This window comes from Populus nigra, chromosome 7 (assembly GCF_951802175.1).
Source record: "Populus nigra chromosome 7, ddPopNigr1.1, whole genome shotgun sequence".
In the NCBI taxonomy this organism is placed as follows: Eukaryota; Viridiplantae; Streptophyta; class Magnoliopsida; order Malpighiales; family Salicaceae; genus Populus; species Populus nigra.
This window is the reverse complement of record NC_084858.1, coordinates 12,184,576-12,256,664: the sequence shown is the minus strand read 5'-3', so window position 1 is coordinate 12,256,664 and position 72,089 is coordinate 12,184,576. Positions and strand designations below refer to the sequence as shown.

Sequence of the window (72,089 nt, the reverse complement as noted above, 5' to 3'; positions counted from 1 at the left end):
ACTAAAATCCCATTTGCCTAAAGTGCCTGAATTAAATTTTATGCACTGATTTAGGCACAAAGTCCGACCCCATTTGCCTCAAGCATTATAGCTAGGACATGCACTTCCTTGGCTTGTAAAATTTCTGAGTATGCCTTTTCTTTCGTCAATTCGTCATGTGCAATCCACTGCTAGTCCACTTCTTGAGAACCATGGCAAATTATCATGACAGCTTGATGCCTTGTGGTCCAGATTTTAATGGACCACTGATCTTATGGAACAAAACCAGGTGAGTTTCAAAGGAACATTCTCTTTTCTCCAAAACCCATAAAGTTTTTTCGCAAATATTGGGCTGCACGCCCATTCTTTTTCGAGGCATATTACGTGAACCATATGTACTAACAAAAATAACATGTTCATGTGGTGATCAGAGAGGTGTCATCATGCCTCTTTTGGCTGAAAAAAAGAGATTATATAGTACAATTTTGTACTTCCTTAATGGCAGTGGGCGTGATCAAGTAAAAATGATCAAATCTTTGATGAGTGAAAACTTTATCACCTACATGTGCTCAAATCTTCAAAGTTAAGCATGTGTGACGATCACAGGAGGGTCCCTAGGGCTGTTTTCACATCATGTATGTTATGATTCCAATACCAAACAGCTCTCTCTTGTACAATCCTGTAATCTGCACCCACACAAACGTATATAATCTGACAATATCTACTTGTGATACAAGTGCAAACCACATGATCTAGCGCTTTGCTATGATGCTCCTAATGTAATATCTGCAGAAGTGCAGATTGGAATAAGTACAGACGAAAAGGAGGAAGTGGTCCTGCATGCGTTTACTTTCAGGTAGGAAAGTTAAAGAAAGAATAATCCACAAGTTCCCTTCGTAAATCTTTTAAAATTCTCTTCAAAACTTTAAACAACTCGTAAATGTAATTCATGATATTGGCTGAAGGTTCACTTAGATAAATAAAACTACTAATACTTGGGACGACTGGAGGAGTTGTAAACTGAAAATCAAATATAAATCCATGCGTTGAAAAGGAAACAAAATCAGATACATTCCTCAGTCCACTACACATTTATTTTGATAGAGTCAAGCATGTAATATACCCTAGGGAGACATGCAGCATAGGATAATGCGATTTATTACAGTGTTGTTAAATTGAGTATTTTTTATTATAGACTCGAATATGTGGGTTGAAGATTCTAATAATGGAAATCGAAATAAAATCATCTTGCCATCTTGTGTGGCTCTAGGGAATGGATTGACCAATCACAAAGATGTCGGTGTTAGCATTAGTAAGAGAATCACATCTTAGGACAGCATCCCTTTAGCAAAAGTCAATTAATTAATGTGCCTACATTTGTAAGAGAATATCATCTTAGGACACCCCTTTGGCGATTTGCGGGTTCAATGAACCAAATCATCTGAGGCATGAACAACGATGAAAGCAAGAGAATGAGGTGTGATTTAATTATTGGATACAAGTAGGTGGGAAGTGAACTTGGCCGTAAGTTATATGGTTGGGCGTTTAAAGTGCATGACAAATACTTTACGCCATGCCACCTTGCCCACCACCTCCATACCTTTGCTTGAAGATGCCAAAAGTCTTCAATACCAGAACACAGCAATCAATTGGGGGATCTCCGAAAGACTGGCGAGGGACCATTTACGAGACAAAGGGGCTTGCAATTATATTACTACTCAACAGCCAACTACCAATGGAGGTTAGAGGAAATTAATAAGGCTTCTGTGTTTTTACTTTCACTTGTCTTGTGTCTTTTCAATCAAGAGAAGAGGCAAGAGATATAAAGGAAAAGATTTCATCTATTTAATTGTCGGAAAGCTAAGATGATTCTCATTCATTCATGAATCATGTGCAGCATGGAATAGGACGAGGCGTCCTTTACCCTGCGAAAAAAAATGGCAAAGCCATGAAAATTACAAATTCCCTGTAAGTGCTGATGAAATATTCTGTCTCCAAATCCCATTGGAAATATTTTGCTGCCTATTATGTGCCTATCATGTTGGAATATGAGTTACCATTTTTTTATGGAAACACCAATGAAATTTTTCTTTGGCATTTCCATGAAAAAATTCAAAATTTTCTATAACGTTTTTTGATAAAATATGACCTAGCATTGCTGACAAAATCGTCAATGGAATAACTAATTCAATAAAACAGTCACACTTTTTTGTGTTCTTTGGTTGTTATAATCCCAAAATGCATTTCGGATTATAATCCTAGAAACTCACAAAAAAAATCTTATTTTACAATAATTATATTAAAATTAATTCCATAAAATATTTTTTTTAAACATATTAAAATTTTAAAAAAGATGGAGGGGGAGAAAAAGAGGTTGAACCAGAAGCGCCAAGAGAGAGAAGAAAATATAAAGCCAAATATACATTTATTTCCTTTCGTTTTCTATTATTTTCTTATTTGACTTCTGCTCTTTTTTTTTTTTCAGTTGTGCACTCACTTCACTCATTCATTTCTAAACTTTATCTATGATCATCTAATCAATGACATATGATGCTTGCCTTGTGACTATCATTGAAAGAGTATAACCCGCCCTTATATCTCAGGTTCATGTCATAGGCATACCATAAACCTAATTCCTATCGAGTTCATTAGTTGCTTTAGCTTCCAACCACAATTGATTATTATGAGGAGGATGAGTGGAAACATCGTTTCTATGTTTTGCAACCATGCCGACATTGTATGTCTCTCACCAAACAAACTTTAATATATAAATTATATATTAATATAACAAAATTTTCTATGAAAAAGTTGTAAAATACTTAAATATACAAGCAAATTAAAAAATAAAACAAAGTAATTTTAATAAATTAATCTAAAACATAAATGAATTAAAAAAAGAGGATAGATTTGCTTATCTAATTAGTGTAGCCAAGCTTCACAAGAAATTGAATTAAGAGAGGATGCTAACATTATTGATAGATTTAAGTTGACAATGACAATTTAGGGTAGTCAAATTTATGAGGATGGTGGTTGGATTTGTGAGAAAATGGAGAGAGGGGCTGGTGTTTTTTTGGGCAAAGAAAAGATGATGAAAGTGGAGGGAAAATTAAGAGAATTGTTGTGTTTTATTTCATTTAATTTTTTTAATGAAATGTTTGTCGATAATTTTGTCAAAAAATATTGAAGTGTCATATTTTTGATGGATTTTTAATATTTTTTTATTTTCTCTATGCTACTAGAATTTCTATCGAAAATTATTGTTGGAGCAATTCTATTGTAATTTTCATCAGCAATCATCGATATAAATTTTTCATTGCTATTTATGTCAAAAAAATATTGATAAGATAATTTTCATTAACATTTGCATTATTTTTTTTGCCAATTTTCTAGTACTTATTTGGAACAAAATGACTATGAACCTCGAGAAGTTGCCACTTTTCTATATTGCAAATTTCATTTGATCTTTTTATATTGATCAATGGTGTTATAAGTTTTAGATTTTATTCATTCATCTAAATCTATAAAAATATATATTTTAAAAAGTGGAGTTTTCTCGAATCCAAAAATAAAAATAGAAAAAGCTTATTTGACCGGGTATATAACTAGTAGACTTTGTGAAATGGAATCCCATCCATCCAGCTTGATGATCGATTACGCAAAGGTTTAGCTCACATAATTTGACCATTTTTCCATTTTACATCCACCAGGAGGAGCTATCATGATTGAAATTCAAAATTCTACATTAAAAAATCGTTGTGGTTGAAGCAGTTTCGTGGAAGGTGTCTAAATTAAGTTAGTGAAATGATTACATATTGATTAGTCTAATTAGCTAGGCTTCTATGAAGAAACTAAGGGAAACACAATATGGACTCCAAAAGGTCGTTATCATGTTGAACTTCCCTTCACTATCGTACAAATAGTAGCAATGCAAGTCTTTTCAACAACCCACGGATCTCTTCAATTGTAGTTTATGATCAGGGGGGAAGCTAGGATTTCAAGATAAGGGAGGCAAAGACAAAGCTTACAAAATACGGGGACAAATGTTTAGAAAGAAAGGGGACAAATTTGAACTATTAAAACTAATCAATGCTTAAATAGTTTATAACTATTTTTTTTTGTTAAATTATATTTTTTATTAAATTTTTTTAGTTTTTTTATTTAATCTCATCTTTCTGTATTGTGTTAATTTTAAATTGGTTATCATAATTAATTTTGATTTACTTTTTATAAATTTATTGTAATTTCAAACGATCATCTTGATATTTTGTTGGTGCTTAATTTTATGAACATTTATTTTTATTATTATATCATTAAGTAAAAAAATGGTTTAAAAAAAATAAAGTTGTTAAATTTAATGAAATCCATGATTTGGATCACAGGTTAAACATATTAAGTCGCGAAGTTTATGTCCATTCAATATGTCACTGTTTTAATATTAAAAAAAAGTGTCATTTTGAAGAAAAAAAAATGCAAAACCATGTTTTTTACTGGTTATTTTGGGTTGCTTTAGGATTTGTCAAGTTAATTGGATCACATTATGGCAACTTCTACGCAAGTTAATTTTAAACTCGGGTTAGTTAAGGAGTTATGTCAATAGATTTTAAAGTTGATCCCTTGTATCTGACCCTTTCTTTTCCTCTTTTTTTTTTAAAAAATTCATCGCCTATTTTTTTTCTTTTGATAGAATCTTTTTGTTTTTTTGTTGTAATTTCATACTTCAACATTTGGTTGGTTTTAAATTACTCTTCATAACTTGTTTTGATTTGCTTTCTTTGAATTATCACAGTCTCAAACAAATATCTTGGTACTTGATTGGTGCTCAATTTTATGAGTGTCTATTTTTGTTATCATATCATTAAGTAAAAAATAGTTTTTTTTTTAAAAAACAAATTGCTAAACTTAGTGGAGGCCATGGTCGTGTCGCGATATTAGGAGGTTAAGCTACAATACCCGAGTTGATTCAATGTCACCATCTCAAAGTAAATCAAATTTTTTTTCTAATCATTTGGATTGTTTTTAGAGTCACAAAGTCGACTGGGTTATGTCAAAGCAAATCTCACGTGCGTTAATTTTAAACTTAAACTAGACAAGTAGTTGATCCGAAAGTTTCAAGGTTGACTTACGTAGTCGGGTTTAGTAACAATACCATGTAGTTCCTTGTGGCCAAGATGTTTTTTTCACGTTTAAAATTTCTTTGATCTAATCCACAGTATAGTGCGGGAAAGTAAACTAGTTATATTCTCAAAAATATAGATGGCATATTGACTTCATTGCTTTATACCACAAGTTTTATTTATTTTTAATAATAAGGTGGTCTCTTATATTGTAATGCATCCATTTTTTTTATATAGTTTTATCATGCAATTCTTCCCATTTTAATGTTCTCAAATCCTTAGCTTCATGATATTAATTTTATTTCTTAGCCAAAAGTTATTTTTTATTAGAAAAAAAATAGATTTTATCCACAACTACAACCCTAATATCTCAATTAACTAAAAACAATTTAATATTTCTCAATTAATTGGATCCTCATATAGTGTTTCATTAGGCCTGGTGTTCTTGTTTTGCTACGGGGCAAAGAAAAAGTCAATTATTGCATAAAGAAATATGGGTGTCGCTAATTTTTTCTATATATGATAAAAACATTTAAATGCAATTTGAAAACTTGACCCGTATGCTAGATAAAATTAATGGACTTTAATAAATACAAAAAAGACTTAGTATAGCTTCTCCAACCTAGCATGCCAAATAATGAACTAGTCACCCTATTCAAATGGTGATTTGGTTCTCAAAAGTTTTTCATGTCTCCTTCAATTTAACCTCTGCCTAACCCTGTTACGATTAAATGCGAAATAACAGATTGTTCAAGGATTACATTGTAAAAATAAATTTAGGGAGTGAAATAAAAACATGGTGACATATTGTATTGACTTGAATTAATCCGTGAAATTTATGATTTAGGTAATGGACATAACCATATTGAGCTAAATCAATTGATAAATCTGCCTCTTTCGTTTTCCTTCTTTTATTTTCTTTTAGTTGGGCGTTGATTGGGTCTTAATTGGCCTTAGGTCGGATGAAATCTAGGACTAAATTGAATAGTTATAAAATAATTTAGGATGAAATTTTAAAAAATACCATATTGTATTAACCCTAGTCAACCGTGAAATTCACAACCCAAATTATAGACACTACTATAGTGAGGTAACTTAGATGGCCAATATATCTCTTTATTTTCACATCCCTTATTTTCCTCGTGGTTGGATCTCAATTGGGGCTTAATTAGCATCTAGTAGGAAAAAATTTGTGACTAAATTAAAGAGAGAACTAGGAACAATTTTGTTTTTTGTTTTGTTTTAAATACTATTTTGTATCGACTCTGGTCAATCTTAGTTAACATGTGAGATTCATGACCTAGGTCATGAACACGACCACAATGAGGTAACCCAATTGGGCAATATATCTTATTCTTTTCTTGTCCCTTAACTTCTCCCTAGTTGGGCTTTAATTAGCCTTGAGTGAGATGAAATTTAGGATTAAATTGAAGAGTTATCAAAGAGACTACATTGAAAAGCTATAAAAGAAGTAGGGATTAAATTTTGACAAAATGTCATATTGCATCGATTCCAGTCAACATGGGTGAACTCAGAAAATTCATGACATAAATCATAGACACGACTACAATGAGGTAACCTAGTTAGGAAATATGTCTCCTTCTTTTCCCTGATTAGGCCTTAATTCATATATAAGAGAATGAAATTTAAGACTAAATTAAAGATTTATCAAATAATTGAGGATCATATAAAACTATGTCAAATATGGGACTAAATTGAAATGGCATTAACGAACAAGGGGGAAAACAACTGTCTGTCGTAAGCGTTACATTCACCAAAATGTGAGGAGGTCATCAGGTTGAGGCGGCATGTGCAGCCTCCTTCGAGATCTAATGGCAGCTTTCCTTGATGTCGCTGAAATTATCCTGTCGAGTTCTTCCTCCCAAGGTGGTGTGTTTCATAATAAAGTCCCAATATGGTTCCAATAACCTTATTTTCCCTCCTCTTTCTTCTCCTTTTCCCCATTGTTTTTCATGCACAAACTAAAAAAAAAAACATTATGGTTGTCCATGATTTCCTATGAGTATGTGCATTATAGATTGTGCCCGCCAATTTTTGTTTTTTTTTTTGTAATTGTAATAAATTTTACCCCCACAACAAGCCATTTTAATAAAATTTCTTTAATAATGGAAAAAATAAACATTAATTGTGTATGATTTATTTTTTAATTAATGAAAAAGGAAACTAATTGTATATTTTAGACCTTAATTTATAAATTATTACAATAAATTTAATTTAATTTTTTATTTGATAAAATAGCTATATTTTGTACCGTACTTATTAGGGTTTTAATAACATATAAGTTTAATTGAAGAAAACCATAATTGTTAGTAAACTTGTTTTAAGAATTCATGTTACAAGTTTTTGCTCCAATACAACAACCATGTTGACTTTAAGGCAACAATAATGGATAAAACCAAACTTTTATTTACAAAGGACACCTGCACACTACACTAACACAACTCACTCACTAAACTTGCTTATTCACTCACCACTTAATTGTTTTCTCACACTCTCACGTCACTAGACGCTAACACCCATTGCACTTTACACAAACACACACACCCCCATGCTAAGTCGATGGAAAAAGCTGTAAGTGATTTATTTTTTATTTTTCAAACTATTAAAAGTCTTTATTTTCGCATTTTAAATGTATTTTTTAAAAAATTTAAATTTAATTTTTTTATTTACTTTAAATTAATATTTTTTTATGTTTTCAAATTATTTTGATGTGTTGATGTTAAAAATCATTTTTAAAAAATAAAAACAAATATTATTTTGATACATTTCCAAGTGAAAAACACTTTAAAAAGAAATTGCTACCACACTCTCAAATACCTCATAAATCTTTCTAGACTATTATATGGATAAAGGGATTGGAAGAAAAAGCTAATTTTTTAAGATAGGTCTAAAGATAATTAAGGGAACATTTTCATGAAGCCTCTAGATGTAGGAAGGATTTGCATTATAATTTTTTTTAACACTCTCAATCTAGATTTCCTCATTTGATATAATACCAAGTTGTCTTTGAAATTCTTCAAACTGTGTTGCATTAAGTCCTTTATAAAGACATCAATTACTTGATATTTTGTCTGAATGTGTTGTAAGGATCCCCTTTAACAAGAAATCTTAATGTGGCGATGCCCTTTAACCAAAACCAAGATCTTTGTTTATCTTTAACTCAGTTAACTTGAAATCCCAATCCAAAGATCTTTTTTAACTAGAACCAAGATCTTTGTTTATCTTCAACTCAATTAACTTGAAATCCCAATTCAGAGATCCTTTTTAACTAAAACCAAAATCTCTATCTATAGCTCAATTAACCTGAAATCTCAATCTGGTAATTACATTTAACTAGAACCAAAATCTTTGTCTTCAACTCGGTTAACTTGAAATCTCAATCTGGCGATCCCCTTCAACTATAACCAAAATCTTTGTCTTCAGGTTAGTTAACTTGAAATTCTAATATTACGAATCCCTTTAACCAGAACCAAAATTTTTGTCTACTAGGAGAATCGTATTCTCACAACTATTTTTTTCTAGCAAAGTCATGTTATCGTTGTGACTCATGTTCTAGGTCAATTGATCTGAAATCCTAAATCTCAACGATTCACTTGAACTAGAACCTTCCCAAGGTGTCTTAACTATTCTAATTGAATCCAAAAAATTATGATTGCGAGTTGAAAATTGAGATTCTTAACGGCAGTGATCCTAAAATTCAAATTTCTTGATGATAGGGTTTTTCTTGTTTTTCCTCATTGATAGGGTTCAAACTTTATTTTCCTGAGAATCTCCTAATAATAGAGTTTTTCTCACCTTTTTTTCTTTGATAAAAATAAAACAGTGTTGAATCACGAATCTACTTTAGCAAAAACTATATCTTTTCAATGACTCTTTTTTTCTAGCTCAATTGACCTTAAATCATGCATTTTAACGATTCCCTTAAACTAGAACTGGGGTTTTATAGTTACCAGGAGAATCATATTCTCACGGCTATTCTCTTTGTATTGTTTTTTTTTCTAATGGAGTCTTATTATCTCAACGACTCTTATTTTTAACTTAATTGACCTAAAATCATGTATCTTAGTGATTCCCTTCAGCTAAAACTGTCCAAAGGCATTTTGATTGAATCTAAAACACTTTGATTATAGGGTTGATATCTGATATTCTTTCGATCATAGGGTTTGAACATTTTGAAATTCCTTGATGGCAAAAAAATAAGAAATTCCTGATGGCAGGGTTTCTCTCCTCTTCTTTCTGATTGCAAGTTAAAACTGAGATTACATGTTATCATAACTCAAGAATTATTTTTGTCAGCTGATTTCATTATGGATTTTTCCTGTAAAATTTCAAAAACACTTCAATGCTTTGGGGTTAAATGACATCATGAATCCTTACTTAGTTTGAAATCTAGCCCCCCTTCTTCGATGCTTATTGTCGTAGGGTGCCTTTATTTGTTATCCAAACCTTTTTGGTCCTATTATTCACCAGTTTATCAAGTTTACCATATGTCAATCCTTCGCTCGAATGTAAGTGTCCATCCTGGGTTGTCTACGACAATTATTGTTCTCATTATGTATTAAGCTTGACCATACCCCCAAATATGGTGTTGTTTTCTTTATCATGAAGGAGTTTAAAGAATCATTCAACTTCTTAAATTATTTCAAAAACTTCCTTTTGTTCAGTTACATCCTACCAACAATCATCAAAAGATTTTATGGTATTACCCACCTTTTAGATTATCAATTAGTCATGAAATTTCCTCTAAATGAACCATACTCTCCAAGCATATGTTGTCATTAACCTTCATGGAATCGTCAAGTCATCAAGACATGTATCTCATGGCTTTCAACAAAGGCTCATTATTGTATACTCCGTGTTCTTCACAGTAAATTGCTCTCAGCCCATCTAATTTTATCGAACAACTTCTGCACATTTCTAACAACCATGATAGGTACTTATGTAGCTTTGAAGTTTACCCTTAGTTGGGCCATGCTTCTCTAACGTCACAACATTTTCTAGATTCCTAAAGAAAACCATTATAATCATCCTTTACTAATGATCTTCAACATCTCATTAATTAATATGACTAGGTTCATTTCTTTAGACCAAATCTATCTTTAGAGATTCTCTCTCATTTCAAGTCTTTGTAATCAGGTAGATTTGACTGTGGAAATACATTATCATCGTTAATTATGTTCCTTTTATCACACATATCCATGCGGTGAAATGTACCTTGAATTGATAGGCTTTAAAGCAGATTTTCCTCGGTCAATCTAGATGACATGTATTCTTTCAATGTTTATCAAAGTGGACCGATGTTATATCATCTTTTAGGAGTTATAATAATATATAAAAGGGTAAACCAGACTTTCAGAAGTGAAGATGCCCCTCAATTGCAACATCACTCTTAACAGCTATTAGAGTTCATTAAGTCATAGATTGTTTTTTAGCAATATTGCCCTTAGCTGATTTGGTTGTGTCCATTATTCTATCTATCATCATAAGGTACTTATCATTACTGGATACTAATCACAGCTTTTAAGGATTTCACTAAATCATCATTTGATTAAGAGCTTTAACATCCCCCCAATTGATTTGAATATTGTTTGTTTTCCCTTTCATGGTTCACTACACTGTCCCTGGCTGCTCAATTTTTCAAGGATGATTAAAAAGTGTTAATTTCATTTATGTCTAGGACTTTGTAAACTTGATCGATGACTTTTTGTTTCAAAATCAACTCGTAAATTTCAATGATCATTTCCATTCAAGTCTAATTGTTGAAATGAAATTAAAAAGATGTCAATTTTAAAAAAAATTGAAAATTAAGCTTTTTTTGTCAAAGATCCATCACACGATATTCAATACATGCAGTCCTTTGATTATATTGTATGTTGAAAATAGAAATTGACTCGTTATAGGATTAAAGTATTTTGTTTGGTTATTTTATAGATCTTTGTGTCAATTTTAGTATCTCATTTTTGGTATGTCATTTGAAGGTATGTGACAAGGTGACTTTTAGTGGATTTCAACAGCAAGAAGCTCGAGTTAAGACTTGAGGGTCTATCAAGAAAGATTGTCTCTTTGAACAACCATTTTACCAGTATACATAATAACTAGTAACTTCGTTCGTAAAGCCACAACCTTTATGAAAAAGTTCTTCATGTTTTGAAAGCGTCATTTATCGGTTCAAATTACTTGCTTGATTAGAAAAGGCTTTTAAAAGTTATGACTTATGGCTATGGAAGAAAGGGAAATTCATAGGCTCAAAGGGTGTTTGAAGATTTCCACAACCTAGGATCACCATCAAATATTCATTTCACTCATTTTGTTTTGTTGTCTTTATAAAACAAAATGATATATAACCATGTCATACATTTCATCAAAAAGTCATGTTTCCTAAAACTGGATAGGATTAATCATAATAATAAAAAAATGGCATTAACCATGCCTCATCTTTTCTAAGGAATTTCTATTAGTCAAAATCAAGTAGTGGCATATAACCATGCCTTACCTCTTAACAATACTTTTCATCAATTAAAAAAAATCTTAGAATTATCAATCAAGGTCAAACATTGACATATAACCATGCCACTAGTTTCAACAGGAATTTTCACATCATTCAATCAATGGTTCAAAAGGTTCCATTCTTATTAATTATTAGCATATAACCATGTCATTCCTTTCATTGTCAATCTCAAATTTAAAGAGAATACTAAAACTCATTATCTACCATTTATCATATAATACTTCTTAATTTTTTTATTGTCCCACATTTCAATTAAAAGGAAGGGTCAAGGTTCACTCCTAATCATTAGCCTGTCATTTCCTTATTTTTCTTTCACTATCTTTATAAAAGAATGGCAAATAATAATGCCACTCATTCTATTTTCACCTAAAAAATCAATATTCTCTTAATACAAGCCATAAAGCAACTCCAACTTTTCCTTTGATGGATAACTATTTTAATCATTTGAAGACATTAGAAGATTTATCACAAATACCAAAAGACATGTTCATAGTTTAATATTTTCTTTTTTCTTTTCCTTTTCTTTTCTCTTTTTTTATTCTTGCCCTCGACATCAACTTTTGACATTTTTTTGCCTTTCCTCAATTGAAATCTCTTTTGTCCCTCCTAGACTTGATAGGTATTTTTTTTTACCTTTAACCTTTTTATGGCATTTCATCAATCATCAAAACTTGATTAGCCTTTAAGTTTAGACAATTTCTACTTTTGGATTTCTTGCAACATTTTCAAAGTTTTCCTGGATGCCTCAAGTGTAAGGCTTTTTTCACATTTAACCCTTTCTCAATCACTAGGCTTTCTTTCTCAACATTCATTTTACCATTGATTCTATTATTGTCTTCATCTTTTCAAACAAAAATCCCTCATTTACTGCCAGTGTAGGGTATGATCCAGGTCCAAGTTTCCTTTTGAAAGAAAGATTCTATTAAGCTTAAATTAGGAGTGCAAAGGATATATATTTTAAGAATTGTGAAATGAATAAATAAAGATGTCCTTTTCTTATTTCAAGCAAGATCGATTAGAACCGATAAATTCTGACCTCGTCCAGTGTAATAATTTGGACTTGCAAAGAACCATGATTCGCAAGTCTATAACTACTGAATCCACTACATGTCATTATACATACAGTTAAAGCTTAACTATATGATGTATGGTTGAATTTTATACGTGAGCTCAAAATTGTTTGGTCATCCCATATTGTTTGTCTTGATATTTTAACCAACATCGAGTCATTTCTACAATCAAAACACTTTTAATCTTTCAGGATTGATTAGCTTTAATTTTGCATGTTGAAGTTTGATTAAAATATCATATTCAACAACAAGATTCTAAACATATGTTGATTTCAGAACAAGAAAGAGAGAAAGAAAAGGCATATTTCATTAAAAAGATTAGATGTGATCCCAAAACATAGTGTATAATAACAACATTCCATAACAAAATTATTGACAATGCAATACCCTAATTAGGTCAACAAGATTCATGTCTTGTCCTTCGTTATACTCATGATGATCCAGTGATAATATGGTAGATGACATTATCATTCATAACTTCAACTTGCCTCTTGCTCACCAACTTCCGAACTTGATATTTGAAATTCTTGCAACTATTCACATTTTTTATATGGATTATACCACCTAGAATATGGTGGTTTGGGGTTATTGTTCTTAAAGGCATGCCAATTTCAATGTTGTGTTGAATTGTGCTCCTTTCTTGGAAATAAAAGTGGATCTAAATGGTAAGCATCCATAGAGTAAATCCTTTCCTAATCACAACACATTAATGCTTCTGGTCTTAAAGTTGAAAAATATCATGTCAGGAACATATTCTCCTATCAACGTAACATCAGCATTGTAAAAGGTCAAAGGATTTGCATGAGGTTATTTCTTTATTAAAACCTCTATATTTATTAAATTTCTTTTCCTCTATATTTTTCCATTATAACTCTTCATAACCCATATTTCCATGAAATCACTTTCCATATCCCTGCAAGTTATGACAAGTTTTTCTTTGTATTCCAAGAGTCTAATATCTTTACTGTCATTACCCTCGAAAACTGGTAGAGGAAGTGAAAACAAGCAATAGCTCTCCATTTTCACATTAAATGCAAATATGTTTTTCCTCCAATTAAGCCAATAAAGTTAACCATTCATGACTACTTTTTTCATATGACGAAAGGACTCCTCTTGTGGCAACTTCACCCAATAGCTTCATTCTCCAATTATTTAAGTCAAATAACAACTCCACATAGTCAGGAAAAGAAATCAAATGATATTTCAGGATAGGGCTTTGAAGTGTCAATTAAAACAAAAGAAACATGATATTCATTTTTTATCATGTTTTGTACAAAGAACCCAAAGACAATGTTGGTTATTTGATTGTGTAATTTTGTGAAACTAGTTTTATAAGTGAACTTGTTGCACTCCTTGGAACGAAGTCTATATTTTCCCACAGTCTCCATTGATGAATGAGTTAAAACTTCATAGATGATATTTGGGCATATGTCTCAAGCTGAGTTCATGATAATGTTGGGTTTTCTGAATATCATACATGCAATGGAAATAATAAAACATAATTATTCTGGAGTTTTTAGAATCCTGTTAGATAGATCTAGAGTTATTTAGGGATTTATTACTTGAAGATTTTATCTTTTTCGGCTTTGAATAGTTCTTTAAAGGCTGGGTTGTCGCAAACTATAAGTCGTCAAATTTTCTAGCATCTAATAGTAATCCACATTAACGACTAGTGAGAAATCTCCTAAATCCCTATTTAGGATAGAGAGATTTCTATGCATAGAGTGCTAGATTTTTATTTTGTAATTTATGTAGTTTTTTTGTCTAACAAACAACCACAAAAAAGAAGAGGCATAACTTACTATTTATAGGAAATCTGAAAAACTCTATAAATTAGTAAAATATCAATTGTCCCTTGAATAATATCCATATATTAATTCAAGATAATTTTAGAAATCAACTCAATCAAGTCCTTACTTGATTTTTATTTGTCTAGAAATATAATCTCTGTATGAATTATATTTTTGTCCTTAATTTCTAAAATATATTTTCATCAATTCATACTTAATTAAATCATTACAGTTTAATTTCTAACTAATGGTTCTTAATGTGTATGAACCAGTAGGTTTCTAATATGTTACCCAAATATAAATTATGATTATAATTAAATAGAATTAAATAAATTAAATAAATTTAATTTATTATCAATTCAACAATTGATTAATTTATATTTGAAGATCATGTGCATTGTTTAACAACGTGACACGATCCCCTAAATATTAGAAAAGTCATTAGTGGTTGACTTAACCTTTTAATGATCGATTTCTTAGTGTAATTAATATCATTTCATCAATAATGTTATGATTTAACATTAAAGCATGAAGTATGTCTTCCATGTTAAATACTGTTTGATCTTTACATAATAGTCATTGATCATTTGAATAAGACTTGAAACTCTTTTCAAATCTCATTCCACTTTAGCCAAGGATTTCTTAGTCAATACTATTTGAGAACAAATAAAAAATTTTCTCTAATTCATCTATGGTGATGAATTCTCTCTTGATCACTCAAGTACCTTCATATTATTCATGTTATACCCAATGCCTACCCCTTCGTTAGCTCAATTAAGAAAACATGTAATTGGATCAAAACATAACATTCTCTATATATGATAACTTAGTGATCTCAAGTATAAGGATCACTTACACAACCATCACGTGAGCCTTTCCATAGACATTAGTGATCTCTCCATGTGAAATTCTAATGTGGATAAGTTCAGTGTACATATCTTATGACATGCACTTATATATTAGTTATATGTATCCCTTATATCTTATCTTATGAGAACAATTACTTCATTTCATAAAGAAAAAAAAATAATATGTACCAGTCTCTACGGCTCTAATAAATATCTAGTATTTAAGAGAGCATCAACCATGAACATTTTAGAAACAATGCTTTGATGCAATAGAAATCTCATAATTATAACAACTTTATAATTTTCTTTGCAAAACATTTTTATTCCATGGACTTTATCTTTACTTTAGATTCATAAATCAAATATTAGATCCACTAATATAATATTATATTAATATTAAAGATAAATTAAGCCTTTATATATATATATATATATATATATATATATATATATATATATATATATATTAATAATGTTATGTGTAACCAACTAATTGGCTATAAGGCATATTAAGCTAACAAATAAAGTAGAGATTCTTGTTATCGGCTTGAAGAAAACCACAATGATGCTTCTGGATTGGATATTGAACAAATCCTCCACAACAATATCAAACATTGGTAACTTTTGACTCATCAGGGGAAAACCAGATTTAGGGGTCCTATATTTCAACTTGTGAACATGCGTGTTAAATGTATGAGCATGTATTTATATGATGAATTCACCCTTCAAGGGTGGCACATGGTCGTTACTCTTGCATGATGAACTAAAAATTTGATTCATTTTTCTTTACAGGGAACTAGGATTCATAATTTATTTTTATTTATTTTTTTAGGGTTATCTTAGTCTCATAACTCGGGTCATAGGTTTAACAAGTTAACCCGGATTGACTTAAGCATTTTTCTTGTTATTTTTTTAATTGATATTTTTTTTAATTTCATCCTTTATCATTAGGTTGATTGAGAATTGAATTTTATAATTTATTTCAATTTGATTATGTGGGTTATCATGATCTCAAGGTCACTATTTTGCCAAGTTAACCCGAGTTAACTCAACTTTATCCAATATGTTGTCATCTCAATATATATTTTTTAAAATGTCATATTGCATTTATTTTTAAGTTAAACTATATTTTTACTAGTCACCCGGGTTATCTTTGAATTCGTCAAGTTGACTAGGTCATCTAAAGTCAATCCTCAAATAATTTAATTTTTTTCTACAAGAAATATGTTAACAACACATGGATATTTCTTTTGACATTTTAAAAAAAATATTTAATCCAACTTGCAACTTAGTGCGGGCCAACGATCTAGTAAATTGACTATACTAAATCATTTGATTTACAAACAATAACAAGAGATTAAATATAAAACCTAGTTTGTTTGGTTAGATAACACTAGTTTACATGTTCGTGCTATTTTGGGTTCAAATAAAAAAAAAATAGTGTAACATCAAATATCCATGTTGTAGAGAACTATTTGACATTGTTATTAAACTTGAATCAATGGGTAAACCTTAAAATCTCAATCTGAATCCTTACCTAGATCAAATTTAAAATTAAACCGTGTGGGAGTTGCTTTGATGTGATCTAGTCGACTTAGCTTAGTCCAAATGCAACTCAATCGATTTGTAACAAAAAGGTATGAGAATGAAAATGAGGAAAAAAATGAAATTAATAGCGAAAAAACTCTCGACCTGACTTCTTGCCTATACCAAGTTTAAAATTAAACTATATAAGATTTGCTTCAATGTGATCTAATCGACTTGGCGATTTCAAAAGCAACCTGACTGACTGGTAAAAAAAGTTTAGGGATGAAATTAAAAAAAAAAAGATGAAATTGACAGAAAAAACCTCTCAACCTGACTTCTTGCCTAGTCCAATATTAAAATTAAACTATATGAGAGTTGCTCCAACATGATTCAGCTAGCTTTGTAGGTTTAAAGGCAACTCAAAAGACCATTAAAAAAGCACGAGGATGAAATTGAGAACAAAAATACTAAATTAAAATAAAGAAAATGAGAGGAATTGATACAAAAAAGGAGGGGTTAATTGAAAAAGAAAAAGAAAAGCTCTACTATTATTCATATGAATAGTGAAGCTCAATATGCAATGTCAATTTTTTTAAGTATAAAAGAGTAATCAATTCCTCTTTTATCATTTTCCCAAAAAAAAAAATTGATAATAAACATTAAACAATATTTATCCATCAAAACAAAATTTTATACAAAAAGATATCCACACAAAAGGAACATTTGCTATGAATTTGTTTTTTATTAATTAAAAAATAAATTTATTCTAAATACTTAACATGAACATAAGTTGATTTAAATGATACAATAAATAATTTGATACCAAGTATAGACAAAATAGAATATAACACTATTGCAATACATATAAACCAATTATTTGAAACCTTAAGATAACATTTAGTCATTTATTCGGGACAAAAAAAAACATTAAATAATCTTTATCCATCAAAACAAAGTTTTAGACAAAAAAATATCCATTAAAAAAATGAATATTTGCTATGAATTTATTTTTTATTCGATAAAAAAATTAAATTTATTCTAAAAACTTAACCTGAAGATAGGCTAATGTAAAATAATACTATTAAATAATTTGATACCAACTATGGACAAAATAAAAGATGACACAACTGCAATGCATTTAAACCACTCATTCAAAACCTCAAGATAAACGTTTAGTCATTATTTCGGGACAATAATTATTAAAATCTTTTTGATAACTAGCCTAAGTTAATACTAGAGTGCAAACTCCCCTAACTTAATGACCTACTTGACCAGATGTCCTGATAAGTCAGGTTTAAGAAGAATTTACCTTGAAGGCTAGTCAATCAACACAATGATTTGGTACACTTAGAAGTATGGTTTTAGTTTCCTTGTAGCTTTAATCACGGTAGGGGCCATCTTTTTAATTTTTATATATATTGTCTTTACATCATCTAGCAACTTATCGGCATAATATATAGGCTTCTAGACTTTTTCTTCATCTTGTACTAGTGCTGCATTGATTGTCAAGTCTGCAACTCTTAAATAAATAAAATGATAATTTCCATCTCTAGGCTAGGAAAGGAGTTTTTGGGGAGGACAGATGGAACTTGAGCTCTTGGATGACTTGCTAACACTCTAGAGTCCATTAAAAAATTGAGATATTCTTTAAAGTTTTGAAGAATGGCAAACAACATCTTTCAAGATAGTAAATGAACATGTTAAGGATTACAATCATTTCTGTTAGCCTTTGGATATCTTTCACAAATTAAGGAGGAGTCATATTCAAGATAACTCATCTTTTTTCAAGATTGGGCTCAATCTTCTTGTTGCTAGCTAACAAACCCAGAAACTTTCCCCTCTTCAAGAAAATGCATATTTGATAGGATTCAACTTTATTTGATATTAGTGTAGAACATAGAAGATCTCTTCCAAGTCTTGGAGATGTTGTTCAAAGGTCATGCTTTTGACCAATATTTCATCAACATAGGCTTTTATATTTTGATCTATTTGATTCTTGAAAACTTTATTCACTATCTATTGTTATATCACTCTTGTATTTTTCAAACCAAAAGGCATGTCTTGATAACAAAATGTTCTTTAATTAGCAATAAAAATGATTTTTTCTTCATCATCAAGGTATATAAGAATCTGATAATATTTTGAATTAGCATTCAAGAAACTCAAATACTCAAAACTAGCTATAAAGTCTACTAATTAGCCTATCTTTGGTAATGGAAAGCTATTTTTAGGACACGTCTTATTGAGATTGATGAATTCAACATATATTTGCCACTTTTTATTTGTCTTTGTGACCATAACCACATTGGTAAGCCATTCTAGGTATATTATTTCATAGATGAACCCAGCCTTTATCAACTTGTTTGTCTCATTTGAGATGGATTTTCATCCTTTTCTTTTAAAGTTTCTTTTTTTTTTTTACCAAACAAGAGTGAAAGAGGGCATAATATTTATCCAATAAAAAACCACCCAATTCTAATGCCAGGCATTTCTAATGGCTTAAAGGCAAAATTTTATTTTTAGATGTTAAGGAGCTCTACCAAAGCTTTCTCTTGCTCAAGATCCAAGGTTGAACCAATCCCAATAAAGGTATTCTCTTTTGAACGGAGGCTAACCTCCTTCAATTCTTCCATAACTTTTGTTCTTATCTTATTATTTTTTTATAAGTACTGAATATATAAAATGTTCTTCCCTTTCAAACATGTTGAAATGCATATTCTAAAGATTATTTGGCTTCCCTTTATGACTCCCTTACCTATAAGGAATTTCATAGTCAAGTACCTATTGTTGATCACTGCATTGATCTCGTAAAGGAGAAGCCTACCAATTATGGCATTATAAAAAAAATAGATTCATCTTAATCACTATGAATGTTTGCTGAAGCATGCAACACCTTGGGTAGGTTTTAATTATCACTAAAAAGTTTAAAACACTATTTCTTGCCACTCATTTCCTTTTAATTATTATAAAAGGGTCCTCATATGAGTTAATTTAGTTGTGTCCACACTCATCTATGTCATTGCATCTTCTAAGAGGATATTCACACTTTCATCATCAACTGGTAACTTATATACATTGTAGTTGGACATAATTATAGAGATCACTAAGTCATCTTTATGAGGAAAAGGCATACCTTTTCCATCCTTGTAAGTGAATACAATTGGTTCACGCTATAGGTTATAGATTTTTGACAATAACAACATATGTTTTCCATAAGCCTTTCTACTTATACTAGAATCTTTACCAGCTGAATTCCCCTATAAAATCATATTGATTTTAGGGAGAATCATATAGGGAGCCTTAGGTTCTCCTCCTTGCTTTTCTGGTTACTTCTTCATGAACTATTGGATATAACCTTTAGCTATTAGTGATGATGGAATAAGTAATACTTTGTCTGGTTTTGTTTTCCCATATCTCTCTTTATTTGTAGTAGATACTAGACATAACATTTTCTCTCTATTATAGGTAGCACTTCGGCTCTAGTAGTATTCAATGTCCATCATCAACTTTGGGTATACCAATCTATTTTATACAAGTACTCTGGGATTACCCTTAAATGCTGGGGTATCTGGATGGAGACGTCTATTGTCATGTTTGAGAGACATTTTCTTTTATATGTGAAAGTGATGATGTTCATATCATGATACACTTGCTTATTCCACACGGATATGATTTTCTATAACATATTTTACATTAAGAAAACTTGTCAGTAAGTGCATAAAGAAATTTTCATAAGGAATAGTTGTGTACGTCACACATCAAAACTTCTATAACAACTAGTTCCAGCAAGATTTCCATATTCAACATCTCTTTATTAAATCTTTTCAAATAGGCTCTTGTGTTTCCCCCTCAAGCTGAGTGATGGAGAAAAATTTGATCAAACTCTTTTTTATAGGAATGCTTATATTGAAACAAGCGATTAGCTTAATGCACAAGTCTAAAAAACTAGATATGGAACAAGGCCTTAAACTATGATAACAAACTCATGTAGATCATTAAAAAATGGTAGGGAGTATTTCATATATGGCATTGGTATATTAGATCATCAATTTTAAGATGCCTCTTACATTTTGAACGTGCTTCTTAGGGTTATATAGGCCATCATAGTGGTTTAAATTCATCTTGGCCACTATGAAGTCTCTAAGAAGATTAGTGTTTAGCACAATATTGCAGAATGGAAAATCTCCTATCTTACTTGAGTCATTTCCCTTTTCTTTGGTATATAGTCTTTTAGGTTATGGAATGCTGAAAAGAGACTTTGTAGGAGAATGAAGTCGATGGTAAAGACTATGATCCTAGGCCTGTTGATTTATGAAGGTCATATCTCATAGATCTTGCATGAGAAGGCTCCTCAAAATAACATGATCTACTCATTGCAGGAGTAACAATATGGTATCCATTATCTTTTACCTAATTTTGGACAGTCTCTTCAAGGAACTAAAGTTGTTGTTATTCAGAAGGTGCGACTGATAGAGTTGGAGGAGATGAAATTGGTAGTACAATGACTTATATACTCTAAGGATAAGCAGAGGGAGCCCTAAGCTATTGTTGTGTAGCTAACACGGTTTTAGTAAGAGTTTTTATCTATCACGCTAGTTGTTGAAGGTCTACAAGAGCTGACAAGGATGTTGGGAGGTCGATAACTCATCCTTTAGGTGTTTTAGTGTTATCTGCCATGAAAGCTTTATGTTGAAGATGAAAAGGAGTAATAAAAAGGAAACAAGCAAGGCTTCTATTCAGTTTTCCATAGACGACGCCATTGATGAAGCTAAAAAAAACTTCATTAAATCTAGACTTTCTTTGCAGATATTAACAAGTTGGTTGGTGGGTGTTACGTGCAAAAGAACCCTCCGATGCTAAAGTCAGTTTAGAGTTTTCCAGGTGGATATTATTTAAGAAAAATGGGAGAGAGAGTTAGATATTTTTTTCTGTCTTAAGATGAAAAAAAAAACCCTTATCTTCTCCCTAAAACAGGGAATATATAGCTTATTTTAGAAAAAAAAAATAATATTCTAAAGATACTTACATGGTAAGGTGAGAGTTCTATTGCATAACTTAGCCTATCAGATGATAACTTGCCCTTGTCATTTATAACATGTGACAATTATAGCTGAAGTGTAAATGAAGTTATAGCATGTATAGCTTGACGTGCCTAAAAAAATAAAGAATGAGTGATAAAACAAAAGGAGAGTGAGAAAAGAAAGAGAAAAGATGACAGGTTAAGCTTAGATCAAACCCTGTGTTTTAATTGGACCTCAGCCTAACTAGGCTTGTGACCCTCGATTGGGCCCGACCCCAACCAAGCTATATATATATATATATATATATATATATATATATATAAAGCCACATTATTTTAGTTCTAAGTTAGAAAAACAATCCAAAAATAGCTTGATTTTAAATATAAAAAAAATACATACCATTCCAAAAGATAAACACTTAGCAACATAATACACATGACTTCTTATAATTAATTCAAAAAATTATAATTATAATAACTTTAATTTTATAAATCAAACGGTGTTCATGATATGATATAATAAGTATAAATACTTATTAGTTGTTAATCATTTATAATTTTCTTACAACTTAAATAATATTTTTCTTTTTTTCTAAGGTAATAATAAGATTTTTTTTATTAAAATTGTACTTGATTGTACATAACTATTATAATTACAAAACAATTAACTAAGTTAAAAAGAGATAGGATAATTTTTACTATTTATTTAATAAATCTCACTTATTTCTTATAAAGTGAAGAATATTTATTATTTTTAAATAATAATATAATTTTTTTAAATTATACTTGTATAATATTAATAACTGGTATAATTAATTATGAGATAACTAATTAAATGACTAATTAATAAGACAAGTCACTATAATACAATAAATAAGATATTTAATAGTTTATAATTACAAAGAAAAAAAACTATCTTGACGTAACAATAAAAAGGCACAAGCACACGCACATAGAAACATAGAAAGAGGTGCATAGAAAAGTCAGGCGACGGCTTCAAGTCTACGGCTTCAAGTCTACAAGAACACAATTTTGTCACCAACTGCAAACACCCTATAAAACCTCCCCTAAAACTCTCCCCTTTTTTCCACCGCCACCGCCACCACCACCACCACCACCACCACCAGCACGACTCTTTCTCTCTGCTTAAGCATCAAAACATGCACACAAACTTCTTTACATTCGCATAACTGACAAGTTTCTTTCTTTCCCTTAACTACATGAACGTGTAATGGGCAACCTATGCACTTGTTTCTCACCCAAAACTCCTGTAAAAACCAAGAAACCCACCAAACGTTTACAGGGTAACTCGCAAACAGCACCCAATTCAAGCAACAGGTGGACCCGGGTCCGATCAACTCGAAAAGACACCCATGATGCATTGATTCACGAACAGGCTTTAGCTGCAGCAATTCTGTTTCGGCAGCACCAGCAACAAAACGGTTCCGATTCCGGGTCATTTCCCTTTGATCGCTCCATTTCGTTAAGATACCCAAATGGTTCGGGGTCAAAAAAGACCCAGTTGCCTCGGAGCTCTAGTTCTAGAGCCCGGTCACTTACTGACCCGTTATTGCAGCCTCATCAGCTTGTTAACCGGGTTTGTTTTATTGTCCTTTAATCGGTTTTCGTGAATTGTGTGGTTTTGTTGGACTACATTGTCAGTTATGGGAACTGAGAATCTCGTGTGTGTGGGAGTTTTCTGGATTCTGGGAGCTATGGTTTTTTTTATGATATATACGAGGTTGTCTGGTGCTTAATGATTTTTTTCATGTGTGGTTTGTTAAGTGGGAAGTTGCTAATCATGTTTTAATTTTAATGTTGTAATGTCTAGCTACATGTTTGTGTAATTTTTTTAGGTTAATTTGGCTAATGAGTTGATCAATTGTGTGGTTTGTTGTGTTATAATTATTTGACTTTTGTGTTGGGAATGATTGGAGATGGTAAATTTACTAATTTTAGATGCCAAAGCTTAAGCTGTTGCTGTCCTGTCGTTTGATTTTACTCTTAAATGCCATGAAATCTTTAAACTTTCATCATGGAAGCGAGATTTAGTAAAGAGTATATTTCTATGTTCATTTTCATTTATCGCTGGCCATTTCACACTGTTAACGAATTAATGTCAAAGGGTGGTAGTTGGATGAGACATTCACTTATTGCAAGCTACCCTTTCCTTTACTGTTATTACCGACGATGGACTCTGAAGTTGTTATCTCATATTCCATTTGGACCCCTTTAATTGATGGATTTTAAGCCTGTCCAGATTGATATGAATTGATTGATCTTGGGTTATCTCCGTTAACAGTACTTTGCATATAATTTTTTTTTTTGCTATAATTAACGCAATTTATCAGTAAGATGCATATCTGGTCTGTTCTGTAGGAACAGCTAGTATTATTCTTATATTCACTGAAGTATGGTGAATGAGGATGCGTACCAATTGGTAAAACAATGAGGAAGATTCAGAATGACTTAACTTATTATGTTCCCTTTAAACTACAACAATAGAATCTGATCTAGTAAATGTTGACGAGAGTATGTATTGGAACAGAATATGAACTGTTTTCTCCATCCCCTTTAAATCGCTTTAATCATTTATTTTCTTTTCCTAACTATTTCTCTTTTGAACAGGATATTAAGCTTGATGATCTTGATACCAACCACTTTGTTCTTGTCCATGGAGGCGGCTTTGGTGCCTGGTGCTGGTACAAAACTATAGCACTTCTGGAAGAGGGTGGTTTCAAAGTTACTGCCATAGACTTAGCTGGCTCTGGGATTCATTCTTTCGATACAAATGGCGTCACCAGCCTTTCTCAATATGTGAAGCCACTTACTGATTTTCTTGACAAACTTGCTGATGGGGAGAAGGTTCTTTCCTGGTTCTTTATCACTTATCTGTTTTGTTTATTATGTGCAACTCTTTATGTTATGGCTGAGCTTGAGAAATTTACAGTTAAAATTACTGGAAGAATATAAATCCAACCAGCAATACCATGTGCTGTACCTTTTTTTTTTTTTTTTCTGAGACTGGTCAATTAGGTTTTATAAGCTGGGGGCATTCTTCACTTGCCTGTGAAATTTGACCTTTTGTTGCTGAACGACTAGTTATGTATCCACCACTTACATCAGTATAGAATTTTGCTTTCCTCCGGAACCTCAGGTGCCACATGTCTTAGTTTTAAGGGAGCAGAATAATCCAGTTTCATTCATCTTCAAGCAGCTTTTACTTGCTATTGAATTAGCATTAAAGAAAACATAGCATTATTGGTATTAGTGGTTTCTTTTGGAATACACATGGATCTGGCATTTATTGTTTACAAAAATGGAATGGGTATGATCAACTCAGGAAACACTTTCATTCTTTAAATAAAAAAGAAGGCAAAGATTGCTTTGGACTCATTGTTGCTTTTAGCGTGGATAATTAAATGCCCCTTTCCTTCTCAAGACTCCAGGGTTAAGCTATTTCTTGTTTGTGTATGAAATACGTTTAAGCAAGCAGAATTTTTCTTGAGATTTAAAACTATTAAATTGAATTTTGCAGACAATATTGGTGGGGCATGACTTTGGGGGTGCTTGTATATCATATGCAATGGAGTTGTTTCCTCATAAAGTTTCAAAGGCCATTTATGTTGCTGCAGCAATGTTGACTAATGGACAAAGTACTCTTGATATGTTCTCCCAGAAGGTTTGTCCGTTAAAAGTGCATTACACAATAAAAAAGTTTAGGAATCCTTCTACATGTGATATGTTCAAGTACTTGTGCTTCTCACATCGTCTGTTCCGAACTTTGTTTTTTATTTCTTCACTTGGGCACCCAGCTCATTCAAAGAAGTGCTTCAAGCTGCATTCAATACCAATTTTCTTTTTTCTTTTTTCCTCCCTGTTTTGGTGTCACAATAAGATCCATTTGCATTATGAACCTTTTTGTCAATCAATCTTTGGACAGAGTGTTAGTGACATTGCTTGGTTTGTAAGTCCATTACTGAAGGCAATTTTTTCTTTTTGATAAATATTAAAGGCATTTTACTAGGTGTAACTGACAATCTCAGTTTTCCAGAAATTATTTCATTCATGTTATAACTAGAGTTTGGTTCATATTTCTTACTAAATTAGAAAATTTATTGCAGGCTGGTTCAAGTGATTTAATGCAACAGGCACAAATATTTGTGTATGCAAATGGGAATAATCATCCTCCAACTGCTATTAATCTGGACAAGTCACTATTGAGAGATTTGTTGTTCAATCAAAGTCCTGGCAAGGTATGCTTGCGCTTGTAACATATTAAATTGCTGACTAAACCCCATTCTATGTTGTCATGCTTGTTCAATAAGAATCACATAGTTTCTTCTTATGATGGACTTCATCTTGGTTTGGTTTATTTGAATTGCTACACACATTGTCATCTAGGAATACAATGGTTGCTCATCAAAGCGAAAGGAATTGGCTAGAAGTTTCTACTATCAAATACTATCATCTTTGGATGCTCTCCTTTACCATCTTGTTTAGTCTTAACTTGGCACTTCATGAGTTTGTATCTGTATCTGGAACTTGGATATAGGATCAAATGCAAGCTTAAACTTCATGTTTGCTTGGGTTACTTGGGTACTAAAAATGATGAAACTAATAAAGGTGGATTTCAAGCACTTGCACAGTTGCACTAGATTCTACTGTAATTGCTTCATGCCCACTTTGGTAATTTTGGTTTGGCAATCAGTGTTGTGGGACCCCATTGATGAGAAATGTTTACTGTGCTTTTGGCTGGGCCATGGCTAGCAATTTTGTGGCAAGCACACTGCTTTTCAGAAATCCTAAAAAGTCTCATTGGAGTGATTGTTTTGGTATAAAATTTAAATTTGGAGAAACTCTTTTCTTCAAACCTTTACACAGCATCTGCATGTGCATGTGTGGAATCACTTTCTGCTCACTGCTGCTATTTGTTTTTTGTATCTCCTGGTTCAGGATGTTGCGTTGGCATCTGTTTCAATGAGGCCAATTCCCTTTGCGCCGGTTTTGGAGAAGCTTAATCTTTCTGACTTCAAGTATGGAACTGTGAGGAGGTTTTATATAGAAACTTCCGAAGATAATGCCATACCTATTACATTACAAGAAGGCATGATAAACTCTAGCCCCCCAGAAAAAGTATTTCGTTTAAAAGGTGCTGATCACTCACCCTTTTTCTCAAAGCCTCAAGCCCTACACAAGTTATTGGTAGAGATATTGAAGATCCCTTCAACTTGAAACTTCAAAGTTTTTGGGTATTATATAACACTCTCAAAGTTCTCTTCCATAGAGCTTCATTCAGATGGTACGGGATTGCTATTCTCGTCGATCTTCTCTGCCACTCATTAAAGAAAGGATTCTGGGTAGCTATGTACATGCACATAGCATTAGATATTGTCATCAATGCGTAATTCCCACAAATTTTTTCTAGAATCTAGTGTCAGAGCAGCATAATGCATATGTTCATATCCTCAGTCTCTCTCACTCGTGCAGCATGCGCGCGCACATTTCCTCGTGTTCTTTATGTTTTTCTTATCCGATTTTATATTTCCCCCCCTCCCAATAAAAGAATGTTGATATTTATGTTAGTGAAATTTTGAAGTTACAGAATTGGAAAAGAAAACAAAAGCTGTAACTGAGATTGTTTTCCTTTTAACGTTAGTTTTTGCTATTCTTAACTGAATACGATGAATTGAAGTCCGGTCCTTCTTTGGGCTTATTGTGCTATGTATGCCATCATGCTTTTATCATGTCTTCGAGTGAATCTTATGGTTTAAAGACTCGTTACACTTAACGTTTGTGTCAGTCTTTTGTTGGTGGATGCTAGTGTAATGGTTCACCTTTTCTTTTTGGAACAGAAAATGTATTGTGCTCTCTTCTGTCATTAGACTTGCTAAAATGCTCCTGTAACCCGTTGAAAGCCCGAGATAAGAAGCATATTATTAATTTTTGTTCATGAACTCACTAGATGGCTAGTTAGCTAGTTAAAGTAGCTTGTTTATTTGCTTTCTTGGAATCAAAAGAGATGGAGATAGCTGAAATAGAAGGGAAGAGGGAGATATAAAGTTGTGTTTGGTAGTAGTGTTGAGATATGGTGAAAGCATTTTTATTATGTTTGGTTGATGAGAGTTAAGATAAAATAAATCATGGAAAATTCTATTGTATTCTTGATATGTATTATTATTAAGCTTGCAATGTTTAGAACAATAAATAGAGGTCCCTAGCTAAATGGTCTGCATAAAAAATCTTTTTAATGTAAAAAAAAATATGTACAATCATTGACAACATGTTTTTTTAGCAACAAGGAAGAAAATCTGATATGTTCGTAAATGTTAAAAAGAATAGTTAAGGCTAATTGAAGGCTATGTCAGGAAATTGAAAAAAATGTATAGATGTAGATTAAAATATTTATATTATGTCATGAGAAATTATTTAAATTTTTTTTATTATATGGAAATTATTATAATTATTTTGTAAGAGTACTAATCTAAAAACCATAAAATCCCATTGAAGCCAATGTCACTTTAACCCTTTCTTTTTATATACTAAGACGGTGATGTTTTGGATCAACTTGAGTTAACTTGGGTTAATACATTAAATTTATAATTTTAGTATAGATCCGGTTGAATTTAATAAAAAAAATTGAAATCTTTTTAATTACTTTGGTAATAACTTTGAGGAGGTCTTGAATAAAATGGATAAATAAGAGACTTCAATTACTAATTTACATGATGTTCCTAATTATAGAGATAAAAGAGATGTTAAATTGCAAAAGAGATGAATCCAAAGAGTTCTTGATGCTGGGAGGAAAGAAAAATTAAAATTTCAAGCTTCAAAGGTTAAAGATAAAGAAAAGTTATTTTCAAGGTGTATAATATGATTGTGCTAACATCGCTAGTATTATACTTGTTAAGAAATTGAATTTGAACATTGTTAAACATGATAGACCTTATAAGTTTTTATGGTTAAATGAATATGGTAAAGTTATTTTGACTAAACAGGTTTTGATTTCTTTTTCAATTGAAAAGTATAAGGATAAGGTTTTGTGTAATGTTATTCTTATACATGCTAGTCATTTATTGCTAGGGAGACCTTGATAATTTAATAAGAAGGACAAGCATTACGAATTTAAAAATAGATATTCTCTTGAGAATGATAAAAGGACATACACATTTGCATCATTCTCACATGGATAGGTTTATAAAGGCTGAAATTGAAAAAGAAAAATGAAGCTGAAATGGTAATACAACAATATGAGGTCGTGGTTATCATGCAAAAATATATACAAAAGTGGTTAGTAAGGCATGCTTATCTAAAATCATTATCGGCTACTATGTTTATTCAATGTTATTAGAGGAAAAGGTTGGCAAAAATAGAGTTTCAAAGGCTTAAACAATACCAATTGAAGCTGAAAAAAAAAGAGCAAAGTTCAGAGAAAAAAATAAACTACATGGGGTCGTGAGTTTAAAGAGTGAAAATAAAGTGAGCCTTAAAAAAATATGAGAAGAGAGAAAAGAATCGGATTTGGTCAAGGGAGAAAAACAACTCAATTGAAGTTGAGAGTAGAGAGAAGAAAATAAGGATGAAAAAAGAAGAGTGTAGAAAATATAGGTAAATAATTGAATTTCTATACAAAAGAGAGTGAGATCAAAAGTGCTTATTTTCTAACACGTCTATTATTTAACTTGTGTATATGGAGGCATATTTTAACACTAATAATCTTGATTTTTTTTTATTCCTAGTGTTATTATATCTTTATTACAGTATTTTGAGGATGATATAGGACAATTAAATTCAGATTTGAGTGTAATTTGTGTTATTGCCTAGGTTTACACCAACAAGCATAATTTTTTATCCGCTTATTAGAGCAAGCTGAAATATTGCAAAAAGATTTCAAAGATCTTTCTTTACGCCAACAAGCCTAGAAGATTGCCAAAGTTGATGGTGAAAAATCAAAATAACAAGTGAAAACATTGGAAGGCTAACATGTATAAGATTGACAAAATTTGCAACCCAATTTTGATTGACAAAAGGCCTGTTTGGTGAAAATATTTTTATTTGAGGTAAAGAAATATAAATTTGGATAGGTAAGGACTCAGTGAGAATTTTGAAAGACTTAATTATTTTTATTGACTTAATTGCAAGAAAAAATGATATTTGAAGTCAATTTAGACTTTAATTGAAAGAAATTAAAGTTTGGATATCGATTTGCAATTTTAAAGAGTTAATTTGGTCAAATCAGGGGCTTAATAGTAAATATTAAAGTTTAATGGGTAATTAGATTGAAGAAATCCAAAACCGAGAACCAAACCAAACTTGATTGAAGATATCTCGTAGTTAACCATCAGTGTATTAAGTAAAGACATAAATGCAAATCAAAGAACTCAATAATTAGTTTATAGATGAAATCCTTGTTGTTTTAAGTCTAAATAATCATATATCATATATCTATATAAGAAGGGATTTAACATACTATACTTAGATGTTTGGATGAAACTAAATTATAGAAGAACTATTAGAGGGTAATCCTAGGTAAAGACTCGATATAGATTTCATTAGCAGATATCAAAGACAAAAGTAATGCAAATCAGGATAGAAAAGCATATGGAGTTCAGACTAGATTACTTACTCAAAAGCTAAACTCAAGCAAATAAGTGAGCCTAATATAATAAGAATCTGATTAATAAATTTAGGCAAGATTATAAAGGTGATGTGGGAAATTAAGTTCACCCATCTTGATGGACCTATTTTTTAATTCTCATGTTGAGGTTGAGGTTGTTCATCTAACAATTTTGATCCATTTATAAATTTCATACAGAGTTTGGTCATCTAATAATTTTGACTCATTTTTAATTTTTTATTTTAAGGTTTGTCACCTAGAAATTGGCCTCATTTTAAAATTTTACATTAAGGTTGGTCAATTAACAATTTCAATCCATTTTTAAATTTTCAATTGAGGTTGGTTACCTCTTGATTTGATCTATTTTTATTTTCATGTATTGGTTACCTTTTAGTCAAACCACTTTGATTTGATCTTTACAAACTTACTATACAAAGTTAAAGGAAAATGATTTTTCTAATGACTTGATATTATAATTATTGTATAGATAGCTCAAATTATCATAACTCATTTTTTACCTCTAAAGTTTCCTAAAAAATAAAATAATCTAAAACTTTTCAGAAAAAAATATTTTTTCAATGAGATCTCATCAATTTTCATCATTTGATAATTTTTAGCACTTTTGTTTATTTTATTTTGTGTGAAAAAATAGATAACTAAAGATTATAAAAGGATAAATAAAAATTTAGAAAGTGAAGTGAGAGAAAAGAAAGAAGAATGGGACCAAGTGATCGAGGACTAAAAATATAATAAAAGATCATGTGAAAAAGAAAAGAAAAATAAATAGGAGAATCAAGCAAAAATTAAAAAATTGAAAAGAAATCCTTGTTGAATAAGGAAATAATATAAAGATATAAGAGTATTCTGGTTTAGGTTGTTTTCAATTTGAAAAGGAGACTAAGTAATATAAATAAACACATATATAGAGATAATGATAAAAAAAATTCCTTATAAATAAAAAACTTGTTGACTAAAATACTAAAATTGCAATTGCCCCCTTCATCTTATTCTCACTGTGACAATCATCGATACTAGCACACCTTAGCACCGACCAAGCCAACAAACCCACCATCTTCCCTTTTCTCTCCGCCACAACATCAATATCGACATCAACCTCCTCTCATCCTTAGTCACAATCATCATTGATGTTTCTTTCTCCTAATCAAAACTTGATTGTCACGCCAACCACAATCCCAAATCAAGTGGCATAAAAGAAAAAGGTTGTCTCCTTATATCTAAAACTACCTAACATAACCCATTGATACTAAGAAAAAAAAATAGTTGAAAGTTGTGCCCTCACCATTAAAAAAAAACAAAACTTTCCAACCACCAATTTCCTATCTTGAATGATGTTGAGCTACACCACCTATGTAAAAAGGAGGAAGAAAAAGACAAATAGTCAATCTTGAAAGACTCTATTGAGACAAGACATAAAGGAGTTAGGATGGGTAGTTGGCCAAATCTGGTATGGAATGTATGTGGACAATAATTGAAGTCAGCGAATCTCCTGGATTTATGTATTTGATATTAGATAGTGTAACTGTTCCATCAATGTATTGTTAATAACATATAAGAGATTGAATTAAGTTTTGATGTGATTTGTTCTTTGCTAATTAATTCTATTAATTTCTTCCAAAAATATGTCAAAACAAAGTTTCAATAATCCTAATATATCATTTTAACTAGGTTTATCGCGTGTGTTAAATGAAAGAAAATCATATATATTTTGACACTAAATCATACATTATACCTTATTTTGAAGCCTTTTTAGAAGGAATTTACAAACCTGTGAGAATCAAGTGTAAATCATACAAAATATATTATTTGTCATTGAAAAGATGAAGAGGTGATATTTTCTCATGTTAATTATGTTTAGGACAAAATGATAAAATTAAAAGGTTTAAGACTAAATTAATAAGAAAATTACATATTTTTGGACTAAATTGAGGTTTTCCCTGGTGGATACAAATGGTTATTTTATAAAGTGAACCAAAATTTGGTTGGCATTCATAACCAAGAATAGACTCGTGTTACCTTGTCAAGCATTATCAAACTTCTTTTTATAACTTTGGCTTAAGACAAACCTAGTACAAGAACACCAACTAATATCATCATTCCAACTCTGCACCGAGGGTCTTGGCCTGGCGGTAGGAGGGGCTTGTCTCCTCCTGCTGCTCCTGGGTTCGAGTCCTCACGTGCACGTCTGTCACCCCCGCGGTGCCTTACATGTCCACTGGGTTTGCAGGGTGTTCAGTGGGCCGTGGGATTAGTCGTGGTGCGCGCAAGCTGGCCCGGACACCCACGTAAATCAAAAAAAAAAAATATCATCATTCCAACTCTTTTGTTTCAAGGCAAGTTTGTTTTTATTGTTGGAATTGTGTTTATTATTATTATTATTTAAAATTAAGTTTTTTTAAATTTTTTTTATTATTTTAATATATTAATATTAAAAATAATTTTTGTAAAAAAATATTTCTATATATTTTGAAACAAAAAAAAACCTTTTAACAAAAACAACTATATCCTAAACACTACCTTAATGTCTTGAACTAAACTAAAACCAACAGAACATAATCAATGCATTTCTTCTCTCACATACATAATAGCGCATGCACTTATTTTATTATTGTTAAGTTATCTTAATTCAGAATCCAACAAAATTTCCACCTTTATCATCCACCTCGCTCCCTCTCCTTGTATATAACCACCTTAGCTTTCGTTAGTTTCTCAACCTTTTTATTTTCTCTTGCTTTGCTTCAAGTTTTATCCTTGAAAGGGAAAAAGTATGCAATTCCATGAGAGCGATGTACATTGACTTCACATACAGATCCAATTCTTGCATACAACACGTTGTGAATCTTTGGTGTGTTAGGCGTTTTCTTTCTCTATATAACTGGTTTCTCCCTACTTTTTTGTCATATATTTTACTCTTTTTAGCTTTCTTTTTTCATTTTTTTTATATAATCTGTTTTTTGTATGTTCTGAACATGTAACATTTTGGATCTAGTTGTGGTTTTCTCGTAGGCTATAAAATTGTAGGAGTTGAGAAGAGAGATGTAAGTTTTAAAGAAAGAAAGGAGTATAACAGAGGTACAAGTTTATGGATATGCAACAAGAAAAAAGATAGAAGAGTAGGTAAGAGAATGCAAACAGGGAATTCTATTTTATTATGCAACAAGCTTACATTATATAGAAACTGAAAGATAACTTAGAGACCGAGAATTAAGCCATGAACAACAACATGTTTCAACAAACTAACCACTTTCTAAAGACTAGGACAAACTAAAAACAGAATGGAAGCATAAAATAATTTTTGATACTTTCTGATACTTAGACACATTGCAGTCCTAAAAATAATCAACTGACACTTCTCCATGTTTTAGGAGTTGCAAACTCCGAGTCTTTCCTTGCTACAGTAAATCACAAAACAACTTCCTCGGCCACAATACTTGATTCACTGCTACTGTAGCAACAATAAATTTAGCCTCTGCAATAGATTGTGCTACAGTTTCTTACTTCTTGGAACTCCATGAGAAAACTCCTGATCCTAGGCTAAAACAGTACCTAGATGTACTATTCATGTCATCTATGAATCCACCCAATCATTGTTATAAAATCCCAGCAACTTGAAGTTTTGACACTTGTTGAATTTTACACCAAAGTTGATGTATCTAATGACTCTTTTTGCAGCTTTAAGATGCATTGCACTAGTACAATACATGTAACGTGAGAGAATTCTTACAGCAAAAAGAATATCTGGCCTGGTTGTAGTTAAGTACATTAGGCAACCAATCATGCTTCTGAAATAGCGTTCTTCAACTTTGTTTGTGTCGTCCTCCTCACTTAAGCTCTCATTTGGATTCATTGGGGTAGCCATTGCCTTACAGTCCTCCATATGAAACTTCTTGAGAATTTTCTTGGCATATTTCTTTTGATAGATGAAAACTTCATTTTCTAACTGTTTAATCTTCATTCCCAAAAAGTATGCCATGAGTCCAAGGTCTTTCATTTCAAAAAATTTCATCATTTTCCTTTTGAACTCTTTAACAAGCTTGGCATTGCCACCTGTGATTAAGAGATCATCAGCGTAAAGAGAGACTATAAACAGATCGTCTCCTTTACATTTCACATAAAGAGTAGCCTCTAACATGTTTTTCTGAAATCCTAAGCTTGACAGATGCTCATCTATCTTGCTATACCATGCTCTAGGTGCTTGTTTCAAGCTATATAGAGCCTTTTTGAGCAAGTAGACCTTCTCCTCTTCACCTTGTTCCATGAATCCCTCAGGCTATTCAACATAGATTTCCTCCTGTAAAGTACCGTTAAAAAAATAGATTTTACATCTAGTTGAAACACCTTCCACCCATTTTGAGCTGTTATAGTTAGCACAAGCCAAATAGTATCCAATCTAGCAACAAGGGCAAATGTATTCAAGTAATCAACTCCAAAGACTTGAGTATATCCCTTGATAACAAGCTTGGCTTTGTGTTTGTTGATGGATCCATCTGCATTGAGCTTGGTTCTAAACACCCATTTTACTCCAATAATTTTTCTATCCTTTGGCATGTTAACTAGCTCCCAAGTCTTGTTTTTTTTTATCATTGTTCTTTTTTATCATTGACAGTTCCTCCTCCATTACCTTCTGCCATTTTTGGTATTTAATAGCTTCTTCATAACCAGCAGGTTCACAAATGGCCACATTGTATCTTTGATAAATATCATGGAGTTGTCTTGTTCCACGAGTTGGTAGATCATCCTCTAATTCTTCTTGCCACTATTCTGATGCTTGTTCTTCTCTTGTTTGGGAGGAAAGACTTGATTTTTACATGCTCGTGGATGTCTTTTTTGTTTGTTCCCAATTCCATCTCTCTTTTTCATTGAAGGACACATCTCTACTGATAATTATCTTCCCTGTTTGAGGTTGATAAACCTTATATGCCTTGGAGGAAGAGCTGTATCCAACAAAAATGCCTGGTTCTGACTTTTTGTTAAGTTTATCTTGTTTGGCCTATGGAATGTGAGAGAAACATAAGCAACCAAATAATAAGAAAATTGAGTGAATGTTTATAGTCATACCATGCCTCAAATAGAGTTTTATCCTTCAATGCCTTGGTGGGTTATCTATTCTGCAAGAAAACAGCAGTACTGGTCGTTTCAGCCCAAAAAAATTTAGGCAACTCCTTGTCATGTAGCATGCATCTAGACATCTCTATTATATATTTGTTTCTCCTTTCACTTACTCCATTTTATTGAGGAGTGTAAGGAGCAGTAAGTTGGTGTTCAATGCCAGCTTCTTCACAAAACATATTAAATTCTACTGAAGTGTACTCCTTTCCATTATCTGACCTTACAACTTGAATTTTGCAGCCACTTTGATTTTTTACCATTTTTTTTGAACTTCAAGAAAACTTCGGCTATTTCTGACTTGAATTTCAAGAAAAAAATCCACCATATTCTTGAAAAATCATCAATAAAAGCAATGCAATATCGACTACCTGTTAATGATTCAGTTCTTTGAGGACCCGATACATCTGTGTGGATTAGCTGCAACTTGTAAGTGGCTCTCCAGGATGCCTTTAGGAATGGTCTCCTATTTTGTTTACTATATTGACAAGCATGATAATTTGGTAAGTGATCTTCAAAGATTGGTAAGCCAACTGTGAGTTCCCTTTCTTGTATAAGTTGCATCCTTTGTAAGTGACAATGATCGAGTCGCTTGTGCCATATCTCAGTGTTACAAGCTTTCATAGAGAATGCAACAAGTTTTTCTTTGATAGGATAAAAAAAAAACTTTTTCCTTTCATTCTCACTTTGAGAATTTCCTCACTGTTGACATCCAGTATATGACAAAAACTATCTTCAACGATCACTTTAAAGCCTTTTTCAATAAATTGGCCTACACAACAAATTTTGATTAATTTCTGGTATGGAGAGAACATCAGAAATTATTTTTGTGCCTACAGTGCTGGTTATGGTAATTGTCCCTCTTCCTTTGACAGAGATGTAATCACCATTGCCAATTTTGACTTTAGTAATGTCAGTTGGCCTCAAATCTTTGAAGAGTTTCTTGTCATTGGTCATGTGGTTGGTACAACCATTGTCAATTAACCAAGTTTCAGTTGAACTACTACTTGCAAAGCAGGATGCTATAAAAAGCTGATCTTCATCCTCTTGTTCTGTAACTTGGGCGTCAACTTCCTGCTGCTGAGCTTTTCCCTTGCAAATTACTGCTTCATGTCCCATTTGATTGTATTTTGAACATTTTGAGGTCTCCTCTAACATTTGAATGGAGGGTGACCTTCTTTTTTACAGTGATAGCAAGAAGGGTATTGACCCTTAAAGCTTCATTTTTTGCTTATATTGTTATTCAAAACAGGAGCAAAAGAATTTCCCTAAGGCATTTCTTTTCTTTTCTTTTGTTTTTGAAAGCTCCGTGATGTTTTGTAAATAAGGCTCTTTCAGTGTTGACCTCTTGCCTCATATGTCGTCTTTGCTCTTGTGCCTGTAGGGAATTAAGTAATTCTGCCAAAGAAATTTTTGACAGATCCTTGGTATTTTCCAATGTGGTAATTGTCGTTTCATACCTTTCAGGTACCATGACAAGGACTTTTTCTACAATCCTTGAGTCACTGAATTCAGACCTGAGTAGCCTGATTTTATTTGCAATTCCAAGAAATCTATCTGAATACTCTTTAATTGTTTCAAATTCCTTCATCTTTTGCAACTCGAAATCCTCTATCAAATTTAAAACCTGCAGTCCTCTTATCCTTTCGTTTCCTGCATATTCTTCCTTAAGGTAATCCCATATAGACTTGGCTATCTTATGGGATATTATTCTTGTGAAGATTGTTGATGACACCGTAGCAAACAAGCATGCTTTGGCCTTTGACTTCTTCGTCTTCTTCTCCCTATTAGTTTTGATCTGTGTCATGGTGGGATTGTTTGGAAGTACAAGAATATCATAGTCTTCTTCCACTACTTCCCAAAGATCCAAAGCTTCCAAATATGTCTCCATGTGTACTGCCCAAATCTGGTAGTTGTCTCTATTGAACACCAGCGGAGCAATTGAAGAGAAACTTGTTTCAGCTTCCATGATACGTCAATCTCACACACAGATCCCTTAAGAAAACAACTCTAATACCAATTTGTAAGTTTTTAAAAAAAGAAAGGAGTATAACGGAGGTAGAAGTTTATGGATATACAAAAAGAAGAAAGATAGAAGAATAGGTAAATGAATGCAAACAGGGAATTCTATTTTATTATGCAACATGCTTACATTATATAGAAACTGAAAAATAACTTAGAGATCAAGAATTAAGCCATGAACAACAACATGTTTCAACAAACTAACCACTTTCTAAAGACTAGTACAAACTAAAACAGAATGGAAGCGTAAAATAATTTTTGATACTTTCTGATACTTAGACACGTTGCAGTTCTAAAAACAATCAACTAACGAGAGAATTTTACCGTTGTGCAAAATGTGTTCATCTCAAGCTGATTATGAGATCTTAAAGCTATGGAATTGAGTTGAACATTGTGGTTTTGTTATATGTTAGTTGGTTTTTGGATAATATAGAAGTTGAATGGGATTTGATGAATTCTCACTACTTATATTAACTAAAAAGCTGGAGCTTGTAATCATAATAGTCTTAAGTCACCAATTTCTTTATCTTAGCATGATCAAGAAACAAAGGTGTCATTGTACATCTTGTTTGCTTCTCTATTTCCAGTTCTGAGGAAAGTTCTCCCTAGATGTGTTTGTAATTTGTGGGAAGACTTGAGATTTTTCACCTATATGGCGTAGACTTTCATTCGAGTCATTAACTTTCAAAGTGGGTTCACATGCATGGATTTTTGAATTCTTGATTTTAATAGTCACTTGAAGAGAGATTAAAGGGAGAAAATAGTTTTGTTTCTTTAGTTAACCTTAGTGATTACCATAGAGGCATTGCCCTAAAGCACCACCTTAGGTCATAGATTAAGCTAGTTAGTCTCACTGGATCCGTTACCTTTATGTGATTGATATGGCTAGGTGCTCAATTAATTAGATGAACACTCAAGTTACCATTCTCAAGCTATTAGTCTACTCCACTAATGTTGGTGACCAATATTATAAAACTGACCAAAACTAACCGATGTTCACAAGGGAATTACACTTAGAAAACACAACAATATGCCAAACATTTACATAAATTTTGTTTATGATTGCATAAAAACTTTGAAAAAGATATAAGCTTTGCCACCTACATCGATTTCTTTTCTCAAATCTTAAAAAAATGTAATCTTTCATGTTTATCACATTATTATTCTTATTATTATCTCTACCTACTCTATACATGAATGGGCTTTATAATAATTTCATTTTGGGTTGCGGTTATTAAGTTTGAATGTCAACTTTTCTCTCTAGAGTTCATACAACTCAGGTTTTATATTGGAATAGAGATTCCAAATGCTTAAATTAATAAACATAGAAAGAAAAATAATATATAAGACACACACGTGTGCTTACATACATCACCCTTCTTAATAAAAAAATTATAATATCAATTTTAGGTATAAAATTTTATGATCAACAAGAAGTATTTTTTTTTATTGTAAGAATAAATAACAAGAATTTTATGAATTTGTTCTAAGGTTATGACTTACTCCTTTAAAGTAAATGATTTATACTTCTTGACAAATTCTACTAATATTAAAAATACTTTTTGTTAAAAGTTAGAATAAATTTTTTATTGGTGTCTGTATTTTTAATATTTGTTTTATATATATTAAAAAATATCTTTAAAATAAAACGATTTGTAAAACTTATAATGCATTTGAGTTATATATAGATGACTTTATTCAAATTTTATTCTTATGTAATATTTTATTTTTTTAATTTTTAGAATTATTTTTAATATTTTTTATGAAATATTTATTTACACACTTGCAACGCGTGTGACAAGAATACTGGTAAATATATAAAATAAATGAGGCTTAATTTTATAAGATATATGTTTCAAACATAAAGGTCTAAGTTATATACAAATTCAAAATAAAGGGACTGGAAATAATTTCTCAAAGTAGATCGTCAAAATAAAGCTAAGAGACCACAATAAACGAAGGAAATTACAGATACACCACTGCCTCCAACCAAACAAAGACCCGAGCTAGGGTTTTGGATTTTCACTCTCTCCTTCTCTCTCAGCAACCAAACAAAGGCGTTGCAGAAGAAGAGAAGATAACTCGGTCAACAAGAATGACGACTGTGGTCCCCACATCCGAAGAGGATCCAGCCCTCTCCGTCGTCCGTTTCACCTCCGAACTCTCCTGGTCCGACGCCGGCCCCGAGGTATCAGTTTTTTTAAGAAAAATCTTAAACGTCTCCTAAATTTATAAATCTCACTTTTTAATATTATTTTTATTGAAATATTCTCACTTTATAATCCTTCTTGAATTTGCTTTTATTATTATTATTATTATTATTATTATTATTATTATTGATTGGAGAAATTATTAATTTATTTTGCTTAATTTTGTATGTGCGGTGGAATTTGGATATTGATGTTATAAACAAAATAATTGTGGAAAATGTTAATTGAGAATTGCGTGTTATGATCGGATTGGTTGGTATGGTAGGTAGCGGAACAACAAGTGAGTAGGCTGTGTGTGGAAGCGCAAGAATGTATGGTGAGGAATAGGTGGTTGGATTTGACTTCATTAATGTTAACTTCAGCTGATATTGTTTTTTCCAACTCCAAGGTTTCCGAGAAAGGTACTTCTCTTTTCGCACGTTTCTTGCCAAGAAACTAAAATCTAGCTCTGAATTGTTAAGTGGTTATGTACAATATATGAATTAGATGCAATGAGATTGCAATTTTTCTTGATATCAGCTTCTAATAATCTTAGGGAGCAGAGGGCGGTTTTTGTTAGTTTGTGATATTGGTTGTATTTTGAAAGTGATTGCTTGTTATGCTTGTGATTCATGATATGGATTTGAAGTGTTAATTGCAATTGTACTGATAAATATCAAAAATAAATTTTATTTTTAATCATATAACTCTCTTTGCTGTGATAATTCATATGGTTATGTAATTGCAAGTTGCTGTTCTCGGTTGATATTTACAGCTATTTTTGGCAATTCATCGATTTCTTGGCTATCCAGAGTAGTCTTCTATGCAATAGCCATAATCTGTTGTCCTACTCTTTCTGTCCCTCAATTTTCTTCCAATAAGAGTTGTGATTAAGAATCAGGTCAACAGTTGAGTTTTTTAATGACAAGTAAATAGGTATCTTGTTGAACCATATTTTTCCTTTTCTTTTGACCTTGTTGTGATACATGGTTATTTACTCCTGGATTTTTGTACTTAGTGGACTGTGTTTTTATTTTTTAGTATTAGAGAAACATTTTTATTGAGTGAAGAAACGAGAACATTAACAAAATGGGAACTGAATGTCTAATTTAGACAGCTTGAACCTTGTCAAGCAATAATGACATAGATAGAGATATTATAACTTGCATTTCTATTCTTACAGATACGCGTCATAATTCTTACATAAGCATAATACGTCATTTATTTTCTTCTGCCTTAGATCTTGAATGTATCTTCACTGTCATTTGCAATCTTGTCACAAAGTCTGAAAGTCCAGATGAAGAACTTGAGATGGCAAAACTTATATGCGCAAAAATTATTCAACAACCAAGTGACAAGCCTGTGCTGCGCCTAAAGATGTAATATATCACATTGAGTTTGATTACAAGTTATAATTTTTTTGAAGTCACTATCTTACACTTGACTTCTTTGCCAGCTTGTTCAATCTATACAACCTACTGGATAATGTGTACTGCCGGTTCTATGTTTACATGAAGGCCTTAAATTTGGCCATGAGTGGAAAAGTCACTGAACACATCATTCCTTCTTGCAAAAAGATTGATAGCTTCTTGAAAGAGTGGAATCTTGAAGTCCGGGATCAGAGAGAGCTTTTTATCTGTGTTGCCAATGCACTAAAAGATAGCAAGAGGTGTGATAGGAAGATATTTAACAAATGAAAATGAACTTTCCTTTTTATCTATTTAAGTTTCATTGTGCATTTATGTTGTTTAATTAATTTCACAACTGTGCGCTACCCTTATTTTATTGTTGCAGCTCTGCAAAGGATTCTTTCAAATTCTTGACTAGGTATTTAGCCACTTTCTCTGGCGAGGATGCTTATATAATGGGCGAAGCCAAGGATGAAGCTGCACGTACAATTATTGAATTTGTCAAGGCACCTGACATGTTTCAGGTATTGCTTAATCTTGGAGATCCTTTACATCGCAATCTTCCTGCATGCTTACATGAGAAACCATTTTGTAGGCTGTCATGATGTGTCCAATGTGAAGGAAAAATACATTAACCACCGCCATAAAAGCCAAATTATCTTAATTTTCTGTGAACACTCGCTTTTTAGAGAGCTTCCATAACAGTTTATTTCTTTATGAACTGTGTCTGGTGAATTTTGTTTATACAGTGCTGTAATTTCTGCTGTGATGTTCAAATGGTTAAAACTTGTTTGGTCAGAAATGATAGGACATATCCCTGAATATGGTAATGAAGTTCTAATATAAGGGGACTTTGAAGTTCTTGAATTAGAGTTTTAATTAGAATGAAAATGCTGGTTGTACTTCAGATTTCCATATCTTGGCTTTTTTTTTTCCTTTTTAACCCTGGTGGTCAGCTTACTTTTTGAATGAATTTATGGCTTCTACACTGTATACTTTTAGTGTATTATGTTATGAGCATCAATTTTCTTTTTTCTTTTTTTCCCTAGTTATGACACGTTGCTTTTGTATCGATTTATTTTGAGTTTGTTTAAGATTCTTTTTTTGCCTGTCTTGGCCTAGCTTATGTATGTCTAAATTTGGGATTCCAGATACTGATTTGCTTAGTTATATTGCAGTGTGATCTACTAGATATGCCTGCTGTTGCACAATTGGAAAAGGATGCTAAATATGCGTTGGTATATCAGCTCCTAAAGATTTTCCTGACTCAGAGGCTGGATGCTTATCTGGAGTTTCAAGCTGTGAATTCTGCTCTTCTGAAAAGCTATGGTATTACTTTTGGACTTGTGCACTCCAGTCATGGCTGTTAGATGAACTGATATTTCTTCAAAGCTTTTTCTGACAAACATTATCTTCAAAAGTAAATTTATTTTCATTCATACTTTGTTTTATAGGTCTTGTTCATGAAGATTGTATAGCGAAGATGCGGATGATATCACTGGTGGATCTTGCTTCGCATGAATCTGGTCGGATTCCATATACCCTCATCAAAGATACTCTTAGGGTAAACTGGCTCACCATTCTGCTTTTACTAAATTCACCATTGTCTTATATACTCACTTTGTTTAGGCGTCCTTGCAGATCGATGATGATGAGGTGGAATTATGGGTAGTGAAGGCATTAACTTCCAAGTTAATTGCCTGTAAAATGGACCAGATGAATCAAGTTGTGCTTGTGAGGTAGTCTCTCTCTCTCTCTCATGATTATAGCAGGACTACAGTGCTTATAATTTATTGTGATTTGTAAAAGTGAGTTTCCTTTGAATATAACATTGATGTGATGTGCAGTTCTTGTACTGAGCGTGTATTTGGGCGACAACAGTGGCAGGTGCTTAGGACAAAGCTTGGTACATGGAGGGTAAGAATTCTCATAAACAATCTTGCTTAACTCTTGCATTTACCATCTGGAATATGCCTTCTGCATTGTGTTATCCTTATTGGACTCTGACACTGAAGCTCCATGTTTTCCAGGATAATATTGCAAATGTCATAAACACCATCCAAGCTAACAAGATCACCGAAGACAGCTCACAGGCAGTTCAGGGATTGATGATTCGTTAGGGGTCTTTTTCTCTGGTTATTTATTTATAAGGTCAATCCATAGCTGGAGATGGAGCTGGGTCCGTTGGAATACATCAGTACTTTTGGTTGTCATTTACTTCAGTTGGAAATTGATAGTGTCTTTGGGAAAATTTTGAGAGAGGAGGTCTTCTAGGCGTTTTAACATTTACCATGCGAAGTGATTTTATGTAACAAATTCAATGTCTACTCTCCTTATGTGGCAACTTTGGTTTCACTGTCACGAATATGCTTTTTGAGTCATGGCATGCGCGTTTCGTTTATGTCCCTAACCATTGACTACTCTGGACTTTTGGTTCCAATCAATTAGCAGCTTAATGGATGTAATGCATGGCTGGTGCGCACCTCCATTCGAAAAGCAAATCACATGATTGGGGGAAATCTTTTTGTATGTTTTGATTAATAGAGGCTCTGTTTGGCTCCATGCGAAACAGCCGACAGGGCTAAGCAGGCCTTGGGACTGGTTTCTAGGGCTGAAAACCCCAACCTTGATTCAGAACTATTGGTGTCTCGAAACTTAACACTGCTTTTTCACATCTTGGCAAGCTGACTGTTTGAGTTATATCGATAGAAGTTGATATCCTTTTTTTATAAACACTGCACAAAAGAAGTGGTAAGGAATTAACAAGGTTTCATGAAAACTGCAGAGATCGAAAAAAAGTGGAAAAAGAAAAAGGGCAATCTTCCATATATACTCCTTTACTTTGAAAGATTGTGTTGGCTATCAAAAAGACTAGTGCAGTGGAGAAACTATCCTTGCCGCTCTTTCTGTAGTGTATAGTAATCAATGAAGTTAGTGAAAAATTAATCTCGAGGAGATGTAGCTCAACTAGTCAGGTTATAGGTTTGTTTTTTAAAAGTCAGCAGTTCGAGTCCCACAAACTTTAGAGTTGTTGGAGACTTATATGGTCGTTAACTTCAGGGTTCATAAGATTAGTCGAGATACGTGCAAGCTGACCCTGACATCCACGTTAATAAAAAAAAATATTTATATATATAATCTCTAAAACACTAGAAGTCCTTCTAACACCTTGAGCTTATTATTTTGTTTTGTTTTAATGCAATCTACACAACAATTAAAATCAAAGAATAAATAGAGATATGACCTAATCTTCTATGTTATAACATAGAAGATCTTTCATTTATAACACTAGATTTAATGCCGACAATATTACCATGCACAGTCGTAAGGGATATTGACTTTATATAAATGAAGAAAATACAAACGAAATCAAAATTAAAGCATAAGGTAAAAGTTTTGAAAGTGAAATAAGATTTCTTGAAAATAATGGAACATAAAAGGTTCTTTTAAAGTCTAAAACAAAGCCAGAACTAAGAAACCTTCATACGTGAAAGCTTCTTATTTCATAAATAGATGGCACTTTTATTTTCCATCAGTTTCTTTTTGTTTAAGAAGCCCTCTATGATATTAACAATTTAGATTGTAGAACTATAATCAATTCACTAAGTGTCATGAGAACATGAACCATATTAAAATCAAAATACACTAAAGAAATACAATTACCTTTCTTTTCAAGCCAATACTTGAATTTCAATGGTGATGGTGGTGGTGGTTACTGATTAGTAATAGTAGTAGCAACAACAATAATTATTATGATTGTAGTGGTGGTGGCAGGCCAACAATAAATGTGCTAGTTTTACAATAAAACTTAGCACTCAATTAATGCTGTTAACTTTTTGTAATAGTAGTTACTTTTATAATTGAAAATGTTGTGCCTATTACTTAATTATATTTAATTGTAAACTTAAATATGATATAAAAATTATTAACTAAACTTTATGTTAATTATCAGTTATTTATGTTTAGAAAAATCAAAACAATGCATAGAAACATTATGGATAAAAATCTTTTGTTTTGTGTAACAAAATAATAGCAATAGCCCAGAGCTGAGGGTGCTGGTTTTACAATAGAACTTTGTTGTCAGGTTTCAACTCCTGACCTCCATATAATTAATTTTTCAATGAAAGTAAGACTTCCATTAATTTTACAATCGAACTTTGTTGCCAGGTTCCAAAAAATAATATTTTAATTTTAAAGTAAAACAAGGGAAAAAATTGTCGCATGAGTTTTTGATGAGGTCAAAGTATAACTATGGTTTCACTCTTTAGCTCTTTGCTGAAGTTGAGAATCTGAATAGTTAACATTTCTCTCGGAACTAAACCATAGTTATACTTTTACAAAGAGTAATGTACCTTCTAGCTATGGGAGGAAACTGTAAGTCAATCAATAACTTGTTGGTTCTACACTTTTTACCATGGATTTGTCCTAAATGCATCTCTGAAGAATAACTTGCTGCATGTCAAGAAATTTGGATAATACTAATTTACTTGATAATACCTAATGATGATTGACAAGGCGGGATGAAACAGGCCTTACCGGTCAAAAGTTGGGCTATTGGCCCAATTAGAGAAGAAAGAAAGAAGGAAGAAGAAAAGAAAAGGAAGCCCTACTGGCCAGCAACAACCCAACTAGAGGGGGGAAAGAAAAAAAAGGGATGGTGTGGAAACCAAATGAGAGAAGAGAGAGAGAGAGAGAGAGAGAGAGAGAGAGAGAGAGAGAGAAATAGGTCATTAGAGTGCCATAAATGACTTTCTATCAATGTGCACATTTCAAAAAGATCCCCTCACCAAGATGAAGCTAGTGCCATAGAAAGAGACCAATCGGACAATGGAGGGTTCATATGCCACCTAAAGATAGTGAAGCTTAGCACGCAATGGCGCATGTCTTACACTCGCCACATGTATTTTTTGTTTTCTTCTAATTCAGTCTCTAATTTCTACACCGCTCCAATTTAGTCCTTAAAGGTAGCTTGATGAAGGCCTTAACCGGGCAGAGAAGAGTAAAAGGGAAAAAAAAAAAGAAAATAGAAGAAAAGGTAGCCCAAGCAAGCCCAACGAGGGTCCTATTAGGGAGAAAAGAAGGAGAATGAAAAAAAAAGGTTGGAATACCAAACAATGTTTAAGCACGTTCATGCCCCTTTGAACATCTACTTGGATTCTCTTTTTACAAGTTATCACTACAACACCCACTTGAATTTTCCAAGTCGTTAGTGACACATCCACTTGAAAGCCTTGTTTCACAAGTTAACAGGATGAATGCTAACATGAGCAATCGCTCCTAACAAGCTAATTGTGCAATTATTCATGAAGAATCAAATATTCTTCATGATTAACCTTATGAGTAGGTCATGAACCTATGCCCTACAACACAAATAAATATATTATAAGGTATATAAATATCCAAGGATCACCAGTATAGAGATCGCAACATAACAAATTCACACACATAAACTACAACAAACATTCACCTACATTTCCACTCTATTTATATACATTATTTTTCTTTAATGATTTGTTAACTTAGACATTAAAGGACCTGATATCCTACATGTAGGATTTGTTTTGTAGAAAAACATGGATTATCATCTTAAGTCCAAAAATAAAAAACTTTCAAGCCTATTAAACAAGCATGAAAAGACCCAAACCCATATTTATTTGAAGTTTTTTTGACCCTATCAATGTTATTCGATAAGATTATCAAAACTCTAAAAGACGTGACGAAATCACTCTACACACAAACACAAAACTATTCATTACTACAAAAAAAACTATGATTTTGCCATTAGAAAGAGAGTTGGATGTCTTGATGTTGGGGGCAATACGGTCATTTTTAATGGCTCATTGGCCATTAAAGGATTGTTGTGGGCGTACATGTATCTTTTCCACCTTTTAGAATAGTAAACTGAGTAATATATCCCCATGTAAAAAAAGAAGTATTGTTGACTAAAGGTATTTATGTTTTTTTATTTTTAGAAGACAATAAAAAAAACATCTTTTTCCTTTGAATCGGAAACAAAATAAGACATGCGTGCAAGGGTAATTTCATATTTTCACGAAGGTTTTTTTGTTATTTCCATATTAATGAAGGGTATTTTGGTCTTCTAACGTTGAATAATTGATTTTTTAATTCAAAAAGCTGTTGGCATATGCTCTCCACACATCAATGCTCTTTAGGCGACGCATGCATCACCTTCTAATTGCCAAACCCACCCTTCCACTGTGTTCTTAAAAGTGTTGTGGTGTCCTTTTCCTCCTGGTGTGATGTGTGACGTTAGATGATGCATAATTTTTCATTGTGGTCGTTTATTTTTTTTTCTCTCTCCTCCACTAAAAAGTACACATTGATTCTCTTTATTTTTATAATTTCACTTTTAATCCTTATTCTTTTGATTTCTATTTTTTGTTTTTGACTTTTTTTATAAAAGTTTTGTTTATTTTCAATTTAGTCTTTTTTTGTTTTTGACTTTTTTTTATAAAAGTTTTGTTTATTTTCAATTTAGTCTTTCAATTACAATTTATCATATATTATTTTTTTAAATTTGGTACTTATTCTTTTAATTTTGAGTTTTTTCCCTTAGCTCTCTAGTTAAAGTTTTATTAGTTTTTAATTTTATCATTGAATCAAATTTATGATATATTATTTTTTTCAATTTAATCTCCATTCTTTCGATTTTTTTCCATTTTGTTAAAGTTATATTTCTTTTCAATTTAACCCTCCAATAAAAAAAATTGGTTACCCTTTGATTTATTGTTTTTATTTTGATTTTCATCTTCAATTTTTTTTTAATTACAATTCTTTGTTTTAGATCCTTTTGTATAATTAAATTTTTTTTCTCAGTTTCATTCTTTAGTGTTTGATATACCAGGGATTGAGCTTCACGGTTTTTCATTTATGGTGCTTCTATTCTAATGATCAGGGTTACAGGCTTGAAATGTTAACGCGAAACAACATTTTTTTTTTGCTAATTTTATTTTTTGATTTCATCGTTGACTTCGTATTTTTTTTAAAAAAAGAGATTGTCTTTATGGTTTACTTTATTTTATTTTCTATCATTTTATTTTAATTTTATGACCTGAGCAATGAATTTTGTAAGTTAACCTAAGTTTGGTTACCTTTTTATTATCCAAGTTATATGTCTATCATGTTACCATGATATATATATATATATATATATATATATATATATATATATATATATATATATATTCTATTTACTATTATTGCATATTTTTTTATTGTCTAATTAAAATAGAACTAATTTATTATACCAGGTCAGCCCTATAACCGAAGTCATTGGTTCTCTTCTTCTTTTTTAAAATGTGCTTGTGACACCTAAAGTATCACCATTTTTTATTTTACTATAATTTTGATTTTTATTCTAATTGATACATTTTTTAATGTCTTTTTTTTTTAAAAAAATAATTTTTAATTTATGTTTCAATTAATATCCCTCCTCTGTCATTTTTTTTTATTTTTTTTGTGAATAGAAGTTCTTTTTTAAAAAAATTATTTTGTATGTTTAAATTTTTGAAGATATTATTTTGATTCATTTATATTTTTTTATGTTTTAATACAAATGAATTTTATTTTAAAAAATAAAAAATATTTATTTTAAAAAATAAAAAATATTTATTTTTAGAAAATATTTATTTTAAAAAATATTTTAAATACATGAAACATTGCATACTAATTTTTTTCCTTTTATTTTATTCAATTAGTTTTATATTTTGGTCCATTTTTATTATCACTTAATTGAATAAAAAACTGATTTTAATAGATAAATTCAATAAACATAACCATATAAATATTCTATATTGTATAATCAAATAACTTGATCTACATTGATCTTTTGTTTTTTCTAGTTTTGCTTTGGGTTAATGATTTTTCTTATTTATTTATAAAGATAAGTATCAATTTATTTCATTTAAAATATTTTCATATTTTTTTTTTCTAAAAATACACTACCCAAGACATAGATGGGTCAAATATCTATTTTTTTCTATATGTTTCAAAAGTGCTATTGAAAAATTTTGAAATTTTTTTATTTTTTTCTTTGCTTCAAATTTTTTTTGGTATTTTTAGATCATTTTTATACATTAATATCAAAAATAATTTTTAAAATATAAAAAAATATTATTTTAATATATTTTTAAATAAAAATCATTTTAAAAACAACCACATTTATAATTGTTTATTTTTCAAGTGCTAGAGTCTTTGGGGTAAGCATTTTAAGCTGTGATGTCCAAACAAAACAACACGCATTACAAGTAATAAAAATTGATTTAGTGGCCGTTTGGGAGTGTGGCTACGGGTGAGGTTCACCCGCAGCCACACATGACAGTGTTTGGTTAAGGAAAAAAAATACGTCTTGCTGGTAGGACCCACTAAAATCAGAGATTGGACCGCAGGTTTTAAGAAGCAGCATTTTGCTGCTTCTCGTGGTGGGAAAGGAACTTCAACAGTGGAGCATGGCTCCACTATCCAGTGAACAGTGGAGCCATGCTCCACTGCGCACTGTTCACTAAGTGAACAGTTTTTTGTTTTGAAAAACCAGCATGCAAAGTTTTTTTTTCCCAAAAAACTAGTGCAGTTAATTAATTGCACTCACATTGTTCGCGTGAATGTGAACGTGAACAATATTTTATTTTTATTTTTTTAAAAAATTAGTTTAAGGTGAATTAAATTTAATCGTACTGTAATCTCAATTTTATTCATGATAATATTTTACCTAATTTTATTGCACGCAGGATAAATCATGAAAACTGTAGTTATTGCCGAATGAATTTTGTACGTAATAAAATTGTTGATTTTTTTAAAAAAATTATGTTTTACTCAAAAAACTAGTATTTAATATTATTTAATAACACTACATAAATTAGAAGGATATCGCATGATGACGTAGTATTTGTGAAATTTGATCGCAATTCCAATTATGTTCTTGCCGGGTTCGGCCTAGTTAAAAAAAAATTCAGTTTTTATTTTTATTTTTATTGTGTTCTATTCAAAAAATTAGAAGGAGATCGCTTGATGACGTAACAAAAAATTCATTTTTTGTTGTTGCGCGCTTAAGAAACCATGAAAAATATAGTCATTGTTGGATAGATTTCGTATATGATGACATTGCACATAGTTTAATGGAATAATAAAAAATATTTGATATCAATATTATTTATTTCATGATGTAATAACAGTAGTTAAATCTATAATATTTAAATTAAAAATCATTAATATTAAAATATATTTTTTTAATTATTTTATAACCTCAATTTGAAAAGCATTTTTTTAACCAAACACATTAAACTATTTTTTCTTTAACCTCAATTTCAACCACAGTTTTAACCAAACACCTATTTTTTCAAACCAATCTCAACTAAAAGTACTTTTTATAAAACAATTTTTTTCAAACCACAACACCTACTGCAATACCAAACACAATCTTAATTTACCTGAATACTTAATTGAAAGAGTCTTTCTATCTTTGAGGACTTAAATAAGAATTTCCAAAATGTTTAGGTACCACTTTTGTGGTTACCAAATAGAAGAGGCGCAGAATTGTAAATATCCGAATCAAAACTAAAAACCTAGAAGTATATTATTTTTAGGGTTTTCTGAAACTAAAAACCTCAGACATCAGGAGAGCTGCTGTAATCAGCGGTTGTGCAGAGAAAGAAAGAAGATGAGCAACAAACAGGGCCCCCCAAAGCACCAAAACAACTACGCTTGGAAACCCAACGCCGGCCGCAAAATCAATGAAACGGTAACCACTCAATCACGGCAGCTCATCCCATTCAAAAGCATTAAGGTTTTTTTTTTTTTTTCTGTAAATTATTGATTCTAACTAAACTAACCCAGAAATCATTTCAAAGTAGGAAGTTGGAGGCAGGCTAAAACCCTTGTCAGAGATTACTGGGGTTTGCCAAAGATGTAAAGACCAGATTGATTGGAAACGTCGGTATGGAAAATACAAGCCTCTTACTGAGCCTGCTAAATGGTAAAGCTTTTTTTCCCCTTGAGAAGTCCTTTTTTCTGTTGTTGTTTTTGGAAGTGAACAAGAAAGTGTCCTTTTTCACATTGAAAACTAAAGCGGGTAACTTGAATAATATGAGTATGTTGTGATTTGATCGAATGTTTTATTGCATCGCAGTCAAAAGTGCTCAAAACGTTCAGTGCGTCAAGCTTATCATAATTTATGCACTGGTTAGTTATCTTCTTTCTTTCTTTCTTTCTTTCTTTCTGTTTAAGTTATTGAAATTTTCCTTTGTTTGGAAGGAAGAATGTTGGTGTTAATTTTGTTATGGGTTTTATATATATATATATATATATAGCTTGTGCAAAGGAGCAAAAGGTGTGTGCCAAGTGTCGATGCCATGTGGACCGCATAATTGGAAGGTAAATGGGATTTATTTATTTATTTTATTTATGGTTCTCGGTGTGTGAGTTCTCATATTTGATTTTGAAAGTTGGGTGGGTTTGTTGTTCATTTGATCTGTAGAGACCTTGCCGATGTAGAGGCTGAGCAAAAGACACTTGAGGAGGTATGATTGTTTGGTTCTGTTGTGCAATTTGTGTGTGTGTGTTTGAAAGTTAAGGTTGTTTTTGAAATGTCAGGCAATGGATTTTTTTTCGTGGTTTTTATGTATTGCAGGCAATTAAGAATGCTCGAGAGAGGGATCGGAGGGCTCTCATACGTGCTGTAAGCTCTTTAGGATTATTCTCTTAAGCTACTAAATCTACCTATAAGTTTTCTTATGTGTCCTTAGAAGTTCAATTGTTTTTCTTCATTTTGTAGTTCATTTTGGTTTTCACATTAGCAATTTAAACAAGAATAGAGAACTTCTGAAAGGGTAATATAATCATTGGAAGGCAGCATGCTAGTTACTCTTTTGTAGGGGTACTAATTTGTAGGTGGTTTTAAAGAATTCTACTAACAATGTCACAACTTTAAACTTGGATCAAGTGCTAAACTTTTCTAGGAGATATTTTATACAGTGAGAACTTGCTAGGATTTCTGGCTCTTTTTTGAATTTTTGCAATGATGATGTAACACTAGAAGAGAATAATTTGTTTTCCTATAGTCTAGCCCATTCCTCCAAATTACTGTTGGGTCTTGATGATTGCAGGATAATGAACATGCAGACTTTGATGTTTTTGTTTTGTTTACTGATTGTGGGTTTAGTATACTTGCTAAGATTTTTCAAGTCGAATGTCAGCTTGGTGATGAAGATCCAGAGTCTGTCAGTCATCTAAATTTTTCATACAATTGCTTGTTTCATGGGTTGGCTTTTATCAACCTGTATTTTGTAAATGTTTTGCTCTAGGTGGATTTTGTAGTCTGTACAAGCAACAGGACTTCCCCCTCAGTCCAAATCGACTTAGAAGCAGTGGGTCCTAGTTGATCTACCTTCTGCTCTCTTCATGCCTTGCTAGAAACATTTACCTTCAAGGATGGCATCATTGTTTGATGCAAATAAATATTACACTGAGAATTCACTGAAGATGCTAAGTTGACATGCAATTTCAAATTACCAAGTGAGTAGAAAATGAAATGGAAAGGAAATTATAAATTTATTGGAGTTGACATGTAAATCTAGCTAGAATGCGCATGTTGAAGTCTGTTTTGGAAAATAAGGTGTTATTGGCAGTCACCATTGTTATCATCTTGAAGTCATATTAAAGTGAATGCGTTGATATTAAGACTTAGTAAGGAATAACTGGCCACAATTTTAGAATCCCTCTCCATTATAAGATCTAGGCTTTGTCATATTAAGAGCTCCTATAAGCTTCACCTTCTCCATCAGCAATTTTGGGCAGAAAAGTGATGATCTGACTGCATAATTCAGCTTGCTGGGAGTTTGTCACTGTATGATGTGGTCTTTTTATTAACATTTTCTTAGGAATCTCGGCTTATTATTGTCCAACTAAGATACCTTTTCATCCAAGTGCCTTAAATGAGCCTGTCTGCGTGTATTTCATGATTGAAATATTGTGTCTCTACTGTCTGATCCATCATCTAAATTTCATTCCTATATGAATTATGTCGTCAATTTAACAAACTGAAACTACTTTTGTAGTAGCTGTAGTTTCTCCTCTTGATAGTCTGTTTGGGCCTTCTACACTTGCATTGCATTGTATGAATGGTATCTGTTTTGTCAGATGAACAATGGTAATTTGACCTTTTCCACTGTCAAAATGTGTTGTGTTGATCCTATTTATTGCATCAGATGAACAAAGGTAAACCTATGGGTTTGACAAAAAACCCAACTAATGAAGGAAATAGGGTTGGAGATTTGTTCCCTTCCTCATCACTCGAGGAATATGCTGCAAAAGGTAGGGATCGCAATCGCAGTGTTAATGGTAACAAAAATCTCGGCGATGGAGAAGATGTCGATGATGATGATGTCGATGATGAGGAGGAGGGGGAGGAGGACAATGAATCTGAAAATGGAGAAAACAATGAAGATCTGGATGGAGAAGATAACCCTGAACATCAAAATGAAAATGGGGACAAAGTTTGTCATTGAGAGTGCAATGATTTTTCAAGAGCTGTATTGGATTTCCAACCAACAAGATCAATAGCGAAATAGAGATGTCTTGTAGCCTTCCAGTTTTGCTGATGTGGTGAGATATCATGTACGCAATGCAACAGCTTCCAATTTTTGTTCTCTTTTCTTTTAGAACTCAATGTGGAAGTAATTCTGTCCATTTTCACCAGTGAATTCATTGATCTTGTTAAAGTATTAACTATGCCAAAGAATGAGGAATAGTCACCCTTGCACCAAATTTGTTGAAATCTAAAATTATTAAATGACCAAGAGCTTCTATTTCTCGTGTTACCAGTTCAATTGTTGTGATTCAAGTTCTTAAATGATTGCTTCCCAGTGATGCTCGTACATCCTTTAAATTCTGACATGATTGGTTCAGACTTCAAAGGAGTTGGAGCAAAAGTATTTCTTCGGTGTTGCATGAAAATGTGCCATTGCAACACGTAAAATACAAATGTGGTGCTCTTTTTGAATGTTTTCTCATGCCCATTTCCAAATGGTTGGTTGATGCAAGATGTTGTACTTGTTGGGTCGAGGGATGTTTCAAACTATGCAATGACTTTTAACCGAGCCTCATTTGATTCCATGCATGATGAAGGAAACCGTAGTCCAGAGTAATTGGTAGAACAAGCAGCAAGCAAGCAATTATATTTGGGAACTGTTTTTCTTTAAAAAAATATATTAAAATAATATTTTTTTAAAAAAAATTATTTTTAATATTAACATATTAAAATGATTTGTAAACATAAAAAAAATATTAATTTAAAATAAAAATAAATTTAATTCAATTTTTTTCAAAGGTATTTTTAAAATGCAAAAATAAACAGACTTTATTTGATGGATCAAAATCGCATTAGCACATCAAAATAATTTGTAAAAATAAAAAAATATTAATTTAAAGTAAAGAATAAAATAAAAAAAATTAATTTTTTTCAAAAGTATTTTTGAAATGCAAAAACAAATACTCTATTTGATGGATAAAAACCGTGTTTTGAGTTGTTTTGATGCAAAATCAGGTCATTTACCAATTAAAAAAAATGAGTTCTTTGAAAATATGAGTTTATATCGTAGTTGTTTTTTCAAGTGTTTTTCACTCAGAAATATATCAAAATAATATTTTATTATTATTTTTAAAAAATTATTTTTGATATCAACATATCAAAATGATCCAAAATATTAATTTGAAGTAAAGAAAAAAAATTAAAAAATTTTAAATTTTTTCAAAAATATTTTTACAACACAAAAACAACACATGTTCTATTTGATGAATCAAAAGCATGTTTTGAGCTGTTTTGATACAAAATGGGGTCATTTACCTATAAAAAAGACAAGATTTCTTTGAAAATATGAGTTTATTGTGTTTGGTTTTTAACAAATATGTGTTCATTTTGTTCCTTGATTTATTTGAATTGGTCCCTAAACTTTACCATGTTAAAAATTATCCTTGAAAGTAAATTGAAGAGAGGATCGAGGAGGGAGGAGAGATACTAATTTTTGAAGAGTTTTTAGATTTGATTAAACTATGTTTTGAGGTTCAAAAATGGTTTTCATGTTCTTATGGTAATTCTAAGGTGTTTGGGAGTAAAATTAGTGTGAAAACTAACTTTTTGGTTCGTTGCGGGTTGGTTTTTTTTTTGTATAAAAAGATTAAAAAGTAAAAATTTTAATGTTTAATAGTCGAAACACTTTTAAAATATTTAAATAATGAAATATATATATATATATATATATATATATATTAAAAAAAACACTAAAATGACAACACATTGGATCGACTTTGGCTAACATTGGTTAGCTTGTGAAAACCACGATGTGGGGTGTGAGGTTGTGAGAAAACTATGAAACCCACATCGACAAAAATTAAAAAGTCAAATTATAATGAACTAAATATCAAAGTTCAAAAACAAAAAAGAAAATTAATTTAAAAATAAAATAAAAAAAGTGACATGAGTAAACTTATATCAGTGGTTGGCATAATGCCGCGGGCATACCAAAATGTTTTGAACATAAGAAGAAAAAAGTTAAGGTGATGCTAGGATTTCTAAAGAAGTAAAAGATATTCGAGACTCGATTCATTAAGTTGATAAAGTTTAATAAGTTCAGTTAATTTAATAACATAAAAAGACAACCCTAATTTAATCTTTCAAAATCATAACTCGTGAAATACTAGAACTGAACTCAATCAAGAAGCTCAATTCCCAATAAAAATAATAAGTCTAAAAAAACAATGTCAACTCGTGTTAATCTATTAAGCCTACGACCCAAGTTATTTGACCAAAAACACCAAATTTGGGAAATCTCAAAACTCAATTTTTAACTAATCAAATATTGAAGAATAAAATTGAAAAAAAAAATCAGTCATATAAAAGGATTAAAAAATAGCAATTATAAGAAGAAAAAAAAACTCGAGCCCACCCGGATCAACTCACCAAACTCACAGGCCAAGGTATGTGATCAAGTAGCCCAATAGAAAGGAAAATAAAGAAAATCACAAAATCTATTTTTTTTAAAAAAAAAAACATCATTAACTTATAAAACCCGTGACATGATCCATTTGACCAGAAGCACCAAATATGAAAAAAAAATAACCATGAAGCCTAGTTTTCAACAAACTAAATATTGAACGATGAAATTAAAAAAAATCAACCACACAAAAGGATTTAAAAGAAGAAAGAATAATAAAAAGAAAAAAAAGAAAAAAGATGCTAACCCACTTGGGTTAATTTGTTCAATCCATTGGTTAGGTCATGAGATTGAGATAATTTAATAGAAAGGAAAACAAAGAAAATCGTGAAGCCTATTTTGTAAAAAAAAAAAAGCACAGTAATGGGATTGAAAAAGAAAATAAGTAAATAAACATTGTCAACCATGTAACTTATAAAACCGATAACTTGAACCATTTGATCAGAAGTACCAAACCTGAAAAAACCACGAAACACAATTTTTAATAAAATTAAATGTTGAATGATAAAATTGAAAAAAAAATTATACAAAAGAATCCAAAAAAAAATATCAATTAAAAGAATGAGGATCTAATTTGAAAAAAAAAAACAAATGAAAGGATGGATAATTTTGGTTCTAAGGGTTAAATTGAAAAGAAAAAATAAATGCCACTAAAAGAATGAGGATTAAATAAAACAAATAACAAATTATTTTTTTATATAAAATTAAAAATAATTGAAAGTTTATAGAAAGAACGAGGAAAAAAAATTAAAAAATAAAAAGAATCGAGACCAAAATTAAAGAAACAAAAAATAATAAATTTAGATTGAATGATGAAATTGAAATTAAAAAAAAAAACTTACAAAAGAGCTTATGATAAAATTACAAAAAAAAAGAGGATTGACACTTAAATACTTGTAACTAAGAGGACTGTCGTGAATTTTTAAATGGTCAGTGCAAATTTCAAAGGAGAAGAAAGAAAAAATAAAAGATAAAAAAAATGTTGTCGGTGATAATCCGCTAAGAAACAACTAGCACAAGCTGTCTCTTGAGGAAGGGAATGCTGTAGGGAATCCTATGACATTGTAAAAGAAAGTTTTTCATCACCTAAGTTATCCACACATGCGTCGTTCAATGAATCATTCACATGCGTCACTTAAAAGCAATGGAATGACTGACGCACTGACGTGTTCAATGCATGCGCCAACAATTTTTTTTAGTTTATTTTATTTATAGAATTACCATATTGTACCTAGGACCAAATAATTACTATGAGAAAACCTTTATGAAATTACACAAAAGCCTCTAGGACCTTGAGAGTTTTGATTCTAAGACCAATGAGATCATTGCATTGTGCTTAAAAAAGTAAAAAACTGAAAATACCCCTAGGTCACAAGCAAGTGTTTTTTTTTTTTTTTGCTTTTAATGGTATTCAAGTAATTTTACCATGTAAAAAATTAAAGAAAAATTACTAAATATAAAATGGCAAATAAACCCCATAAAAAAGATAATTTTACTTCCCAATGCTAGTTCATTTGATTTATTTTTTTATGAAGAGCAAAAATATAGATTTACTATTACAATCCATATTAAATCAAAGCATATCTACAGTTTTTTTCCCATCATGTTTTAGATTTTTTTCAATTAGATTTAGAGTCTGCCCCTAATTTTCTCATAGAAACGGTGACGCATCACTAATAACGGATAAAATAACATCTCTTGTTTTTCTTAAGTGGTTAGGACACGTGGAACTGGTCCCATCCAGGCGAGGTGTGGCCTGCATCCCATCCCTATTTCCTTTCTTCTTCTTTTTCTTTCCTTTCTTTTCCATTATTTATTATTTGCTCAAAATAATATATCTCTCAATAATTAATAGTTATTTTATGATTTTTATATAAAGTCATTAACTACCCTTCCAATGTACGTTGATTGTTATTGACTCTTCTAATTTATTTATTTTTAATAAATAATAGTTGTATGCCTTTTTTATTGATCAAAACAAAACACATGCATACATACATACATACATACATACATAAGATATACATAAAATCAGACATAAATACATACATGGTGTTAAATATTAAAAAATAAATTTTAAATTAAAAAAAACAATTAATATTGATTTCATTCTGGTACAAGCGAATGAATAGTAAATACGAAGGGCTTGTAACACTGGGACAGGGCGCTGCTCTGTGCTCAGGGTTTTTAAGCCATGAAATCAGCTACTTGTATTAGTTTAACACTATTCAAGATCAAGAAACTTGCCTCTCACGTAGTTTAGTGATAGTAATGTGTGAAATGAAGAATCTAGGGAAGATAAAAACATTAAAATAAGATTAACATCAGGATCTGAGCCTGTAATTTGTCAAAGAGGGGAAGATATTGAATTCAAAATGCAGTCTTCTCAAGGCAATTCTAGGAAGAAAGAGACTCGTCTTAGAAGATGCTGAAGAAAAGCAGCTCAAGGTCTCTACAATGCCGTCCTGGAGGCCTTCTTACAATGCTATGTCCTCTCTTGCTCGTCAGCCTCCTCACAGTTGTCATCTTGAGTTCCGATGTCTCTTATCTTCACTTCTTCGACACCAACACTTTACCTCACTTGTTCTTCGACACCAGCGCGAATGATATCTCCCACAGCCCTATTGTTTTGCCCTATTCACTTCATAGCCAAATCTCCAATTTGCAGACCCAACTAGGAGCCTTGCTTGGGCAGCTTCACAATGAAAGCTCAGAATCAAAAGTAGCAAAATTCTCTGATCAAGTTCTGCGCATAGCCGTATCAGTGGACAAGCTTGTTAACAGCCTCTCCAGCATATCAGGCAATGCTCCTGCTAGTGGCGATGGAATGAGCAGGGTGGAAGAAGATTTAAGTGAAGCTGGGGAAGGTGAAGATCAAGAACCACCTGGTGTAAAGGTATTCAACACAGGTGAGCTTCATGAATATACCTCTCCAAAACTCAACAGGCCAAGCGGCAAAAAGAACTTTCTTGGGGTGGAGGCAATCAGTCCTTCCATTGGCTTAACATGTGCCCATATGGCCACAACTATAAAGCGTTTTATGAGTTACAAAATGTATGGTATGTGCCCAGATGATTGGGACTTGGCTCAAAAGCTTATTACCAGTGGATGTGATCCCTTGCCCAGAAGGAGATGCTTGTCAAGAGCATCTCCAAACTACAACAAGCCATTTCCTGTGAACTCCTCTCTTTGGACCCAACCTAGTGATGCTAACATCTTGTGGAGTCATTATAAATGCAAAGGCTACTCGTGTCTTGTTTCCAACGAAACAAGAGGCAGAAGAGGCTTCTTCAAGTGTGCAGACTGTTTCGATCTTTCGAAACAGAGATGGGAGATCCCAACTAACGAGTCTGTTTCAGCTGAGTTCACCATTGATCAAGTTCTAGCATTGAAGCCAAGAGAGATTCGTATTGGACTTGATTTCAGCCCCACAACTGGCACATTTGCTGCACTTATGAAGGAAAGAAATGTTACTATTGCATCAGCAACCTTAAATTTAGGGGCCCCTTTTAACGAGGTGATTGCACTACGAGGCCTCTTGCCTCTGTATCTATCGATTGGATCAAGATTGCCATTCTTTGACAACACACTCGATATCATTCATTCTACTCTCTTCTTGGATGGTTGGATTGGGAAGGAACTTCTCCAATTTGTGTTGTTTGATTGGGACCGTGCTCTTCGACCAAAGGGGCTCCTCTGGGTGGATCGTTTCTTCTGTTCGAAAGAGGTCATGAAGCTGTATTTGGATGAGTTTAAAAGCCTGAGCTACAAGAAACTACTATGGAGAGTGGTGCCAAAGACAGATAAGGATGCAGATGAGCTTTTCTTTTCTGCTGTTCTGGAAAAGCCTATTAGGCGATGAGATTGCCAAGATACATATTGGCCTAAGAGTGTAAGTAAATGATAATAACCCTGTTGGTTAAGGCATGATGAGTTCATTAAATCTCAATTCTTATTATCCATTTATCTTCATTGCTCTCTAGAAATAAGATGATTAAATCAATATGGATGTTAAGCATTTCCTTCTAACATTAAAGTGCAAAAATTACACCTTCATTCATCAGAAATTGAGCACTTTGTTGCAACACAATCCAACATTGCCTCCTAATTCTCCAAGGTGGAAGCTGGCAACAATTGATTTCTGCAAGCAGATGCACGGCATGTTAACTGCTGTAAACAATACCTGCAGTGAACTGCAGCATCTTTGACAAGCTTTCGCACTAAGCAAGTCTGAGGCAACTGCTGTAAACAATACCTTCAGTGAACTGCAGCATCTTTGGCAAGCTTTTGCACTAAGCAAGTCTGAGGCCTAACGCATACTGATGATATTGAGCACCATTTTCCCTTGCTGGTTTCTCTCACTGATGATATTGCAGTAGCGAGCGCTTAAATCACCCGAACCCAAATAACTACCATTTTGAACAACCTGCAACTCTTGCATGAAACCAGAGGACCAAATATTGGCATTGAATTCAATGAGTAATCAAACTTTATTATGGAAGAGATTTTGTTCAGACATACAACTGTTTCAGCTAAAACACTTATCTCTGTGGTCTTCCAGATAATGCAAAAATAATTCTGTGAGTTCAAAATGGAAAAATCACATTATAATTGCATCTAGCAAATATAATATTTTGCTACAAGGATACACCTGCAGAGCATCTGATTGACTCATTTATCCTAACCTTGCATTCCTGGGGAGAGTCAAAACATCCGTGCCTGGAATCTCAGATGGATTAAAAAGTCTTCAAAATATCGTAACTAATCCAGATTCAATAGCCATGAGGTTGGCTCCTCAATAGTATGATAATGCTAAAGACCAACAATGCTGTATCAGGGTTATGAATACAAGAAAAACTCTTCTGCATGTGTAAAACAACCAGTTCCAAAGATAACTTGATGGAGCCAGCTTCAGACCCAAATCTCTACATTGAGTAACAGCAGGTTCACATCTATTCATCCTTTACACACAGCCGCTCTGAATGGAGAAAAGCAAGGTATCCTCAAACTTAGCATATTGGAGACATACAATTATATAGCAATTAAAACATGCATAGAAAAACAAATGTAAACAACAAGCAAACTAATAACAAGATCACGAACAAAAATAGTCAAGCAGACATGCAGTCTGATAGTAGATAGCAGGTCCTAAATTAAACCAACTGAACAAATTTATCAAATCAAAGCCCTCCAAAAGTGAACTGTGGTCATCATCATTGAAGTTGCAAAAACAGGAGAGGCCTGGCTCACATATCAGGGAATTGTTAACAGACCATTCAAGTACCTTGTAGGTAGCTCTCAGCCAAGAAAAATCTCAAACTCTCGAGATGTATCTAAAAATTATGCTAGAAGAATAGGTATATAGTTAAATTTTGGCAACTTCTCCAATAATTATGTTAATATGCACACATTCTTAGCATCCACTCAGATATTTCCCTTACTTTAAGCTATAAAATGGTCACTATAAATGAACAAAGAGCTTTGACTTCAATAAATAGGCAAAAAGAAAAAATGGGGCAGGTCAAAGGTTAACTATATAAATCACTACTCCCTCAAGCCCATAATAAAGTAGCGTTTGGGAATGTGGCCCAATCGCTGTTTAGCACAACTTTGAAATTTTTATTTTTGCTTAAATTTTTTTTTTAATGTTTTTGGATAGTTTTAATATACTGATGTCAAAAATGAATTTTAAAAATGAAAGAATATTATTTTGATGAATTTCCAAACAAAAAAACACTTTAAAAAAGCAACCACCACCACAATATCAAATGTTACCTGACTGCACATCATAGAAAATATTTTAATTTATTTTTTAAATAAAAAAATCAATTCAAACCATATATGTTTTTTATATTTTATAAGTTGAGGTTTAAATGTTTTCTCAAATTTAAAATATGGGACTGATTTTTTTCACGACATTCTAAGCCACTGCTCATCTTCTAGGCTTGAATTTATCATAGAAAAAGAACTAATCAAATGAACTTCAGCTTGTAAATAATGTTTAGAAAAAGAAAGGGGTGAAGAAAAGGTAAACATCATTTCATGAAGCACCAACACCAGATGTCTTAACTGATGATCTTAGCTACCAACTTCAAAGAAGCATCTTTTGACCATAACTGAGGTACTACAATAGAGCACCAAATCAGCTTTCAAGCATACCAAATACTGATTGCACCAACTTTTAAATTGAATAATTTCAATTATAATATTTCCATACAACTTATAGACACCGAGTGACCAGCTTCTGGTTTCAGAGTTCTCAAATGTACCAGCTCTTGAGGAATGCAGGCCTCTCCAACACTCAAGTTCAGCATCCAGGCAGTAAAGGCCCACAGGTACATAACAGATATAGAAGCCATTTGGTTCATCCAGTTCATTAAGCTTCCCCCATGCACAAGTTACAAGTTATACTTTGATGATGGTATGAATGGATATTGTATGTTAAGCTAACTGTAAACCCTATTTAGTCAATATTCAAATGAGTGACAATACATTCCAAAGAATAAGTGCTCAATCAAGTAAGAACACAATATATGAAGATAAAACTTAATTCATTCTGCTCAAAATATGCCAAATCAAACAGATTCCAAAATACAATTCACATGACCAAAAAAAAAAAGACCCCCCAGAATGCAGATACAAGGTTTAGGCCATTCCAATAGGAGCTAATGGGACAAGGAGGGAATTTAGATGGTAGATTATGAAATGCAGCCAACTACTTGCAAACCATATTGTTGTTTGAAGCCCCAAAATCAGAAATTAACAATGTTAAAATTCTCACATAATAATCTCATTGTATGAAAAGAGATATACACATAACACCAAAGGTGAAAGAGAAGAAGGAATGCATACTCAAATATTCATAGGCCAATATCATTGTGGTTCCCCATGCTGACATGCTGACAAATCTGGGACCCAACCCTCTGTAGAAGCCTGTCCAACCATCATCCTTAATCAAGTTTGTAACAATTTGTCTTGCAGAGCTTCTTCTTTCATGTCCCATCACCTAACAATAAAAACAACAAAGTTATCAGAAATGAAGTGTGTGTGTGTGTGTGTGTGTGCACGCGCAAATAGAGAGACTAAAACCAAATAAGATAGAAGCTCCTTTTAAGCTTGGTTTACAAGAAAATCCCCATTAAATTCAGAATGCAGGATGAAGAATTTAGAGAAAATCTTGTGGTTGTAGGCCTAAGCCCAAAACTTTATCATTGCGCCAAGCAATGGCCTCTGATTTACTCTTTTCAAAGTACTTTTTTCAGAAAAGACTTCAGCATTTATTTCAAGAGTATTTTATGAGCTATATTTTCCTTTTTCAATGATGTTTTTCCATCAAGTTATAGAAAAATGAGGATGTGAGCTCCCAAAAATAGGCAAGGGTTATGAATAAGTGTAAACCCAATAGTACGAGCAGAACTGATAAAAATAAAAATCAACCAAGTAAGCAGAAATGAAATATATATTAAAGAAAACAAGGAACTACAACCTTATAAGATAGAAGCTTCTTTTAAAGTTGAATTACAACAAAATCCCCATTAAATTCAGATTGCAGGATGGAGAATTTAGGAAAACCTTATGATTGTAAGTCCAAGCCCAAAACTTTAATATTGCATCAAGCAATGGCCTCCAAATTTTCTTTTTTCCACAATACATTATCAGAAATGACTTCAGCATTTATATGAGCTATATTTTCTTTTTTCAATTATGTTTTTTGCACCAAGTTAAAATTCAAGCAAGGTTGTAAATTACCCAAAATTAGGCATGGGTTATGAAGAAGCATAAATCCAATAGCAAAAGGAGAAATGTTAACAAAATAAAAGTTCTCATCTAGCCCAGAAAAAAGATTTATTTGCAAGTAGTGGCATCAAAAGCACCAGGAAATTTGAAAAAGAAAAAATGAGGGTCAGGGAGGTGAGAAAACACTGCAGATAATTATTCAATTGAGTGACCCATACAGAAAATGGTAAACACTAAGTCGCATAGCCAACTGCCAAAAAGTCTAGCTGGAAACTTAAGCTTCATGTCTTTTTATTTGACAGAGTATTTGAAGCTAAAACTCACTGTAATGCTTAGGATTTCTCTTCCAAGGTTACATAGGTACTGGTTTACAGGTTGTCTGTGCACTTAAAACATGATGCAAAAGGAGCAGAAAGAAAATAATGAAACAAGGCAGTGGTTAAACCTTAAGTAGGTTTAAGGATACCTGTAAACGAGTCTTAATTGTATCTAATGGGGTTGTGATGCAGGAAGCTGTAGCTCCCGCAATAATTCCTCCAGTTGCCTGAACTAGTATTATAGTTGACTTGCTAGGAGCAGCTTCCTCACGATCAGTACCCTGGCCTAAAAGCCTGCCCAAAACAATCAGCAACTTTATCAGAAAAGGTTGAGAATGCACAAGTTCACAAACAAGATTTTGATTACAGCCGCTAGAACTTGTATACTTGTGTGCACGCAGTATAGCCACCTGGTGCGCTCCAAACCCAATAATGAGTAGCCATAATAGCCAACTCTTCATAACCTCACAGTGCTTCTGTCTGTCTATAACCACTATCAGTATTCCTATGTGTCATTTGACGTCAGATAAACATACATTCCAGAAACTTTTCACTGGAGTTAGGATGCCCTCCTCATGGTAGAGGACATTGAGGATTGAGGAAACTCAAATATATTATTAAGAAATTCCTTTAGTTCAATCTAGATCCTAAGTCCCAAAACTAAAATCTAAAGGCAAATCAATGCCTCTCCAATGAGAAGACAGAAAAATAAGCAAAGCCATCTCATGTCTCACCTCCAGATGATGCGTTGGCTTGAGCCATAACTCGCCCACCATACAGCACTAGATGGTGAATAAGTCATGATTGACAGACCAAACCCTCTGTAAAATCCTCTGATGCCATCAGTCCTTATAATCTTGCGTGCAACATCCAGACCCCCATTATACTTCTCATGGCCAGAATATCCTTGTACCATCAACCTTTGGCTAATCTGAACAGAATCACTACAAAGAAATTCAGCATTTTTATTACCTTTTTTTTCTCTCTGGGGAAAAAGAAAAAAAAAAGGGATGATGGGTTTGTTAGATGCAAATCCTTATGAAGTAAGTGATCGTAAATGTTGTGCACCAGAGGTCATATGATAATGCACTAACATTTTGCTTCATGGATTTTATTAAAGACATAAAATTATGAATTGCTAGTTAAAAATTAAGGTTGCTCCTACATAACGTGAAATTCAAACCACAATGAATAGATAAATAAACATCCCTTGGAAGCTCCTTTTATTTTCCTCATTTTTACAATGGGATTAATGCTGAAAAGAACAAGAATCACATACCAAATCAATGGGAACAAAGACAGCTTGAGAACAAAGAGACGCTGCCATGCCAGCAATACCATTTGCTAAGGCTGCTTGTGTTGGTTCAGAGAAATTAAATGGCTCAACCATCTTGAAAGCAGTCACTTTCGTGGTCTCCAATGCAGTAAGAAAAATAATCCTAGCAGGAACTGCACCAGTGATGACAGTACCAAACCCTCTGTAGAGACCAGGAACCCCATCTGTTTTCAGTATGCCTCTAATAACAGAAGATGCACTTTTCTCAACACTATCCCTCGTAGCAACCTGAAGTCTAGTTTTTATAACAGACACTGGGTATAAACCAACTGTAAGCCCAGTAAATATTCCCGCTCCCACAACATAAAACTTAGACTTATCGAGCCTGCAAAATAACAGGTAGTGGAAATAAGCCAACTAGAGATGAATGAGCTACACTGTTTAATTATTTAAAAAAAAAAACTTTTCAAATCTGATATTTCCCATCATGAAAATCTTCATTATAATCACAAATACTCCCTAAACCCACTTAAAAATGGGGAAAAAAAATGAAAATCAAGTCACCTTACAATTCGTTTCAGGAAAAAAACCCGAAACCTAGCTCATCAAGCTGGTTTCTCGGTTCCTCAAATCATTCATAATAAATGCACAACGATTCAAAAACATCTCATATTAGTGCCATAAGGGAATGAAGCAATAATCTCATGTGGGTCTATTACAAGGTTCATTTTCCCGGTAACAAAACAAAAAAGAAGAGCAATAATCAATCCATGATAAAAGACGAAGTAAAAAGGTGGTTTACTTGTCCCAGTTGATCTCGGTCTGGCCAAGTGATGATGCTGCCATTTGATTTGATGCTATACTCTCTCTCTCTCTCTCTCTCTCTAAAAAAAAAGCTGGGAAATGAAATCAAGAACGTATTTTTTTGTTTAGTTTTTCAAGTCATAGCGAAAAGATATTCAGTTTTGAAGGGTTCTTTGAATTGATTTGGTGAAACAGCTACTCAAAAAACTTGAAACCCAAGAATTGGGGACTTTTCTTTTCTTTATATATTTGTTTGTTTGATTTCTTTTCGCGAAATGAATTGCAGCTAATAAAGACTTGTAGATCAAACAAAACAATTCTTTTGTTTTATTGACTTGAGAAAAAAAAATAAAAGTGTACTTTTCTCTTTTAAATTTTCAATTGAGCCCGACGCGGCTTCATGTCAGACGACAGGAAATTAAATTAGGTTTGTTTTTGACGGTGACTCCTCGAGTTTTTTCGAACCGCCAATCTTATTATGTGTTGAAAGTGATTTTAAATTTTTTTTATTTTTTTTATTTTTTTTATTCTAAATTAATATTTTTATTGATGTTTTTAGATTATTTTGATATGCTGATATCAAAAATAATAAAAATATTATTTTAATATCTTTTGAAATAAAAAATACTTTTAAAAAATAAGCTCTACTACACTCCCAAACAAACTCAAATCTCTAATTATATAGATTAGGTTCTCATATGTTGGTCACCCCTGATGAGGCTGATTTTTTTATAATATAAAAAAAAAATAATGTTCATACATTGGCAATATGATTTGGTTTATCTATGTTTAAATATATTCTAAAAATATTGTTTATTTAAGAAGAAATATTAAATTAATATTTTTTTATAACTTTTTATAATTTTACTTTGTTAATATTAAAAATAAAAAAATCTTAAAAAAAATTATTTTGATGTATTTCAAAATAAAAAACATGTTTGAAAAGCATATTGCACTACAATATCAAATTCGCACTTAAAAAAAAAAGAAATTCACAAATCAAGTTATAAAACCTATTAGATCTAATAAGATGAGTTCATTTAATTATATAACAAAAAAAACCAACGACAATAAATGAATCGGCTTTTTTCCTAAAAAAGTGACAATTATGTACAAAAGAAAAAAAAATACCTGTAAAAAATTAAAAAGTTAAATTTCAAGATAACTCAATGTTAAATAATAAGTAAAAAAAATAAAAAAAATAATATGTCTCGAGTCAACCTGAGATATCATGAAAAACTCGCAACCCAGATTATTAGGTCACCCAATTTCATAAAAAACAAATTAAAAAAAAAACATTAAGGGTAAATTCTCAATAATCCAAATGTATAATTAGGGGTGATCATTTTCGGCTCGATTCGGTTTTTACCTATAAAAACAACCAAACCGAAATTTTGTAAAATATAAAAAATAAAACCAAAACCGAACTGAAACCGATTCAAACCGACCAATTTCAGTTCAGTTATTTTATATTAAAAATCAAAACCCAAACAACCAATTTTGGTTTTGTTCGGTTGGGTTCGGTTTGATTTTGGTATAGTTAGGTTCGGTTCGGTTATTTTATATTAAAAACCAAAAACTATATTATTTTTTGATGGGTTTTCAAACTTTCTAATGGGCTTGGTTTCAGTTTGGTTCGGTTTTTTTTCTTTGATTTTTTTGGTTTGGTTTTTCAGTTTCAAACTTATGAAACCGAAACCAAATCAAACCAAATATTTTTTTAAAATATTCTAATCGGTTTAATCGGGTCTTTTTCATGGTTCGATTTTTTTGGTTATTTTTTTATTTAATCGATTTTTCAGTTTTTTTGCTGACCCCTATATATAATAATGAAATTAAAAAAAAACCAGTTAATAAAAAAATCTCAAAAAATAAAACACCTACAAACCTAGGTAAGACCGTCAAATTATATAAATGGGATAACCTAACAGAGGAAAAAATGAGAAAAATGACGAAGCTTAATTTTTTAAAAGAACCCAAATTTAAAATGACAAATCACAATTATAGACTCAATGATAAAATTAAAAACAAATTAAAATTTCACAAAAGGACCAAGAAAAAAAGTTAAAATAAAACAAATGAGTACTAAAACTGAAATATCAGTAAATGAGAGGACAACTCTTAAACTTTAAATGGTCAACTCTAATGTCAAGGGGAGGAGAGAAAAAAAAATAAAAGAAAAACGGTTGTCGACGACACACTTTCACATAAACGACGACATATGCACCCCACATGAAAGGAGATGTCTTGATGCTTCCATTATCATCACAAAAAGCTATCATTTGGACGTCAAAAGACACCACACAAACCACCAAAAGACCATAAACGCCTCTCATCTATTGGCACATGCCAATCAGCTTTGGTTCTTAAACTAGTTACATGACTCGTACGATGCTGCAGGTTAATTTTTTTATATAAAAAATACCAAGAAAAAATTAAGATCTAAAAATGTTAGGTCTTTCTGTAAAGCTATATCCAAGAATCTTGGGTTTGGCTGTAATTTGCATGACCCAGTAGGTCTAGTTGCAATACCAAACCCAATAGCTTTGGATGCGGGTCTGGCTGCAAAGTCGTGTCATAAAAATGTGATAATTAAATAAATTAATTAAAAAGAAAAAAAATCAATAGAAAGAAAAAAAACTAATGAAGAAAAAGAAAAAAAATATGAATTAACTGGGTTAACCTTTTAAGCCAGGTTAACCCGCCAAATTTTAGATTCGTGTCGTGAAAGTTTGATAACTAAATAGAAAAAAAAAATTACAAGTTAACTCAAAATTAACTGGGCTAACCTGTCAAACCAGGTTACCTGTCAAACCCGGGATCCGTGTCATGAAAGTCTGATAAGTAAATAGAAAAAAATTGAACATTAACAACCTAAACTAAACAAAAAAAAATTAATTAAAAATAAAAAACAAAAACAAACAAAAGACATAAGCTTGTTACTAAACGAAAAAAATTAACAAATTAAACTAAACGAAAAAAATTGATTAAAAAGAAAAAAAACAAAAAAACAAATTCGGGTTAACTCGTCAATTTAGGTTAACCCGTTAAATCCGAGATTCGTGTCATGAAAGTCTGATAATTAAATAAAAATTTTTTTCACATTAACAAACTAAATTAAACAAAAAAAATTCATTAAAGAAAAAAAACACAGAAAAAAGCAAAAAAAAAACCCTATAAAGACATAAAAAACAAAAAAATAAATAAATAAAGCAGGAAAAAAAATAAAAAAAAAAGCAGTTAAGAGTTCCACTGTGCACTGTATGCACATTGAAACACTAATATGTAAAAGGTGTGGGGAAAGCTACAATGTTTTTCCCACACCTTCTAGAGTATTCTATAAAAATCCGGGTTAACTCATGAAATCAAGTTAACTTGTTAAACCCGGGATCAGTGTCATAAAAGTATGATAACTAAATTAAAAAAATATTAACAAACTAAATTAAACAAAACAAAATTTATTAAAAGAAAAAAACAAAGAAAGAAGCAAAAAAAAAAAGAAGCTAAAGGCATCAAAAATGAAAAAATAAAAAAACATGAAAAACATTTGCTTAAAAAAAACAACTTACAAAAGAAAAAAAAATGAAAAAAAAAACCTCAGCATTTCACTATAGATTGCTACAGTGAAATGCTGAGCAGTTTTAATATATTTTTAATGTAAAAGGTGTGGGGAAAGCTACAGTGTTTTCCCCACACCTTTTAGAGTATTCTATAAAAATTCAGGTTAACTTATGAAATCAAGTTAATTTGTTAAACCCGGAATTAGTGTCATAAAAGTATGATAACTAAATTAAAAAAATATTAACATTAACAATCTAAATTAAATAAAACAAAATTTATTAAAAGAAAAAAGCAAAAAAAAAAGCAAAAAAAAAAAAAGAAAGCTAAAGGCATCAAAAATGAAAAAAAATTTGCTTAAAAAAAACAGCTTACAAAACAAAAAAAATGAAAAAAAAAACCTTAGTATTTCATTGTGGATTACTACAGTGAAATGCTAAGCAATTTTAGTATATTTCTAATTATATTTTATATTTATTAAAATACCTAATTGTCTTTTTAGTCAACTTGATAATAACTAAAAAACTAGGATGAAAATACAAAAAAGCTCATGGATGCCAGTTAAATAAGCTTATTCCAATTAATTTAGTTATTTTACTATACTTTTAAAATGAAGAAAAAACCTGATCATTTTAATAATGACTAATAAAACTTGTAAAAAAAACTATATTACTCCTAATAATCAATTATCGAATTCTTTTAGAAGAATAAAAATTGATCTTTACACTATTCCAATTAATAATGAATCATCTCATAATGAATAATGTTTTTTCCTTTCCAATTAGCTTTTGTTAATTTTTCTTATTTGATTGTAAGTTTTCAAGGTGGCTTTAATGATTTTTATTTATTTTTTATTTTTTCAAAATCAAAAGCCTAAACAATATAAGTACTTAACTTTATATATGATGGTTCTATAAATAATTTAAGAAATATAGATTTTGGCATTAAGTTAAGGTAGATTTATTGTGCATCAATATTTTGAAGCTCAGGTGACAAGTCTTTCCAACATGATTTCATGAAGGAGATGAGCTAATATATTTTTTTTATGCAAAAAATAAATAAATGTTCATGTGTTATTCACATGTTTTTTTAGCATATAAAAAATCTAATCATGAACTCAAAATCTAATGCATATGTTTAACAAAACACACTAAGATTTATATGCACAAATAAATGGTAAATATAAATTCTAACACCAACCAAATACTAAGTAGTGAAGTTAAGAGACATATATAAATAAAGCAAAGTCAAAACTCGGTTTACTTAAAACAAATAGTTCAAGATGACATTTTTTGTAACATTGAGATAATAAAATCTCAAAACAACTTGAGTTAACTTATTAAACTCGCGACTTGAGTAATTAACCAAACTAGGTTTAATAATTTCTTTTAAAACAATTATTTATTTAATAATAGGACAACAAAAGTTGAAGCTTGCAGCAAAAAAACATCAAATAAAAAATGATTATGATGAGTTACACAAAAAAAGTGATTTCTAATTAAAAAACAAAATATTTGTATGATCTTAATTGAAAACACAATAAAAATAAAACTATTACGAATAAAATAAATTCTAGTACTTAGTTTAAATTTTAATTAAAAATATACAAAATATATTTTTAATTATTATTTTTAAATAAATTTAAATTGTTGAGAAAATGAAGAAAAACAACCTAGAAGGCTAGTCTATATGGCTTAACGCTTAAGCCTTAAAAAATAAGCTAAAGTGCATGGGTCTACTAACACATACCCCCCACACTTAGGCCTTTCTTCTTCTTTTTTTTATTTTTTTATTTTTCGAGTTGTTCATTCACCTAATTGTTGTTTTTTATTAAAAAGAACAAAAATGACATGTCGTTTACTGCATCAAAGGACTCGTCATCGCTTTGTCTAGAATTCAATCATTATTAGGTGGTTGAAAAATCCAGGGAGGAGTTTCGGGACCTAAAAAATATTTTTCAACCCTTTTTAACCTAAACACATCTAATAAATGCTTTTAGAACAAAAAAAATAATCAATTTAACAATACAAGAAAGACAAAAAAAAATAACCCATAAACACCAACATCCAACAAGGAAAATTTTTTTCTCAACCTCGATTTACTTTTATTTTGGTATGATAGAGTTTTAAAAATACCTCAATGAAACTTTCCTTG

The 72,089-nt window shown here is 31.6% G+C and overlaps 5 protein-coding genes across 8 annotated transcripts; 4 read left to right on the top strand and 1 right to left on the bottom strand.

Annotated features, from left to right (window-relative positions):
• Window positions 1-22,829: 22,829 nt before the first annotated feature.
• Window positions 22,830-27,624, top strand: LOC133699816 (putative methylesterase 11, chloroplastic). Its single transcript, XM_062123289.1, has 5 exons — window positions 22,830-23,474; window positions 24,506-24,742; window positions 25,416-25,559; window positions 26,002-26,133; window positions 26,834-27,624. The coding sequence occupies exons 1-5, from the start codon at window positions 23,109-23,111 to the stop codon at window positions 27,110-27,112; spliced, it is 1,158 nt and encodes a 385-aa protein (XP_061979273.1). The 5' UTR covers window positions 22,830-23,108; the 3' UTR covers window positions 27,113-27,624.
• An 11,974-nt stretch (window positions 27,625-39,598) lies between these two features.
• LOC133699911 (uncharacterized) lies at window positions 39,599-43,619 on the top strand. The gene is made up of 10 exons (XM_062123429.1): window positions 39,599-39,828; window positions 40,116-40,251; window positions 41,070-41,208; window positions 41,286-41,498; window positions 41,624-41,762; window positions 42,417-42,567; window positions 42,693-42,802; window positions 42,880-42,977; window positions 43,086-43,155; window positions 43,269-43,619. Exons 1-10 carry the CDS (start codon window positions 39,736-39,738, stop codon window positions 43,356-43,358), a joined length of 1,239 nt encoding a protein of 412 aa, XP_061979413.1. The 5' UTR covers window positions 39,599-39,735; the 3' UTR covers window positions 43,359-43,619.
• Window positions 43,620-50,814: 7,195 nt separating this feature from the next.
• Window positions 50,815-54,071, top strand: LOC133699864 (uncharacterized). The gene is made up of 7 exons (XM_062123364.1): window positions 50,815-50,995; window positions 51,108-51,229; window positions 51,383-51,435; window positions 51,564-51,627; window positions 51,731-51,773; window positions 51,884-51,931; window positions 53,460-54,071. Exons 1-7 carry the CDS (start codon window positions 50,915-50,917, stop codon window positions 53,757-53,759), a joined length of 711 nt encoding a protein of 236 aa, XP_061979348.1. The 5' UTR covers window positions 50,815-50,914; the 3' UTR covers window positions 53,760-54,071.
• A 4,597-nt stretch (window positions 54,072-58,668) lies between these two features.
• On the top strand, window positions 58,669-60,105 carry LOC133700053 (probable methyltransferase At1g29790). The gene has a single exon (XM_062123618.1). The coding sequence runs from the start codon at window positions 58,669-58,671 to the stop codon at window positions 60,103-60,105; it is 1,437 nt and encodes a 478-aa protein (XP_061979602.1).
• A 72-nt stretch (window positions 60,106-60,177) lies between these two features.
• LOC133698308 (uncharacterized) lies at window positions 60,178-66,714 on the bottom strand. Of its 4 annotated transcripts, XR_009843057.1 has the most exons (8): window positions 66,376-66,714; window positions 65,577-65,958; window positions 65,032-65,228; window positions 64,447-64,591; window positions 63,096-63,249; window positions 60,929-61,221; window positions 60,765-60,821; window positions 60,178-60,669 (listed from the first exon to the last, which is right to left on the bottom strand). XR_009843057.1 is itself a non-coding variant. In XM_062121188.1 (6 exons), the coding sequence occupies exons 1-6, from the start codon at window positions 66,417-66,419 to the stop codon at window positions 61,196-61,198; spliced, it is 948 nt and encodes a 315-aa protein (XP_061977172.1). In that variant the 5' UTR covers window positions 66,420-66,714; the 3' UTR covers window positions 60,710-61,195. The 4 variants fall into 4 exon arrangements, 1 of the variants encoding a protein (XP_061977172.1); XR_009843055.1 differs by having other exon boundaries at window positions 60,765-61,221; XR_009843056.1 differs by lacking the exon at window positions 60,178-60,669 and having other exon boundaries at window positions 60,710-60,821.
• Window positions 66,715-72,089: the final 5,375 nt, after the last annotated feature.

Bases quoted from the DNA above. Each gene is read 5' to 3' on its own strand.
- LOC133699816 (XM_062123289.1), top strand. From the start codon at position 23,109: ATGGGCAACCTATGCACTTGTTTCTCACCCAAAACTCCTGTAAAAACC. The intron at 23,475-24,505 runs GTTTGTTTTATT...TCTTTTGAACAG, and splicing joins CTCATCAGCTTGTTAACCGG to GATATTAAGCTTGATGATCT. The intron at 24,743-25,415 runs GTTCTTTCCTGG...TGAATTTTGCAG, and splicing joins AACTTGCTGATGGGGAGAAG to ACAATATTGGTGGGGCATGA.
- LOC133699911 (XM_062123429.1), top strand. From the start codon at position 39,736: ATGACGACTGTGGTCCCCACATCCGAAGAGGATCCAGCCCTCTCCGTC. The intron at 41,499-41,623 runs GTGTGATAGGAA...TTATTGTTGCAG, and splicing joins GCACTAAAAGATAGCAAGAG to CTCTGCAAAGGATTCTTTCA. The intron at 41,763-42,416 runs GTATTGCTTAAT...GTTATATTGCAG, and splicing joins AGGCACCTGACATGTTTCAG to TGTGATCTACTAGATATGCC.
- LOC133699864 (XM_062123364.1), top strand. From the start codon at position 50,915: ATGAGCAACAAACAGGGCCCCCCAAAGCACCAAAACAACTACGCTTGG. The intron at 51,628-51,730 runs GTAAATGGGATT...TTTGATCTGTAG, and splicing joins GTGGACCGCATAATTGGAAG to AGACCTTGCCGATGTAGAGG. The intron at 51,932-53,459 runs GTAAGCTCTTTA...TTATTGCATCAG, and splicing joins GGAGGGCTCTCATACGTGCT to ATGAACAAAGGTAAACCTAT.
- LOC133700053 (XM_062123618.1), top strand. From the start codon at position 58,669: ATGCTGAAGAAAAGCAGCTCAAGGTCTCTACAATGCCGTCCTGGAGGC.
- LOC133698308 (XM_062121188.1), bottom strand. From the start codon at position 66,419: ATGGCAGCATCATCACTTGGCCAGACCGAGATCAACTGGGACAA. The intron at 65,959-66,375 runs GTAAACCACCTT...GTTATTTTGCAG, and splicing joins ACCGAGATCAACTGGGACAA to GCTCGATAAGTCTAAGTTTT. The intron at 65,229-65,576 runs GTATGTGATTCT...GATTCTGTTCAG, and splicing joins TCTTTGTTCCCATTGATTTG to ATTAGCCAAAGGTTGATGGT.